Source organism: Seriola aureovittata, chromosome 12 (assembly GCF_021018895.1).
Source record: "Seriola aureovittata isolate HTS-2021-v1 ecotype China chromosome 12, ASM2101889v1, whole genome shotgun sequence".
NCBI classification, from domain to species: domain Eukaryota; kingdom Metazoa; phylum Chordata; class Actinopteri; order Carangiformes; family Carangidae; genus Seriola; species Seriola aureovittata.
This window is the reverse complement of record NC_079375.1, coordinates 601,764-673,852: the sequence shown is the minus strand read 5'-3', so window position 1 is coordinate 673,852 and position 72,089 is coordinate 601,764. Positions and strand designations below refer to the sequence as shown.

The following is a 72,089-nucleotide window of genomic DNA, read 5'->3' as shown; positions in this document are numbered from 1 at the left end:
TCAGCACAGTTCTGTCTAGTCATGAGATGCAAAGTGCAGAGGATCACTATCCATGACCCGCTGAACCCTCAGTGCCATCATCCAATGCAGATTAGCTTTCAATCATATCACAGGAAGTTTGCCTCACATCGCATGAGCACAAACAACAACCACTCCTCCAACCTGAGCAACCATCAACCCTCTGATACGACCCATAGCAGTGTTACCTGGAATCACTACCTACCTTCATCGCCATGGTTACTATAATAATGGTCATGGCTGGGTTAGGTTTAACATGGTGACTTAAGTGCACTTCCACAGCGATCTTTGTTGTCATGGTTATAATATAAACAACTAATTTCACATGGGAATTGAACAGCGCTCTCCTGTCTCATATTCATCCGTCCACCACAACCTCCTCTTTATACTAAGTCACCACACCTTTCCCTTTGCTCCTGTCATAATTACTACAACCACTAGATGTTGCCTAGCAACAAAACCTAACTATGGGTTATAATAACCTTCTACAAAGACGACCTGTGGGAAGTTTTTTTTACAGGAGGACAGTCCCAAGCACAGACAAAGTAACAGAAATTAAAATCCAGATATACTGTATTCTCTGTTTTACGTCATCTACTAAATCATATACTTCTTCAACTAACTGTGATGTAATGATCACAGTATTGTTCATAAACATGTATAATGCACCAAAGGACACAACACATATAAAAGCACAAAAATAGGAAAGGCGAAATCAAGAAATGTAGCGATTTATGGATGTAAGACAATGTATATCGTATTTTAGTAGAGAAAAGGGACAGTTTTACAGGTTATATTTGAGTTTGATATTAGAGAGAGCCGTCAAATATAATGAATACATGTAACAGATAATTGCACTTGCAGTATTTAGATGTTTTTACTGTGAAACACTTTTCATTAATAATGCAAAAGACACTTAAGACGTATGAGTAAAATTTCAATTAAATGTCTTATAATAAGCTTTTACAGTGAAATTATACTGTGAAAACTTACAGAATTACTCTGGTGACCACCACTGACAGTTTTTTTTTGTACATAAAAAAAATGTAATACATTTTTTTTAAATTGGCAACAGCAACTTCATTGTTGTGTCTAATTAGAAGCACCAATTGCAATGTGACACTTATTAATCACACACACACGCATACACATCTAAACTCATCTGGTATAGTTGAGTATTTTTCATTGTATTTATTCATTATTCATGATCTTTGTAACTCCAGAGCTGACTCCCACTGCAGCAGCACCAAGCACACAAATACAAACAGGGACATGCACACACACAGCTGACGGCCTGTCACAGCTCCAAGCTGTTATTCACAGAGGAGCTGCTTCTGCTCCCATGATGGGAATTAACAAACGCTACAAGGAATTAGTGTTTCTTGGCACTGTACAAATTAACTTGTTCTGCTCTGTCTCTTTGCGATGCATGCAGCTCCTTGATATGACTCCATTTGGGTGCTCTTTGTGTGTGCGTGTGTCAGTGTGTGTGAAGGAGAGAAAGAAAGACAGTTTGTGTGTGTGTGTGTGTGTGTGTGTGTGTGTGTGTGTGTGTGTGTGTGTGTGTGTGTGTCTCTGTGGATTAACAGAAATTAGGCATGGCAAAGCCCGATGTCAGACGAATTTCTCTGGGTGATTTCGTCCAGACAGAAACAATGTAAGGAGGGGAGACACAGCAGATGCGGGTGCGCGCACACACACACACACACACACACACACACACACACACACACACACACACACACACACACACACACACATTTACAGATGCACAACACATATACAAAACATATGCACATGCAGCCTGTCAGGTATCCCAGTAGCCCACTCCACAGATAAAAAGATCCTTCTTTTTTCTTTATAGATGTCTTATTATGTCATTTCTCTCTTTTTCTTCAAGTCCATCATTTCCCATCTTACACATGCACTCACATTTCAACACACGGAAACACACACACACACACACACACACACACACACACACACTCAGTTCAGTTCAGTGTGTTGTAGTGGCTGGTTCACAATAACATGTATAGGATGATATAATAAGGTAACTGAGTTGAAATGTAACATGTAAATATTTGCTAATTCAGAAATGATTAATTATCATTACATTATGACTCAGTACTCATGGGTTGGACCACCCCTTCATTTTGATGTAAACTACACACCTGTAAAGTTTTGTGACTGTATTTTGCACGATTGTGATGCTGATAGATAAACACCTGTGAAATGACTCAAAGCACCTCAGGGCAAGTGAACACAAACAGTGCCCCAAAGATATTATAAAATAAAGTACCTTCAAGCTCAGAGTCAGCAATGTACTCAGGCCTCTGGTCTTCATGTACGCCTTCTATTAATCTGAGCACATTCATCTTGCAAGAATCCAACATTGACTGTCAGCAGCTTCCATTTCAAGTCACGCACTTCAATCTGTCCACTATTACCTTCTGAAATCATTCCTAATCTCTGCTCAGAGCTACATCAACCACTGCTAGCATAACATGCCCGAATCACTGAGTGAACTCTTAGCAGTCATGTTGCATTATGGGCAATGTAGGCTCCAGGCTTTGACAAGCAAAAAGGCTGTGTGGTATGAAAAGGACATTGGCCCTCATTTATCAAACGAACGTACGGCAGAAAACCGTGCGTACGACCATTTCCACATAAGCTTCGGCATTTATCAATTTGGACGTGAGCTGAAGCTACGATCAGATCTCACGTCAGGTCTGAGCTCGTGTACGCAAATCTGAGTCTGGATTTGCGGTGCAGCATCAAAATCTGGCTGAGTCTGAAAATAATTATTAAACAAACCTCAGCTGTCATCAGCATAAACAGTCACATATTTAGAACAGATCAAAACGAATTCTTAAAAGGAATAAAACAAGATAAAGAAAATTTGAATTTTAAAAAAGCCCACGTTTTTTACTGATACCACTTTTTTGTACAATAAAACAATATGAGAGGCTAAATAGCCTAACATGACATCTAATTATTGCACATTAAAATTTGAAATAATAATAAATACAAGCAGAAACGTGTGTTTGCAAATTAACTCATGGCAAAATTGTGTAATTGTTTTTTCCGATGGGTATGACACAACTGGAACAACAATTAAAAGCATCTGGTGAGATAATCATTGTTGCACTGTGGTTGGTCAGATGTTTACTCACTCCCTTATTTAAACAGATGCTTTGACAGTTATCAAATCATAACGATGGCAGATTTACTCGTTTTGGAGGAACAATACGCGCGTGTCAGACGTGAGTGCGTTTTCAGAGACCGCAGGGATCTCCAGATTGCTGGGTTTCCAAATTTGGTTGGAGCAATTGATTTCACTCATGTGCGTCTGAAGGCACCATCCATGAATGATTACGCATTCATCAATCGCAAAAACTACCACTCTATAAATGTGCAGGTGATTTGTGATGCCAAGCTATCACTTTTAAACGTGGTGGCCAGGTGACCTGGGGACACACGATTCTTTTATTTTTCAAAACAGCTGTGTTGGCGCGCGGCTGCAGGAGGCGGCGCTGCAGAGCCAAACTCATCTCCGTCACCCTCTTCCACACAGCGGTTTTATGAGCTCCTTTGACCCCACTCTTCAGACTGCCAAGAAGCACATCCTTATTTTGCGCAACCTCGGATGTCAGGATGTCGATCTCCATCTCTGAAAAGTTTCGTTTTTTGCCAGTAACTCTTCTCTCCATGTTTGACCTTAGTGGGCGAGGCCTCCGAACCAGGAATATTTAAGGTCGTAACATGTTAATGACGATCGAATTCAGCCGCCGCATTTATCAAGACCCGATCATTCGTACGCTGGGATTGCTCAGATACGAATGTTTCATGAATCACATGTGTATCCTATCGCACGACCAATTCTGCGCTCAGACCTGCGACTGTTTTCACACAAGATTGATAAATGAGGGCCAATATCTTTGTTTCATGATCCTTTTTTCTATTCTTCCTATCAGACAGAAGTCATTAATCACATGGCTGCTACGAATCATTGTTTGGAAAATAACGAATAACACGATTTTTCCTGTGACGACAGTGCTTGTCTGTCGACATGAATATGTGTTAAAAGACACTTTCCTGGTTGTTTTCCACGTCTCACCCAATGCATGCTGGGATGCATCAGTGACTCCACAACACTGGACAGGAGAGGCAGGAGAGACAGGAGATCGATCTGTGAAATGTCTGTTTCATGCTGAGAATATGAGACTAAAAAAACGATGATGGTTTTCAGATCTTGTCAAGCAGACTAAGCTACAGTTACTTTTCAAACTGGACACATAAAGGCTGCAAAAGCCTTTCCCTTATGGCTTCACTCTGTTGCTTTGTGGTTCTCAAAGGCATACATTTTTTTATTTGCCTGTTCATAACAGAAAAGATCAGCTCATCACCTGCCTGCCTGCCTGACAAACAGGATGTGATGCCTCTCCAGCCGTTCCCACAGGAAGAGCCTCCATGACGACAGACGGCTGTTTGAGGCGGCAGTTGATGGTGATGATGGATTTAAATTGAAGCCACACCTGTGAATCAAAAACTGGCCTTGCTCATATTTCACCACCTCATGCCCCTCGTGTGACATCACTGCCTCTTCACATCCTGTTCTGGTTGTCACAACGTTAGCTTCAAGGACAATTCGGACACTGAGGCTCCCAGGAAACTTTCTGTTTCCTGACCTGAAACAATAAAAGTCCAGAGGTCAGGAATGAAACAGGAAGTAGGACATATGAAGGACAAAAAACAAGAGGCTTCCTTGTGATTAATTAAATTGTAGAACATTTTTTAGTTGGTTATATTTTATTTTCTATTAGATTGTGTATTTATCCAGGGAAGTGAGTCCACAGCAGTGGTTCCTGTGAAGGCATCATTTACTTCATGTTGCTATTACCTTTCAGCTGACTGCTGCCTACATGAAAAACAACCCCCAAAAAAATGTAAAGGACTGAAAATAAGTTAAAACCCTAGGAAATACAGTAGAAGCGTCTAAATGTTTGGAAATAACTAGCCATGGCATTAAGTGTTGTTGGTGACAGCAGCGGCCAGCAAGGAGGACCAGAGCAGCAGAGGGGATTCAGTCCAGTGAAAACACCAATTAAAGCCTCTGCAGATGAGACGCAGGCAGAAGTCACCAGCAATAAAGTGATCTAGGTTTGGTTCACAGAGTAACATTAATTTGCCCAGTTTTCATGAGAAACACTAACTTACTACTACTGCTCTAAGTATACTGTCTTGTGATGAGCTCAAATGTCCGAAGTCTCTCTTACACACACATTCAATGAAAAAAGACGAACCACTGACGATCGTTCCTGCTCCTGTATTTACTGTATTACCTGCATTTACCTGTATTTACTGCAAAGTTTCAATTTTAATCTAATTCTATTACTTTCAGTTAGTTGATAGTTAATATACAGTGCATGGACGCCTGTATAAAGTAATTATATAATATCAGAAACACCTTTTTTGAAAAGCACCACAAGAAAGGCCATGTTTAAAAATATTCATGGAACTGAGTCAACACACAAGGGTAGGAGTATTAACATGGAAATTACACATATTTGCTCATTTGTGGAGAATTAGATGAGAAGATTGATGCCACTCTGGATTCTGTGTAGTAAATATGAAGCTACCAATATTATTATACTGTTAACTGTACATACATGAGGCATCAAGCTCTAAAATAGTATTACCTCCTCCTACTCTGAGCAAGAAAGTGAATGAATTTTCCACAAAACTATTCCTGTAATGTTCAGTTTTTGTTAAAACTCCTATAGTTGTCTGTGTGTTGATTCAGTTATATAATATTTTCTTAAATGTACTGTGTTTTGTTAGTTCTATTTTGGAATATATTAATTATTTTTTGTCCATCTCACATTTTCACATACTACAGCCATAATCTTTCCATAGAATCTGTTTTACACACTGCAAATGATTAAAGCCTGTAATCATACTATTATAATTATATATTTTACACTAGTATCTATTTCATACATTGTTTTTCAATACTACAGAATACTCTTCTTGTCATGTGTGACTTAGATTATTTGTGTGGCAGTCTACATGTGCTGTTCTTCAGTCCCAGTCCATTCCTGCTATCACACTTGGTTATAATGCGGTGATCACTGTGTATGTGTCGGGGGAACGGAGTGTGTAGATGTATGGGAAAAAAAACCCATTAAGCCACTAGACAGACAAAACCCTGGTGTTTATGGACCACAAAGAGGTTTTGTTAAAGGAAGAGACTGGTCTGTTTCCTAGCACAGCGATGGATAGGATGATGTAGAGGCGCCATCCGGAGGGGGGGGGGGGTTAGCAGGCCAAAGATGAGGATTTTTGATAACACACACATCAACAGGCACTTCTCTGATGACCAAGGCCGGGACACATCGGCACCAGGAGCATGTGGGCGGGTGTTGGGTGTGGGCAGGTCAGAGTGGAGGGAGACTGAGAGGTGATGAAATGATTTTACTGTGAAAGCCTTCAGCTCAACACTGTCCTCAAATGGTCGAGCAGGGAATGACACAGTGAGGTGATGAGCCTAATCTCTCAGTAAATGGTTTCCACAGCTTTTCAAAGCCGAGTCCATTCATTCATCCCATTCACTCAAAGTGGCCATTGTTATCTGGATTGTGGCCCTCAGGACTCTTGATTGTAGTCAAAATTCATCACATACTTCACCACAGGCTTAACCCACAAAGCTGGTTCACTTTTAACCAGAGTACATCGTCATGGTAACCAATGGTGTGTAACTAACCTGCTCCAGAGCAGGTTCAATTCACAAAACTGGATCAAATTGTGTATGCTGACTAACCAGCACCCTGCAAAAACAGAGCCAGTGTTCCTACAGGGACAAGACTGGATCAAACCAGAGCAGTATGTGTCATTAGAGTCTTTGTTTGTCATAATAAAGACAATAAAAAAATCTTTGTCATACAACCACCTTACTAGTAAAGCTAGCTAGCTTGCTATTGCTATCTTTAGCTGATAACTTATTGTTTGCTATGCTAATGGTAGGCTACCTGCCCCTGCTGGTCTGGGAACCTGTGTTAACCACAGGCTGTGGGGGTGTTCAGTCAAAGCCTAATAAAAACCAACGCTAAGTGAACAACCTTTTTTTTTGTTTGTTTCTTTTGTGTTTCTTTTGTGAACCAGTTTAAGTGAACTGCGTTTGTTTAATGCACTGCGTTAATATGAGTTCATAAAATTGTCCATCAGGACGTTGTGATAACGTTTAGGTAACTTTGTAGGTAACTAATGTAGTTAAAACAGTAAAGTAAACTTTCTACATTGTCATTAGGTAGTTCTGTGCGACGGTGTATATAAACACTGAGGAAAAAATATATGAAATATTGGAAATAAAGTCATAACATAATGAGAATAAAGTTGTAATTTTAGGTTGCGTATTGTTTTAGAGGGGAAATATCAGAGGCTTTAAAATGAGGAACATGGAGATTCGTGTGAAGTTTTACTTTAGCAGAGGTTTCACTAATAAGGAGACACTTCATCTTTTGGCTCATTATCATCAGGACATTGAAAAGATTATGCTGTTTAGGTACTTAACATGCTGTAGCGACCCACCCCCTATGTCACACTGGCACACCCCTAGACGGATGATTTTAAGGAAGCAATAAGGCGCCTACTTACTACACACACACACACACACACCTGCAGAGTAAGGGGTCAGACCGTCAGCCAAGTGTCCGTCAGTTCAGCCTGATTTGGGTGCAGGCTTGAGCGTAATCAAACTCATCACGGGACGGTGCTGCAGAAGAGTTTGTCATTAGGTTTTGCATCTTTGCCTCAGACAGGCAACTTCTAATGGCAAATCATTTTGTTCTTAAGGCTGAACTTGTGCTTTGCTGCCACACTGGAGACTAGAATTACCAGGGTCACTTCAAGCCAGAGTTTTGAAGTCAGGGAACATTTGGGAACATTCCCAGGGAAGTGATAAGAAGTCAGTGAGACTCTCTGAACATGGGATTTTCCAGTGCTGCCAGCACTCACTTTACCAGAAAGGAGGTCCCACAGCACCCACTCCTTCTGCACCAGGGGCGCAGCTGCACCCATACAGGTCACAGAGGGGTGGAACCACAGCCATGCATTTGTAGTGTTAACGCCATAATTTAGAATTTGCTCTCATATCAGAAGCCATGACTTCTCGATTCAATGGATCTCCAGTCTCTACATCAAAAGAACACAACAAGACAACAACTGGGTGTAAATAAAGGAGTTTATTAACTAAAGTACTATGTACAGAGTAAATGCATGGTGTAATAATCATAAAGATGAAAATAATAATGAAATGAGCAGTGTGATGAGTTGGCAATGGTGGGAGAGAATATGTTATGGCTATACACTATGACTATACAGCTAATGATGCTACATCTACTAAGTAGGTTTGATGATTAAATATTGCTATATTTCGACATCAACCCAGTCATGAGCAGAGTGTTAAGACCGGCCTACTGTGAGTTGCGCTGTAGCTGAAGAACCTCGGCTGGAACCCAGGTGGGTGTGGTTGCCGTGGTAACCCTGGAGAGGCGGGATCTAGGTGGATTCCCCCGGAGGCCGTGTCCCGTTATCACGATGAGGGATTCTGCCGGTGTCTCAGCGGTTCAGCTCTGGTGGAGTTTGCCAGGAGACTTTCTGTCTCGGGCACTCTTGATTTCTGCTCGGCTTCTCTGCAGGAGGTCGTGCAGATGTTATCTGCTGGTGTCTCTTGCTGGGTTGATGCGAAATGAACTCTTCAAAAAGGAAAACTTGATGATAACTAAAAAGTTACAATATTACTCTCAGGCATGGTCTGTTTGTGAGAGAAGGCTCCTTTGTCTCTGTTTCCTATCAATTTGATAGTTGGGTGGGAAGAGTCACAAAGTGTCAATTCTGGGTCCATAATTCTGCATGTCCTTACAATGAACTTCTTGAATGGCTTGTGACTGATGCCAGGCCAGGTATGTATGCTACACGTTGCTCTGAGGGAAATTTCATTATGTTCACTGTGTATTCTGTGGGGAAAATGGAAAAGCTCTGCAGCTGCAGTGTGTGAATGTGATGCCACTGAACCTGCCGTCTAACTCTGCTCTAATCTGTCAAAATGACAGACAGTGTTCAGATTTTTCTATCATTATTAAATATATTTAGTCAATGACAGGAAATATTCAGTTAATGCGATCCCTGTTATGAACTCTGATGTTTTAAACTATTTAAAATTTGTTACAGCTACAGTGGACTCCAAAAGTCTGAGATCATTTGAAAGTGGTGTCAGAGACCATGGGGTGGTGAGACTGGGGTTATAAAGGGTTAGGGTTAAATTGAGACAGTGGAAATAGGTGAGGTTGTAGGTGTAGGGTTCAAGGAAGAGCGTAGTCTTAACAGTGTTATGGCCACTAGTATTAAATCGGAAAAGAGCATTAACACAAATTAAAAAAAACAAAAAATATAATTTCCCCTTGGGATGAAATGAGCCCTATCATTCATAAATATCCCAGGAGTATCAAATCTTATGTGAAGATGAGGTACAAGGCCCACTTTGCTGTGGGAGGTTGTAGCTGTCCCCAAAGATCCAGACCGAGGCTGGATGGAAAAAACATTTTAATAGAGATAAATGTTTCATATTGTAGACTATTGAGAAAAATACAAAAGAAACAGCGCTGATATTAAATGATCACACAGTTATCTGAAAATGCATTATTCCCTCAGCGTAGTTGTAAAAACAGTCTGTTGTACTTAAATGACAATAATAATATTCACTTTGGTGTGGACATGTGGACACTGTGTACACACTTTAACACTTAAGCGACTTAGCACAGCGTAGCCGAGAGCCTGGTGCAGTGGTCGTGTAGGTGGCTGTTCTGGGTGTCGATGGTTCTCATGTCCACCCCTTGCTCCTCTCCAACTTCACCCTCTCATCCAAATATGGTCACTTCTGGTTTCAAAAAACCAAGATGGCGAGGGTCAAAATGCCAAACTCAGAGCCCCAAAATGGCAGTTCACAAATCAGTGGGTGACAACACAGTGGCCACTTGTACGATTTAACCTGATCAGTAATGCTCTCTACTCCTGTGGCACTCATGCACTCCACTGACTTTTCTATTATGGGGACCATCTACGTGGCTCATTGGTGGTGTATCGAGGTACGGATAGTGTATGCTGTAAGATATGAATGATTTGTTAATAGAGATCTGTTTTTTTTAATCCTGACTGCTGGGAGGTGAGGAAGATTAGCCTTAATTATTAATTTGCCTATTTTCTTATAACAAATCATAGTTTATTTTTATTTTTCTGATATTTATTTTTAAATATATGTATTTTATTTGATGTCGGTATGGCCTTGCTGTTTTTGAACAGTTTTTGAACAGAGTTTAAACATGTTTTGTATAATCTTTAAGAATGCAAAATGAAAACTGAAGATTCCTATGTGGAACTGTAATATTGAATTGTTCAATAAAGTTTGAAAAAGAAAAAAGTAATAGTCTCTACTTCTGAGTTCAGAGCTATAAGAGTTATATTCATGACTATGATAACTTATATACTTAACCTTTATACCTCATAAAATAAGCAAATGTTGATCCTGTATGTGATTTATTTTAAAAACCAGTATAATATATCATAACCAGCTTTGTGAGACTATTTATTCAGGATAACCACATTTAAGTTTAGTTAAACCAGATTACTCAGAAAGAGACAGACTAATAAAATTGGCTCATATAAGCAGAATTTTTTTTATTGCAGGTCAACCTGCAAAAAAAGACAATAGACTAATTTCACACTGCCAGATGAATTTGCCTTTCTGTTCGGACCGAGAGGACACAGACACAGGGAACTGCAGGGACACACACACACACACACACATACAATACACATGCAGACTGGTAAAATAGATCTGTCATGTCTCATCCACTGGTTGGTGCTTCTGTAAGTCTCATAGCATCATGCTTTGGTCCACGATTGTGTTTAAAACTTGCTTAAGCGCAGCCCGAGCACAACATACTGGCAGCAGAAGGTGTAGCTGCAGTGTTTGTGGTGTTACAGCACCATGCTGGACAGGTGACAGGTGTGTTTACAATGTTTACCGTGTGTGCTTTGAAAAATAACAGAGCAGGAAAAGGCAAAAATGAGTGTATTCACAAGGGTGTCATGTTTATATCAGTGCCAATCAGAACTGAATGCTGATTGTTCCCTTTCACACTGACAACAGAGTCAATGTGACAGGGTACAATCAAGGCCTTTTTGTCTAGTGTGAAAGGGGTTTAAGTACAACTCATAAGACGCATGGACCTATTTCTGAGTAATATTAACACATTTAAACAACAAAATACACACTTACATTGTGACTGGTTTTCCATCTGACCTCTAATTATCCATAGAAAAACAAACTGCACGGTTGCTAACATATGTTAAAGGACCTCACGTGAGCTGATGTTTTAGCCAGATGGTGTGTTAAGTTTAAGTTAGCGGATGAATGTCAAGATTAAACTAATTATCAGAAGATGTGGGACATGATGGAATCATATATTGTGGAAACACATAGAGACTTTTGTGTGTTCACTCCTGGGGTTACTGATGGTGGTGGACTGAGGTTTCTACAGTAGGTGGTGCTGTATGAAATGACTGCATCGCACTCCTGTAACATTATTAGAACCATGATTGACAGTTGACATTTTAAAACTCATGCAGCATAACATTTTTTATTCCATTAATTCTTCTGTTTTGTCAAAACCTGTTGCCTATGTCACACTCATTGTAATTAGCTTCATTGTTATTCTAATAGTAGCTAATGTAGGCTCAAACAGATAGAAGAAGCAGGCTATGGAAGTCTGGTAAGTTAATGTCTTCCTAACTCCTAACTAACTAACTGGACTTTACACAGCTCCCTCTGGAGACACAGAAGACTTTATACATCTTTTTCACATGCAGTAACAATCTCCATCACTTGTGAATCATATTTGAAAACATTTTTGTATTATTTAGCAATAAACTGAACTTAGTTTTAAACATTGCAGTGGATCAGATATTAGAAAATATACTTTAAATAATTTGCAGGTAATAATGTAATAAATTCCAATAAGAATGATGATCTTGGGAATGGGGGATTATATTGTCACTCCACTGGCCTGTATAGATGCAAAGATGCACTTATGGTAAACTGATTAGAGATAAATTATCGATGAATCACCATAATGACAGAAGGTTTTAACTACACTTCTTCCTGAATCTGCAGTTTAACCCTGAGCAGAGCTTTGTAACAGCTGAACTGCCTTTTGACAATGTGTGTGTTAATTTCAACAAACTATGGGACACTGATCTGTCACCCTGACAGCTTGCCTGACTAGATTTAGCTGTTGACAGTGAGATCGCCACAAATTTAGCTCTCATGTCGATTTTTTAAGAACAGTTTGGAAAGTTCAGTTAATACAACAATGAGTTAAAGTCACTCACAATCTAAATATAATGAGGTAAATGAAATGCAAATGACAGATTAGAGAAAAAACACCACAGAGCTGTGGACATTTGACCATACAGACAGTCAGTAACGTTGTGGTATCACTATCAGCCAAAATCAATTCATCAAATTGATTTTTCATTGGCTGTGTGATTGAGTAAAAGAAGCAGAGAACAATGAATATAAATTAACAGTTATATTTAGGAACAAAAACAAACCCTGCAGAAAAACTAAAACTTCACTTAAAGGTAAGAGTTACCAATTATTATCCGATTCAGCAAGTATTTCCTCATGGTCTGCTAGCTGTCTGTTATGTGTGTATGCTGAAAAAAATCCACTATTCCTACACAGTCCTGGCTCTGTAAATGGGAAATAAACAAAGTGGCTCAGACCGAGGTGCGCCTCACAACAAAAGACCACTCTAAAATGTGCAACAATTCTGCTGCACGTTTTGAGGTAGCGTGCATTAGGCATGCTAAATCTCCACCATAGCTGTTGCCCATGAAATGAACGGTCATTTCACTACCATAAGCCGTTTACAAGAATGTGACTGTAAATCCAAGCAGCCTTTCACTCACCAGACATGTTGTGGCCAAGGAGGGGTCTCTTTTGTCACCCATTGAGCAGATTTGAGTGTACGACAGCGTCAGCGTGATCCACTTCCTGCCAATATCCAGCAACTGCAGAGCCATTGAAGAACAGTGGGCCAAGATTCCACAGGTCAATCAACAACCTCTTCAACTGATAGTGTGTTTTCTGATCCACAACCCCCCTCAGAAATCTGCATGTGTGCACACTTTTTTTCTGGATCCCTCTCTACAAACAAAACAGCCTCTGTTAAATGATGAAAAGCTTAACACAGCAGTAAACAGTAAAAACCCTCCACTCACAGATAGACTCACATTACACAAGTTACACCCACCCACTTTTGGTAAAGCATACTTGCCACATGTGACACCTTCACTCCTCACTCTTCAATTCAATTACATGCAATCAACAGTGTGCTTTTCTGCTTCACTGTTAATGCTCTATCTTTCACTCTCTTCTTCTCCCTTCACTCAGCTCTCAGCTCTCAGTCAGCCCCCATCGCCTCCCACACACACACACACACACACACACACACACACACACACACATACACAGTGTGGGCAGTACAGTGCCCTTCTTCACCTGCTGTAGAACTTTCTGCGTGGTATAGGAGCATTTGGGGATCAAAGAGAGAAAATAAGATGATGAGGGAGTAGAGGAGACAGAGCAGACAAAGACAGATAAGATGAAGAGAGATGGAGAGAACAAAGGTTAACAAAGGTTAAGTTAAATAGAGTAGATGAGGAGAGATCAGAGATGGTGGAAGAAAATAATAAAAATCTTAAAAAAAAACTCCTATATTTTCTGAAGAAAATGTGTGTGAGTGCTGCATCTGCTGCTGTGGCTTATGGCAACTATCGAGGAAAAATGGATGTTATCATGGTTCATAACATATAAACTAGAATCACCTCCTGGTGGTTGTCTGCCTCTTCCACTCAGACTAGTTTCAGGTTACATCCCTGTTTATCCAGAGTCATAGAAAATATGAACCATTTGTGTGAAATTTTGTCATTTTTGCTGTGAAGTCTTGAGTAATGGCTAAAAAGGGTTTGGGGGGGGGGGTCACCCTGACCTTGACCTTTGATCACTTCAATCTAATCAGTTCGTCTTTGAGTCCCAGGGGAGACTTGTGCTAAATGTGAATGGATTCCCTTGAAGAGATCCAGAGGAACTGCATTCTCAAGCCAAAACTGTGTTTTGTGTGTACCTTGACCTTTGACCATCAAAATCTAATCAGTTCATGAGTGAATGTTTGTGCCAGATAGAGATATTTAATTATACTGTGTCAGTGAAGAGTGTTCTGCTGGTCACTACTCAGGATTGGAATGTGGGTTGTAGTTTATGACTCTTATCTAGAAAATGACAGAGGAAGGGAGGTAGGTGTGTGCTCATGCATGGCACAGAGAGGCCAGGATTCACACCTTAGTGATAATCAGTCCTTTTGGTCAAATATCATTAGACAGAGTCTTATTGTTACAAACTGGAGATTATGCCTATGTTCTCCAGTTGCATGGTGTCCATTTGTTGATCCTCTGGAGCTGACCCTTTGACCCTCAGTCTGGTTCTGTGTCTCTCTAACATGCTATCAGCATGAACTGTTTGTGAGAGAAGGGTCCTTTGTCTCTGTTGCCATCTGCCTCCCGTATCACTCTCCATTCCGCCACACCTCCTCATCAGCCTCAACATCCTCACCCGTTGCTCCCAGCTGCGCTCCATTTCCAATCAAGCCAGTATTTAAGCAGCCTCAGTTCACTCACTCAGCGCCAGATTGTTTTCATTCTCATGCATGACCTTCCAAGCGCTCTTTCTCTTGGACTGATTTCCTGGTTTCAACTCGGCTTGCCTCTGACCACCTCTTCTTGTCTCTGCCCCGGTAAACCCAACAGCCTTCTGTCCCTGATTAGGAGTTTTGCCTGTGCTCTTGCTGGTTCTCATCTGCTATGTGGCGTTTGACAGCTTCAGCTCACACGAGTGAGATCACCATTCCACCTGCCATCATCAGAGCCTCCTGCCAAGCGAAACATCTCTTCTGTGTGAATGCCTTTGGCGTTTCCTGTTCTGCTGGTTCCTAGATCCTCCGCCTGACCACGACTACCCTTCTGCTCCCTCTGGGTTCATCTGCTCCACTGCCTGCCTGCCTGCCTGTTGTCGACTCTGCTTCCTCATTGACCACGAGTCCTGCCTGCCCCTCAATGGTGCCTTCGTCCTATCCAGCTGCCAGCTGTAAGTGTACAGATCACTTACCTGAAGACGTGAGCTCACCCAAGCCTCCCCACGAGCTCTGCTTATCCCATGAACTGAAAACTGTTGTTACTTACCTGACCTAAGTCCATACTCACTTGCAATCTGTGGTGACTCACCTGTGCTCCATTCATCCCATTGAAAACATCAATAAAGGTCATTTCAAACTACTCATCTGTGTGATTGTGCTGCAATTGGGCCCTACCACATCCCGCGACAGTACAATCTGGCCAAAAATGGACCCAGCACACAACCCCACACCCCTGAGCCACATCGAAAGAATTGAGGTTGTCCTCCAGCAGCACAAGGCCATGATGTCCGCAGCCGCCTTCGGAAGCAAGACAGGTGGCTGAGGTTAATGAGCAGGTGCTAGCGGCATTAGTAGGGCAAATACAGCAACTAACAACCCTCCTCACTCAGCCCGCTGCCCCAATGCCCTCACCAGCTGAAACTGCACCGGAACCAGCTGTCGTTTCCCTGTCGCGCAGAGATGCCCCTGAGCCAGAGCGCTATGATGGAGCCCCAGAGACTTGTGGCCCCCTGATAAACTGTTCTTTGCTGTTCTCCCTTCAGCCCCACACCTTCGCTACTGAGGAGGCGAGGGTGGCCTTCACCATCAATCACCTGACAGGCAGGGCTCATCTGTGGGGCACTGGGAGAGACAATCACCAGTCTGCGCTTCTTTCCAGTTGTTCACCAGGGAGCTGCGCAAGGTTTTCGGCCTGGGGGCCTTCAGAGACTGCACAGGGGCTAATGGGTATGCGGCAGGGAGACCGGACGGTGGCCAACTTCTCAATCGACTTCCGTACCAAGGCCAGCCAGAGCAACTGGAATTCTGCAGCCCTTTGTGATGCTTTCCTCCATGGCCTGGCTGACTACATTAAAGATGAACTGGTTTCCCACAACATTCCTTCCACATTGGACGGGGTGATCGAGCTGGCCATCTGGATTGAACTCTGCATCCAGGCCCACAGACGAGAAAAGCATCAGGGGGGCCCTCTGTCCGCTCCTGAGGGGGCTCAAAAGGTCCCTTCTCCTCGCAACGGGGAGTCCTCACCCCAGAGGAACGGGAATGTTGTCGCCAGTCCAACCTGTGCATGTACTGTGGGCAGGCGGGTCACTTTGTCTCCAAGCGCCCAGTAAAAGCCTCACCAGTAACAGGGGAGATAGTGGTCAGCCCAACGACTGTCAAATCTCCCTGCAACCAAAGGCCGCTGCTCCAAGCCCGGCTTATCCTTCCTGATGGCCCCCACTCCCTGGCCACCCTAATAGACTCTTGGGCGGACGCCTGTATCATCGACGAGGGGTTGGTTCAGCAGCTGGGGCTCGAGTGGGTTCCTCTACCTCATCCGGTTCCCGCTCGGGCCCTCGACGGCCAACATTTGTCATGCACCAGATCATCCAGATTCCCATGATCCTGTTCGGCAACCACCATGAGACCATTCAATTTCACATTCTGGACTCACTTCGCCCGCTCTCATCCTGGGTTATGCCTGGCTCCATTGGCACAACCCCCACATTGACTGGGAAACCGGGGCCATCCGAGAGTGGGTCACCTCCTGTCACCTGTCCTGCCTGAAGCAAGCCTCCTTAGCGCTCCTTGGCCCTCCAGTGCCCCGCCTGACATTTACGGGGTGCCCCTGGAATACCACGACTTCCGCCAGGTTTTCAGCAAAGCCAAGGCCATGTCTCTGCCTCCACATCGGCCCTATGACTGCGCCATCGATCTTCTGTCTGGCACATCACCACCAAAGGGCCATCTATACTCCCTGTCCGCCCATGAAAGGAAATCCATGGAGACTTATATTAATGACTCCATGGCTGCAGGCATCATTCGCCCCTCTTCATCACCAGCCGGGGCGGGCCTCTTTTTCATCGAAAACAAAGATAAGACTATGAGACCCTGCATCGACTACTGGGGCCTGAACAACATCACCATAAAGAACCAGTACCCTCTGCCTCACATCTTGTCAGCCTTCGAACTGTTTAAAGGGGCCACTATCTTCACCAAGCTTGACCTTCGCAACGCATACCATCTTGTCTGCATCAGAGAGGGGTGTAGCGTGAATACCACAATTTGAAATTTTGCTCTCGTTAAAAGAATGGGGCACCAGTCCTCAGGGAGGACAATTTGATTAAAATACAGATTATACTGATCAATCTCACATCCAAAGTTGTGATTTCTCGATTACAGGGATCTCCGATGTTCACTTCAAAGAAACACAGGGCAACGATTGGGTTACGTTGATAATATTTATTGACTAACTAAACACAGTACAATGAACAAGGATAATGACATGAATCTATAACTAACAATACCTATTTCTACCAGCTGAACTAGCAGTAATTTGGGCAATGGTGAAAGAGAATGGATTTAGTTATGTGTACAGCATTTATTCGTAACGGTGGGAAATTATTAAGTCGGGACTAGTAGTGTTCCGACATCAACCCAGTTCGGAGCAAAGGATGGAGTTGCCTGCTTTGAGTTGCTGTTGAGATCCTGGCTGGAGCCCTGGAGTTGGGTTGCTAGGCGACGGGGACGCCACGCTCCAAGTGGGTTTCTCTCAGAGATGACGGCCGTTGCCAGGGGTGACGGGCTCTGCCGATGTCTCGGTGGATCAGCGTCAGCGCAGTCTGCCAGCAGACTTTCTTCCGTAGGCACTCTCGAGATCTGGTCAGCCGGTCCTGGTGTGGCGTGTAGCCGGAGGGCCGGAGGTTGACGGCGGAATAAACGCTAGTATCTAATTTAATTTGCCAGATAAGTGGAAGGAGTTGGTGTTGGCCAAATGACGCAAAACCTTCAAAATCTTCTAGGCAAAAGTTGGATTTGTCGAAAAAAGGAAACGACAAAATTACTTATACACACCTGTGTGTGATTCAATTTGGAAGGCTTGGCTTGCTGAAATAGTAAAACAACAATCGCGCACAAAAGTATAAGAAAATTTAGGACAAAGAACACGAGGTTGGTACCAAAGTAACAAGTAAAGCTTATGCTAGAAACAAACGTGAGCTAGTGCGCAAAACGAGACGTAAGAGTGACAGTAAGAATTAAGATTGTAAGAAGAGGGATTGCCCTGGAGGATCCTGCTGTTTTAATCCTCGGGGTGTGTGTAGCCGGGGGGGGCTTGACAGTTGTCGCCACCCCTTTGGTCTTCCTTCTCTTTCTTTGTTTCAATAAAGAAAGAGAGAAATAAAACCTTACGTTAATTTGTTTAATTTCGTTTTACGCGCAAGTGTTGCATATTCTACTCCCACCATGGCCCATTCATTTTGACGACGGCCTATATCAACTACCTAGCTAAAGTTTGGAATATACAAGATAAATGGTTAATAGCACACATAGATTATATGGATTAATGAAAGGATAACAATTTCTAACCACACAAATATATAGCTAAGTTACAATATGAAACAGTAATGTCAAAGTGATGTATTAAGTTGTCTATCCCTTAATTTCCTAGGGGAAAAGGGGTCCAGAGTGGTCCTTAGATGGCATAATTGTAGCCTCCCTTTGGGCTACAGAAATGAACTTTGGATCATACTTTATGGAAATGTTTCCAGAGTAATACTGCATGAATTGCCTGGTGATAGGACATTCGGTTCAATGTCATTTCAGTCATGCTTTATAAATGTGGAATAGTTCATCAGTCCGGCTTGGAATGTAGGATGGTTTTATGGCGGGGGTCTCTGGTTCCTCATGAGACCCCCCTTTGGGTAAGAAAGGGTGTTAAAGGTGAGAGTGTTGTTTTCTCTTGTCAGAGAAAAATGGGTCAAGAGTGTGAATCCTGGTGGTTTAGCACCTTGATGGGCTAAATGTTCCTTTTCATGTTATTTGATAAGAGGTGGCACCCTCCTATCAATCCCGGATGAGTGTCAGGGATGCAACATGAATTCAGTGTCAGTCTTTGGGGGAGAGTTGTGTTTGTCTCCCATTTGTTGCAGGAGCGTTGGTTCAGGATTAGTTCCATGAGCTAGCCATAAATTCCAATGGTATCTTTAAAAGCTGGTCTATTGGTGGGGGGAACTGTTTTCTATCCAAGTGATAGTTTGATGATGGGAAAGTGGACAAGGGAGGCTCCTCATATCCTCCAGAGCACCCCAGTGTCCTTACCATAAATCTGGTGTCCGGTCACTGGCCTCCACCAGTGTCCGCTACAGGGGGATGAGTTGAAGACGGCATTCAACACCCCAACAGGTGGCAGCGGGCAAGGCAGCGTGCAGTTGGAACAGGCAAAGGTCTCCGTCATTACCTCCTGGCCTGTTCCTGACTCCCACAAACCCCCTGGTTTGGACCGACCAGAAGAACCTAGAATACATCCAAACAGCCAAATGGCTGAACTCCTGCCAGGCCCGCTGGTCCCTATTCTTCACCTGGTTCCACTTCACCCTTTCTTAACATCCAGGGTCCCGCAACGGCAAGCCACCAGTGTGACCAATGAAAATACACCTGACATATTTTTGGTTGCATGTGTGACCGAAATGGTGGAGCACTGGAGCCCTGTAATGGAGACCAGGAGAGGTTAAACAGAGGTTTCACCACCTGAGACTGTCTGTGTACTGCTCATGTTCTAACACGTTGTCTGGGAGAAGTGTTTTGATTATATTAACATTTCCACTGATTAGGTGTTTCAGTGCGGTCAAAGGAAATGGCACAAAAACATAAGTTTCCAGACATAGCTGGTTTAGCTGGATGTAGCTAAGAAGCCAGCAAACAGCAACATAGCATTTTGTAAAAATTTTCCAGTCAAGTCTGGCACTAGTTTCTCAGAAACTCTCCCTTCACTATTCAGCACCACTTCCTCTCTCTTCAAACCAGAGTGGTGTCAGTGCCGGTGTCTTCCTCATGAGACACTTCTTTCTGAGAGCTCAGTAGAAGGCAACAGAAATTAGAGTCCTTAGTTTGGAGTTCAGATAATGATGGATCTCTCTCTTTATCTTTGTCTCCATGTCTTTCTGTTTGTGTTATTACATCAGTCAGATTCTCTAAAGCCAGAGGACTCACAGTACAAAATAACAGCAACAACTAGCAAGAGAAAGTGTAGCATTTTTGAATTAGACTTCATGGTCTCCTCTCATAAGCAGGAAACAGCAAGGCATGACGGAAGTTAATGAGCTCTGTGGTGGCCTCAGCCATCTACTTCCTGTGGTCTGCTGGAGAGGGGGCAGCACTGACAGGGATAGGCAGAGGCTCAACAAACTGATCCGGAAAGCGAGCTCTGTCCTGGGCTGCCCCCTAGACTCCATTGAGGAAGTAGGTGACAGGAGGATGTTAGCTAAGCTGACATCCATCATGAACAATAACTCTCACCCTCTGCATGACACTGTAGGGTCTCTGAGTAGCTTCTTCAGCAGCAGACTTTTACATCCTCGCTGTAAGAAGGAGAGGTTCCGCAGGTCCTTCATTCCAGCAGCTGTCAGACTCCACAACTCCTGCTCTTCCTGACCATGTGCAAACTTGCACTTTTTCATGTACATATAGTGTGTATTGTGTATATTGTATTTATTAGTGTATATTTGGTATATTTTTGTTGTATATTTCCATAGATGTTTTATTCTATAGATGTTTATTTTCTGCTGTGGTAAATGAATTTCCCAGTTGTGGGATAAATAAAGTTAATCTAATCTAATCTAAAAAATGGTAATTTAAATAGCGGTTCATGGGATTTATTAACCCTCAGAGGTCCCTCTGTCCTTTTTTGGAAATTTTCTTCACTTTTCTTTTTTGATTTGCTGATCATTTTGGCTGTGTTACAGCTGAAGGTATGGATTTCTGCAAGAAAGTGTCTTTTTTGACATATTTTTAAAATCTAATGTCAGTTACTGTTACAGGTCTATTATACACTGGTAACACATTTTGTACCCTCTGGGGTTCCTCGCGTCCAAAAAAGGACACACAAAGAAAATGCTATAAAATCATCATATATCAATATTTTTTTCTGCTTTTTTTTTGCATACATCTCTTAAACCACTTCAGTTCTGCTCAAACCTACCAAATGTTTATTAGTTTTCAGGATTTTAACCCTTTAGCTGGTTTAGCTGGATGTAGCTAAGAAGCCAGCAAACAGCAACATAGCATTTGTAAAAATTTTCCAGTCAAGTCTGGCACTAGTTTCTCAGAAACTCTCCCTTCACTATTCAGCACCACTTCCTCTCTCTTCAAACCAGAGTGGTGTCAGTGCCGGTGTCTTCCTCATGAGACACTTCGTTCTGAGAGCTCAGTAGAAGGCAACAGAAATTAGAGTCCTTAGTTTGGAGTTCAGATAATGATGGATCTCTCTCTTTATCTTTGTCTCCATGTCTTTCTGTTAGTGTTATTACATCAGTCAGATTCTCTAAAGCCAGAGGACTCACAGTACAAAATAACAGCAACAACTAGCAAGAGAAAGTGTAGCATTTTTGAATCAGACTTCATGGTCTCCTCTCATAAGCAGGAAACAGCAAGGCATGACGGAAGTTAATGAGCTCTTGTACTCTGTTCTCCACAGTGCTCCAGGACAGGGTTTAAAATGGAGAACTGCACTTCTTTCTATCTGTCAGTCTTTAGATTATTCTCTTGCTCTTTCCTTGTGCCTCTCAGTTTCATACTCCATTCATAAGACCACTCTCTTCTCCTGCTTTTTCTCTCCCAATCTCATTTGTGGCTGTCTCCCTCTCCCTCTGCGCTAAGCACTCAAACTTCCTCGCTCTTTTCCTCTCTGACCTTCTTCCTCCACCCTGAGCATCATTTATCTTGTTTGATGAGAGTTTGCAGACTGGATCTTGATAGAAAGCAGCTGCCAAAGCAGTACTTTTCACTTCCCATGGATAAAGGGAAAATTGGTTTCTGCAGATGGAGCACCAAATCTAGTGCTATTAGTGCATTTGCCAGCTAGTTTTCGACTTCGTTATAATCTCTTCAAGAAACAGCGATGTGTCCTAATACATGTGGCTTTTTCATTCATGTGAAGAGAAATATTTCTAGGGTGAGAGTTTGACTATGATCAGTCAGAAAAAAGCTTCAGTAATCAATACAATATTAACAATAGTTCAAATAACTCTGTGTTACACAGAGAATTATCACCAACTCTGCAGCTCCCCACATCCCTATGGAGTGTTTTAATACCACTTTCACTCACGGTTTTGGTTTTACAGCTCACAACTTACTCACTACTGTTTCAGCCTTCTAATCAACTGAATTTTAAACAAACAAAAAAAAAAAAACAACACAGAATATGAGATATTTCCCACATAATACATGATGGAGGGATGTGACATTGTTTTATATCAGAGTCTTTTATATCAAGACATTTCTCAAAACCAGAATATGATCAGGGTGACTTTTGAACACTGGAAATAAATCATGTACTCATCCCGGCAGTAGCCCCCGTGGCACTCAAAATTTCCCTGGAATTTTGTAGTTAATTTTTATGTTTGCAGCTGTTTCATAAATAAGCAGAGTGGAAACATGGTAACACTTCATGAATGTGATCATGTATGTCAGGGCTGTGTGCCTGGAGCAGTAAGAACGTGGAGGGAACTGTCCTAGACAACTGGACTGATGCTGACAACAAAATTATTAGATTAGATCAGCCATGTGGAGGAGGAAGAAGATGAGGACAATGAGGAAGAAGTTGTAATCGTAATCTTCAGTATTAGTCTAGTCACTGAACACATATGGAGTCTCAAGTTTCAGGTAACTTTTTTAAAACTGGTAATTAATGCATGTTATAAAAGATCTCAATTACAGAATCTGAGGGTTTGGACAGGGACGAGAACATGACAGGTAACAGTTTCACGAGATGCATTTAACACATAAATAATTTTCATAGAATTACAACATAAGGATTACAAATTTAGTGCTCATTATTTTAATGACTGATGTTTCCATTTATTTGATATCCTGCATCTGTCAAGGTGCGTTTGTGAGGGCACCCTCCTTTCCACATTGGTATCTGCTGGATCCAGCCAAAGCTTCACTGGCAGTAATTATCCATCACTTGAATCTACTACTTACGTATAATCATACCATGGAGATGGTTACAGCATCAGTGTTAATCACATACCTGTGCTCATTTTCAGACTCTGGACAAGTCAAATCCAGCCAGGTCTCACCAGGTGGAGGGGACTGCATCCAGGGACAGATCCAAAGGCAGTAAGGAACCATCACTTAGCCAGTAACCAGTTACCTCCAATCCCAAATCATTTAATCAACCACATTTGTATGTGAATCCAGTTGAATATCAGAACATGTTTTGTATGTTCTTGTGAGGTTTCAGTGAGGATCTGTACCCACACAGCTGAACACAGAGGAGTGATGAGAAATATTTTTTATTTTGAGTGGAGTTGGGCAGGCAGGTGTGACAGACAGGCAGGAATCTCCTGAGGTGAGCTGATGAACCGAAATCCAAACTGACGAGACAAGATTTCCAGAGTGATTAGAATGATCAAAAACTTGTCTGAGTTAAGCCAAAAATTCATCAAAAGAAAGCAGTTACTGGTCTGTGGGGATTGAATGCCTCAGCCCATACCAGTGCTTTTCCCCTTAGTAAGCCCTAAACGTATTGTACCTTAGACCTGTCAGAATCCAAAGTGAGAGGCCATTGCTGAAACACCATGTCACACTGAAGAAGAAATCTTCTGCATTCATCCAGTTCTCCGGAGAAGAGCTCTGGGATTGTAGTGTAGAAGTCCCGCAGTGGAGAAAGAGGTGGCGCAGGTTCAGGAGCTGGGTTCTGGCTGGGAGAAGCTGAGGCAGAGTGAACAGAAGTTAGAGCAGAAACTTGACGGCAAATTTGGTTTACCATAAACTGGTTGTTGTCGAAGAGAGTCCGGAGTAACTGCTCGTGTTAGCCGAGGAGGGCACCTTGACTGGAGATGGCTTTGTGGAGCAACGTTGGATCGGAAGCTGTGTCTGCGGGGTCCATTGTGGCCAGATCGTTCTGTGAGGTTTCAGTGAGGATCTGGACCCACAAAGCAGAAAACAGAGGACTAATGAAATATATTTATTTTATTTTAAATATCGTTGGGAGTAGTGGAGTTGGGCAGGCAGGTGTGACAGGCAGGCAGTAAATCTTCTGATGTGAGCTAGGGAACTGAAATCCAAACAGACGAGACGAGATGGGGATGAGCTTGGCAGGCAGCAGGGTGGCAGAAGAATGGTCCTAGGGCACAGGAATACAGGGTAATGAGCAGTTCAATAGAGCAAAAAAGGCAAAGTCTGGCTGTAGCGTACGATGAGTCGGAATGATCGGGCGATGAGTGAAGAGTTGAACCGGGCGTTATACTGCATGTGGTTGTGGAGTTGATTGTGTGATGAACAGCATGTGTGGATGGAGACTGGGAGCAGGATCTAGGAAGGGTTAGGGATGAACACACACACACACACACACACACACACACACACACACACACACACAAATAGAAAACAACCACAAGAGGGAAGGGAACACAGTGGATAACGTAAGGAAAACAGGGAAAGAAAAGGACCACAAGGTCCTAATCTTAACAGTTCTGTATGTCCTCTGTATTTCCATTAACCTGTATCCAGCTGGAAATTAAATCATAGTTTTGTTTTTCAGACTCTGGACATTCACATCTAAAGAGCCAGCCAGTCGAGGAATGCTTAGTTCAGTCATCAGTCCAGCCCCAGTCACCAGTCCAGCCCCAGTCACCAGTCCAGCCACAGCGAACAGTCCAGCCACAGCGAACAGTCCAGCCCCAGTCACCAGTCCAGCCACAGCGAACAGTCCAGCCACAGTCATCAGCCCAACCACAGTGATCAGCCAAGCCCCAGTGACCAGTCCAGCTGCAGCGATGGATCCCAACACAGTAACTGGAACCTACCCAGTAAGCTACCCAGGCATAGTGTTCTGCTTTGGCCAAGAGCTGCAAGAGCACAACATAAACAACAGAAAAGCAGAGCAAAAAAAGTGAAGAATTTATTGCTTGTTATTTACAGTGACGTGAGCATTATTTACAATGAATGAAGCTTGACTTCAGGATGAAACAAAGGCCAAAATAACAAGCAAAACCCAAGCAAGCTTCCAGACTAGTGTGCTGCCAAAACCCTGTACAAGCAAAAGAAAAAAGAAAAGAAAAAATCTGAAAAGCGTTGCTCAAACTCCCGCACTAGTCTCGTTATTTTATCTTTTAACCGCTTCATGTCTGCGGCACGTTGGGTCGCGCACACATCTTTCAGACAAGGAAAGTGAGCAGCATCACCACCCGCGAGTTGTGTCTCCCACAATGACAGCTTCAACTTGAACGCGCATATGCTGTCATAGTACTGCGTGACAACTTTGGTGCGCCCTTGCAGCATTTTATTCAAGTTATTCAGATGCTCTGTAACATCCACCATAAATGCAAGATCCTGCATCCATTCTGTGGACTGAAATTCTAAGACTGGCTTGCCCTTTTTTTCCATGAACTGTTTGATTTCCTCGCGTAAATCAAAGAAGCGCCTCAGGACAGCACCTCGGCTTAACCATCTTACCTCGGTGTGGTATGGCAGGCCATAGTTGTGGTCTTTTTCTCTGAGAGGGCTGTCAAACTGGCGGTGATTCAGGCCTCTGGATCGGATGAAATTCACGGTTCAGACGACCACCTCCATGACGTTATCCATCTTCAATGATTTGCAACACAATGCCTCCTGATGCAAAATACAATGAAAAGTCCAAAATTCAAGTCCTCCATTTGAAGTCTGCACCTTCTCCCTGAATTTTGTGACAACACCTGCTTTTTCCCCAGTCATTGAAGGCGCACCATCTGTTGCCAGGCTGACAGCGCGGGACCAGTCCACTCCGACCCTGTCCAGCGCTCCGACGAGGGCGGTGAAAATATCAGCTGCTGTTGTGGTGTCCGTCATTGGCACCAACTCCACGAACTCCTCGGTGACGGTCAAAGTGTCATCAACTCCGCGGATGAATATGGCCAGTTGTGCAACATCTGTAATGTCCGTGCTTTCATCAATTGCAACTGAAAACGCAATAAATGACTTTACTTTGCGCTTCAATTGGCTGTCCAAATCCTCTGAAAGATCAGAAAATCCTGTCTGCAACTGTGTTTCTTGTCAGGCTGATATTTGCAAAAGCCTGACGCTTTCCCGGTCCCCAGGCCTTAGTGTTTTATGTTTGTCTTGTCATTTCCTGTTTTATTTTGGTAGTTTCCCTCTTGTGTCTTTACTTCCTCCTGGGTGAGTACCTGCTTTTTCCCTGATGTGTGTCACCTGTGTCTCGTAATAGGCAGAACGACAAGGCAGCTCCGGGCTAGCTGTTAGGTATAAGCCTACTTGCTCGGCCCGGTATAAACAGTTTGCTTGCGTAACAGAATTGCTATTGCGACATCCAGTGGACACATTTAGAACAGCAGTTTCTTTCATTGAAAAATTGCAGCTATTTTTATACTTTGGAAATCATCTCACAGGCCGGATTAACCCTAGTAATATTTGAGGATAATACTAGGGTTAATCCGGCACATTTTACCCTTGGGGTCAATCTGACCAGAGGGATATTTGCCTCCAGAAAATTATTTACAGAAAATTGTTGACCAAGTTTTTGTGTCAGGCACTTTGTTTATTTGTTAAATACATAAATAACCCCTTGATCATGAAACCCATCAGTAAGTTGACCCTTCCTCTAGCGCCACCATCAGGCAAAACTTTTAAATTAGAATTAATTTATCTTGAAAAGATTTCATACAAATCTTCTCAAATTTACTGACAACATTAATGACCACAAGAGTATGAACCCTGTTGGTGACCTTCCCTGTAGCGCCACCATCAGGTCAAACTTTCAGTTTTAGAGTTAGTGTATCTTGAAAATCTTTCATCCAAATCTTTTCTAATTTGGGGTGCACATTCATGACTCACAGAATGAACCATATTGATTGATGTTGGTAAGCCCCCCTTTCCTCTCATAAACATATTTATTTACTTATTTTTATCTCCTTTTCTTGTAACATATTTGTGGTTAGTCACTATGAAGTCATACTCACCCCTCCTCTTTTGTTATCTGCACTTGGGACTGGCAGTGGCAGAGTTACCGTGTATTGTGTAGTAATGTAGTTGATTACATGACGTTAGTGTTTTGGGAAAATCAAACGGCTGCTGCTGTAGTTTGCAGACTATCTTGCAACTTTATGTATGTTTGTAGAAATGTCAGTGCTATTAATTCAGTGTATTGTCAGTGATGTAGGTTGTAAGGTTAGTATTATCAGCACAGTACAAAGTTATCAGTTTATTTTATGAATTGCTGCATTTAGTTTTATCTGAATATGCTAATTTTTCCATGGTAACATTTCAGTACAGTCTAATAGTGTCTGTTACATGTCAGTTCTGCAGTCAGTTAGGAGACTGCATGTTGTGACACCTGTACTAGTGAATGTGCTTGTTTTGAGAGTAGAGTCATACCAGAGTAAAGTTTGTTTGGCACATTTCCTACACAGGCTGTACTGGTACAGTTAAAAAACAAAAGGTCAACTGTTAAATAGGTCTGCAGTAAGTCAGTTAAACTGTGACAGTTAAACTGATCAGATTTCTTTCTGTATCTTTACTGAAGTCATCATCTTTTCCATGAGATGTCGACAATGAGGCCACAGAGAGTGAAAATTAAACCTACAGAAGAGGCAGCATATTTTTCGTCCCAGGGAAAGGACAAGAATGGATTCAGTATAAAATATATTAATTCATTCAAAGGTGAGTTGCCAAGGTATTTAAGATTCTTTAGCACAGACCTACTTTTAATTATTCTTTTAATTGCATCACTACCTAACACAGTCTTCTTCTTTTTCTGTCTTCTTTGTTCTGTTAGGTCGAGGATTGTTTAGTTGCTGCCACTTTAAGAAAGGAGACTTCCTTCTCGAATATAGAGGGGATGTCATAAGCAAACAGGAACATGAAAACATGCTGAGATTGTACCATGATGCCCTGAAGGTTTTCATGTTTGAATTTTGTTACAATGGAAAACAGTTATGGTATATGCATTGCCATACTAATTCAATGTTAGTAGTAGCAGTAGTGGTAATGTATTTATTCATTCAACATAGTGTGCTTCTGTCATGATACTTTCACTATACTTCCCTATTTTTTGTCATTTCAGTGTTGACGCAGCCAAAGAGGATGATTCCCTAGGGAGACTCGTCAACGATGATCATGTAAGCCCAAACAGCAGAATGAGGACCATCACTGTGGGTAGACAGCCTCATCTCTGTTTATTTGCAATCAAGGACATCGGGCCGGGGGAAGAGATAACCTACAACTATGGAGACTCTGACTGGCCATGGAGATTAAAGGTACAGACAAGAATTTATTTCACAAAGAGCTAACAGGTTGCAGTGTGAACCTACTATAATGCAGTCACAGTATGTTCACACGTAAAACAAAACGTACTCTGTGTAGAGTAATGTTGAATAGAGCTTTGTTCAGTCTCTGAGTGTGTTTACATGGACATGAGTATCCTGGGGTCTGTTCCAGAAAGCAGGTTTAGTGAAACATCTGAGTTTGTTCACCCTGAGATGAGGGAAACACTGGGTTTACAGTTCCAGAATGAGATGTAACTTAAACTCTGGGCCAGTTACAGCAGTAACTGACTCTGTGGAGGTAACCTGGCTGTTGGCACGCTTTCTTCATCACATTCTGAGTTTCTGAAAACCTGATCAAAAACCTGATAATAACCATAATACTTGCTCATCAGTACTATTTGGTAGAAGAAAATAAATGATTTTTAAATGGTTTGTGAAGGTGCGTGTTTCATACTGATCTATAAAATAAAAATTGGAGTTCAATATTTAAGCCCTGGCATTCTCCTGTATAGATAATTGTGTTGCTAACTCACTATATGTCAATAGGTACAGTCTTGTTGTGTCTTGCTGGTTATTTAATGATATTGTTTCTCTTTCTCTACATAAGATTTCAACTGGTGAAGATCCTCAACATGCCGTCGTGGCATCTGACAGCATCAAAGATGTTCAACAGGTGATACAATTTCCATTGAATGTTGATATTGACTTAAGATTGTTTTCAGGGATTGATTTCCTCTTTTAGTATGTAGTGGTCCAGTATATGTACTATGAGGACTGTGTAAATGTTACACATACACAGTCCTCAGTTTGTATGTACTGGTCAGGTTTATGCACTGTGAGGACACCGTATGGATACTGTTAAGTGTTTATTGGTGTCTATACCAAGATGAATGTTCACCCTCACTGTCACCATTACACTACATTACTATACTATCTACAATTTCCTCAGTGCATAATTGTATTGTTATCTCTCAAGTTATCAGTAGGTAATCTTTTGTGCTAACATGAATGTCACTGTGCTGTACTGACTGGTGATTTCTATGAAATGCTGTTCAAATGTTTTTCTGTTTTATATACAGTATTCTTGATGTCCTATCATTCTACTGTACAGATAATTTTGTTAACTCACTATATGTCAACAGGCACAGTTGTGTTGTGTCTTGCTGGTTATTTAATGATATTGTTTCTCTTTCTCTACATAAGATTTCAACTGGTGAAGATCCTCAACATGCAGCCGTGGCATCTGACTGCATCAAAGATGTTCAACAGGTGATACAATTTCCACTGAATGTTGATATTGACTTAAGATTGTTTTCAGAATTAAAGATGATCTGCTGGTGCGTGTCCCAACACTAAATCCATCAGTGTGTGTTTACTCATCTTGCCTTTTTAGATTTAAACATTTGGTCAAATAATTGTTCTTCACATACACATTCAACTTGAAATTGCCATCACTTTTCTGATCCCCCTTATAATATAATTACATATATATATATATATATCTTAAAGCTACTTGCTGTACATTCTCTGAAGACACTGATAATTCATTGACATTTCATTGGAGTTGTAGATTTATAAGTTAAGTGTCATAAGAGTTAAATATTGACACCAGAGTTTTGGTTGATACTGACATTGATTTTGTTTATATTTTGCTTTTGCAGGGTGTAACAAGGGCAAAAAGCCCAGGAGGGAAACCAAAACGCATGAACGCCTGGGTAAATTACACAAATACACAAGTACATTATACAGTATATACTGCTTTATTGTGGTAACATAAGTGGAGGTGAAATTATCCCTAGAAACTGAATAACACTTTAGTATGTAAGTTGAATGACTCAAATATTATACATGCTAGCACACTGGTTGGACTATTAGGACATTTTAAGTGAAACGCAACAATCATTAATGCTGGTAGCTGTACCTCTGCCATTCTGCTATGACAGGTTAAAATACCTCTTGTGAAAAGACTCATTTCATTGAGCTATACTATACAATCTACAGGAGGAAAAGAGCCTTGCAACCTGTTGAGGAACCTCCAGATGCTTCAGACGGTATGACCCTCTATCTCAGTCTACCAGCATTCATTTATTGTTTAATTCACTGCATGTTGGCCAGTCAATGCTACTGAATGTTGTGTGTTTCTTTTCCTAACCTTCCTTTCTATTCCCTTCCTTGCACTTTTGCGTTTTATCTCTATCACCAGCATTGAGAATCTGAATATTGTAATACATTTTCAGTATTTATGAAATTGGTAGAAGATTTGTGATCTCCTATTTTGTGATGTTTGGATATCTTCTATGTTACAGGACAATGCACTGAAGTTACTGAAAAAATCACTTGAAATTAGAGATGCTACCATCTCAATTTTTAGTGCACTGGCAAGTGGTAGTGTGGCATTATCATAGATATCAGTACAGTCATTCTGTTAACTGAAATGACTTTATCTTAGCGGGTTGCTTCGTTATTGTTCTGCACTGTTCATTTGCTCCAGTGAGTAGACATTGATGCTTAAATCTACTGCTGATGCTAATGAATTACCTTCTACTTGTGCTTCACAAAAGAAACAGTAGTGTTAAAGCACTGGTAAGATTTTATTGTGAAACTACAACTACAAATTTTGCAGATATTGTGATTTGGGATACCAGATTCGGCATCTAGAGAGGAAACCATTAGATCAGTGCAGCCATACTTAACATAACAAATGTGCAGAAAATGAATTGTTGACCCAAGAGTTTGGTTTTCCATTTACAATCTGTGTTTTTTTTGTTTGTTTTTTTAATAATGTTTCTCAACAATGCTGATGAAGAGCATGATCCCAGGAGGAAACCAAAACATCAATGGTCTCCAGCTGAGGTTGCGGCAGTGATGCGACATTTCAAAGATTGCATCAAGAAGGGGAAACTAGCAACAAAGATTCAGTGTTATACATAAGAGACTTTGTGAGAAATCGTGGCATATCCCTTAGGAAGAAGAGTGACAAGTGAACAGCCACCATTCTTGTTTTCAGTTAGTGAGTTTAGTAATGTATTTGTTGCAGCGTCATACTGTTTGGAGTAGTTGAACAGCTGCCTTTGAGGTGTTGCTCTAGGTGAGTGAATCATTGGTATATTCAAGAATTTGATACAGCAGCACTCATGACATTAAAATTGGGTTCTTGCTCACAGACTTCTGTGTCTGGATTAATGTCCTTATCATCTATCAAGGTTTTACTTGATGTATTACCGATCAGTTCACATAAAAAGCATTGTGTTTTAGTAACATGCCAGTCTGAGCCCTTCGTTATAAAATGGCCTTCACAGATAATTCTTTTTATTGCACATTGCCTTTATTTTAGTGGTTGTGTTAAGCCATGTCCCATTAACTCATGTTAGACCCTTCAAATCACCTCAGTGACAGTGTTTGTGTGTTGTATAGCTCCTGTCCTCACAAATTAAATAGTCCTTATAATTGTCATATGTGTCATGGGCGGGGCTTCAGCACCTCATTATCTATGTCCTCCTAATTAAGCATGTTGTCAGGTTGTTACATTTTGAGTTGTGTTGTGTGTATTCAATATTTGAAGTGAAATTTGTGTTATATGCCTCAAAAAAGATTTTTTGATCTTTACCCCATCTTTGTGAAGCAAATGGAAAGGGGTGTCCCTCTAATACACCAAAAAAAAGTGTTTGGAAAAATTGACCTTGTAGTACACAGAAACCCGTATAGGTGTGTGTGTGTGTGTGTGTGTGTGTGTGTGTGTGTCCCATTATGTATCAACTCAAAAGTATCAACTGTGCACCTGCAGGTGTGGGGATGTTAGGTCACACACACAGACAGACAAGTTTTACACAGCTAAAACAGCTTGGGGTCAAATTGACCCCAGAGGACCACCAATGCGTGCAATATGCATTCAGCACATTGAAAAAATATCATCATGATAATTTTATGCTTAATCAGTTGTCCCCATCAAATTAGGAAAAGTCATGAAATATGGAGCAAAAATAAAAGCTAACTATTGTTTTCTGAATGATAAACATTGAATGGGGTCAAATTGACCTCAAGGATAATAGGAGGGTTAAACCCGTTTGCGGGCCTGATTCGGCCCGCGGGCCGTAAGTTTGACACCCCTGCCCTATATGATCAGCCAGAGTTAAAAAACTCAGAAGAGTTGCCTGATTTAAGCACTCTTTATGGCCTATGTTTAGAGCTAAGTAAAAAGAGAAGATACACAACTTCAGGGTCACCAGAGCCTGAAGCCTGAAGCTACGCTCAGCCACAGTGTGACAATATAAACAGACAATTCAGGAAATTGGAGAGCACTTTGATCGACCATATAGATAACTGTTTTAGACAACTAGAGAACTCTTTGCGTGACTACGTAGATAACAAATTCAAACAATTGGAGACCTCTTCATTCAACAAAATCCAGGCCCAAAGTGGAAAAACAACAGACTTACACAGAAAAAACAATTAAGAGTCACGAAATTATAATCAGTCTTATGTGCAGGCTTTCAAATCAGTTTCAGCAGGTCTGGTGTTCTCAGTTGTCATCGTTGTTGTGTCATAGAGGTCATTTATTGGCTGAAAAAATTTTCAAACACAGTGATGTGTCCTGCTGGGGTAGCAATAGTGATTTCCCTGATACTACCCAAGGTTGGCATGCTAAAATTAACCGTTATGCATTGAAGCATTTTTATCCACCAGGGTCTGACATGTCATTTGACCATGCATCCTTTTGTCGACGGCTTGATTCACAACACAGAAGACTTAATATACTATTAGATCAAAGGGCTGCACCTGTTGCTGCTGCTAATGAATTTGAAATTCCACTTGTTTCTGCAATGTCTGAAAGAGCCGCTGCTGCTGTGTCTGATGGTCACATGCCATATGATTTTATGACAGACCCCTACCCAGGTGTTGAGGATCACAGGCCGTATGATTGTATGCTAGATTCTGACCTAGGTGTTGACCCCACAGTGACTGATTGGTTCCAGATGCTAGATCCTGACCAAGCTTTTGCTACAGTTCCTGCTTCTGAGTCTGGTGGGGGTCACATGCAAATAGGGGGAGCCCTAGAGGGTGACCAGGACGTGGTTAATAGATGTTTAGTGCAGTGTGGGGAGGGGGGATCTGCAGGATGTGAGAGAGGTCAGATACAGGTCAGGGACATACCTGCTTTAAACTCTTCCAAATTGCTGCAACGTCTTGATTTCAGAAAGATTGATCTCGCTAACCGAGGTACCTGATAGTCACAGAAAGGCTGTCTGGCGTTATTGAACGTGCGTTAGAGGGTTCACCACCCAGTATTGTTTTAAATGTAGTTGTCATGGTCTCAGTCTGGAGGTTCCAGGGTTTTGATTTTTTGGACTTTCTTGGTTTGGTTTTCTGGGTTTTGGGTTTCTGTTCTGGGTTTTGAGTGTTTCTGGTTTGGGTGTTTCTGGTGGCTAGTTTAGTCTTCCCTGTCTTGTGCTCTGTTTCCCCGTGCATTTCCTGTTTTATTTTGATAGTCATGTCGCCCCAGTGTCTGATTTCTAGTTTTGCTTCCTTTGGTTAATCATCCCTGATGTGTCCCACCTGTGTCTGCTTCCCCACCTGTTCTCCATTGTTAATCAGTTCCGTTCCTTTAAAAAGCCCTTGCTCTGTCTTGTCTTTGTGGTATCATTGTTGGTGGTGAGGTTTGTTTTGTCGGTGGCATCTGCTTATGTATGGACTTTGGTTTTGTTTGAATAAATTCTTTAACACTGGTTCCTCCTCTGCATTTGAGTCTCACACCCCTGCCTCATCCGGACCCTGACAGTAGTATTGAGAGGTCCATCCCTGGCCAGCGACGTACAGACTATTTTAAATTCAGACAATGAATATAATGAGGACTTGTTTATGGAAGAAATTTCACATTTTACAAAGCGATGACACCTCCTTGACAGACGACAAATTGGAATCTATTGTTACAGTGGCACAGAATAGAAGCGGCGGTGCATGTCTGAAATTGGGGCATGTGCCATATGAGATTTTAGCAAAGAGAGTGTGTTTTCTGTACAACCCTAACAATAGTGGTGACAACAATCTGTGTTTCTCTATCTGCCTAGTGCATTTTGCTGATGCTGCCATGCCCCACTCTGAAAAACTGGAATATCCTAAACAACTGCACGGGGCTATGGGATATGATCACATGCATAAAGTATCACTCTTTGATGTCACCAAATTTGAGAAACCCCTTGGTGTGAAAATTATAGTCTTTCACCACACTGCTGAGTGTAAATGACTGCAGTGTTTCCAAACTACCAAACCCCCCCCCCCCCCCCCCCCCCCCCCCCCCACACACACACACACACACACACAATTTGGCTATACCTATATGACAACCACTATTATGTCATTGAAAATCAGACAAGTTTTTTTTGGGTGCAATGTGTGCTTTAGAGCGTCATAACCACCTGGGCAAAAAAAAATGTCCTGACTGTAAGCGCATTTGCAAATCACAACAGTGCTTTACCCAACATAAACAAAAAGAGACCAAACATAATGTAATACCCTGTGACACACTGAGGTACTGTGAAGCATGTGGTAAAACCTACAAAACTGGGAAAACACCACATTTGTGTTCACCCGCTGTGTGTTCACACTGTGGTTAAAAAAGATTAGATCTGCCGCATGAGTGTTTTATCCAATGGACATGGAGGGAAACAAGTTTTGTTTCAACATGTTAAAATGTGTGAGCCCCTTCATAAAATACTACAGGCGCCCGAAATATAGCGGATATACATTCAATACACATAACATATCCGGTTTTGACAATTACATACTGTTGGAATACTTTGTCAAACACGGAATCGCACCCATGGTGATGACAAAGCGTTCCGACAGCGGTGGATTGATTCGTTTAGCTTCCTACCCATGCACCTGTCAAACACAACACCAGCAGCCAGGATTTGAGGATCTGGAAAGAGGCTATTTCTCCCACAAATTTAACAGGGCCAATGAATATTACGTGGGCCCTACCCAGATCCTTCCTACTATGGGTATGACAGTATAAGTGAGTGCGAGAAAGAGAAATTTATGAAGTGGTATGACACAGCCCGTGAAGCAGTGTTGCCAATTTGGCGACTTTCTCGCTAAATCTGGCGACTTTCCAAATCCTCTTGGCGACTTATTTTGTCAAAAGCGACTAGCGACAAATCTAGCGACTTTTTCTGGTGTTATTGGAGACTTTTCTGGTGTTTTGGAGACTCTGACCTGAAAGCATGTATCGCTCTGCAGTTACTGTCCTCAACGAGCAGCGGGTGCTACCGTGAGCCCCTCCCCCGTCCCAAAGCACTCACAGTAGCCTCGCACTGCAGTCCCAGCTGCAGTCAGAGCAGAGAGGAGACCCACACCACTTCGTGTCCAGACTGCAAATGAATCGTGCATTCTGAACACTGCTCCATACTGGCATGTGATCATGTTGGGGAAGCATGTAAAGCTGCTTTCTCAGACTCCACTGCTGCTACTCACTCCAGAGTTTCAGCCTCCTCCTCGATGAGTCCACAGATGTAAGTGTTTCTAAGTACCTGGGGGTTGTGATAAGGTACTTTAGTGACACCAAACACACAATTGTCTCAACATGTGTTATGACGGGGATTAACAATGGGGTCCATAAAGTGCTGAAGGAGGAGTATGGCCTCAAAGATCTAGTTCTTATTTGCTGTGTGTGTCACTCTCTGTAGCTTGCTTTAAGTCATGCTTCCAATGACACCATCCCCCCTAGTGTGGAGTACTTGGTACAGGAGACTTATAACTGGTTTTCAGTGTCTCCGAAACCCTTACAAATAACCATGGTGTGTGCCACACGTTTGCTCTCCATTGAACCAGCGGTTTCACGCATTTTGGACCAGTGGGAGGCGCTTTAACTGCATTTCGCATTCACCAAGTCCAGTGAACACTGCCACAAGGTCACAAAGTCATTTTCATGACTCTTGCAGCATATAAATATGTAAAATATGTATAAATATATCATGAAAATGACGAAGAATCAACAATGCTGCACTACGCAGCAGCCGGCAGGAGACTCAATGCTGCGCTATGCAGCAACCGGCGAGAGGGGCAATGTTGCGCTACGCAGCATCCGGTATAAATGGGTTAATACCTGCCAGTAATCTTCAGGTCAAAAACACAAGGGTTTGTTAAATACATTGCAATCAGTTATTTAAAGCCTTCACATTATACAGGAGGATTGAAATCAAAATCATATTACACCACCAAATTTTGGCAGTTTTAATGAAACTTGGATGATGGTGGTAAAAATAAAAAGAGTGACATCAGTTTCTCAATTACTGATACAGTCAGTGCCTCACACTAATGCAGTGTGCTTAGTCACATGTGTCAATCTGTCACACTCTGGCCTGAGTGAGGGTAGGTTGGTGAAAGGCTGACTGGAAAACAGTGTACTTTAATCTCAAATGTCAGTGGCAGGAAGTATGACAAAGTCAGTTCGGTGCAAAAAATGAAAGGTTTTATTGTCCTTTTCTTCCAGACAATCCAAAACAAAATGGAAATGCAACCCTCAACCGGTCTGCACAGCCCTTCTCTAACTGCCTGGGCAGTGTAGACCTCCCTCCATTTTATAGAATAGGCCCCTCCCCCTGGACCATACCATCTTCTAATGGAATTAATTACATAATCAATTGAGGGCCACAGGCCGTTTTTCATATCAGAAACCCTTACAAGAATATATTTACATTTGCTAACACACATTACAGGCATCTTCACAGAATTCACATAATATCCCAAACTAGGGATACAGAAACGTCTAACACCCCCATCAACTGGTACGGTGCAGTGTGTTCAGTGTGTGCACCCACAAACTAGCAGTAGCAAGCTACCTGGCTAACATGTGGCATGTGAATTGTATGGTGGTGTGGGGAGCTGGTGTGGTGTGTCAACAGTGGCAGGGGAAACTTTCACACAATCAAACAAACATTGTTAGCGTAGCATCGGTTGAATGTACCTTTTTACAGAGCTTTGAATGAACACCCCCACAGTGAACACAGGTTACCAGACCAGCAGGGCCAGGTTCCATTAGCATAGCAAACTCTAAGTTTCAGCTAACTATATGTGGCAAATGTCTCATCTCATCCTCCTTCCAATAATATGAGCATTAAAACTGTTAAAAACTGTTAACTGTCTCTGCGGCCGTTTTGTATGGTGGTTTTGTCTCTAACAATCTGTATTAAACTCAACTGTTTGCTACTTGTGAATGAAAATGGCTGCGATCTGTGACTGACTCGACGTTGGCCCAGCAGCATTTGGTCCACACCAATCTGTTGCGTGAATTAAAGACACGTTCAGTAAATTGACACGTTCAGGAATTTGACCTTGATTTAATGAAGCAATTAGTTCCCAGTGTATGATTATTAGCTAAATTTGGTTAATCACTGTTAGTATCAGTAATTCCTGCGTTGTTTGTTTTTTTTTTTTTTTTTTTTTTTTTGGTTTATTCGGTTAAGTGTGTGTGTGTGTGTGTGTGTGTGCGTCTGCATGAGTGTGTGTGTGAGGTGATACTTTATGCACAGTTAATCCCAGTGAAGACATTGTTGGCCCAGTAATAATGTAGTGTTGGGGTGGTTCTCCCAGATTTAACTAATTGTTTAATCTTCTCTGTTTGGACAGGAGCTGTTGGGCCTGAGCGGGTGGCCCTCCGGAGGTGCTCCCTTCACTTTCCTCTACAGCAGCGGTTTTCAAAGTGTGAGGTGCGCCTCCCCAGGGGGGCGCCAGAGGACTTCAGGGGAGGCGCGAAAAGAAAGGAAAAAAAGTGCATCATCTGGTTAGCTAACTACAGCAAATGGATCAACTTTTAGTGCCTCAGGTGAAAACCTGATACCAGATGATACACTTTTTTTCCTTTCTTTTCGAGTGAGAGTGGGCACAGAGGCGAGCAGAAAACGGAGGAAGTATGAGGTGAGTAGAAAACGGAGGAAGTATGACCCTGACATCCAGACATTTGGTACTGTAAATACCAAGGCAACCGAGGCATCATACCATACACATACACATACGATTAAAAGCAAGTACCGGTCACGGCTGCGGGTCGAGGATGATCTGCGTTTATTCCTTTCTACAGCGCATCAAAGACACAGACTCACTGCTCCCACTTAATTCCAGGTGAGCAAATGTGTTGTGTGCAGAGTTTAAGCGTTAATGTGGGATAACATCGGATGAGTGAAAATGTGTTTTAAAAAATCAGTTGAAAAGTTAAATTGCAAATAGTAATTTTTTTTTAAGTGAATACGTTTTTTTTTTTTAACAAAAAGATGTTCAAATGTATTTAAAATATGTTTAAAAACACACAAAGGTGTTAAAATGTGTAAAAAAAAAAAAAAAAATTGTTAAAAACATATAAAAAGATTGTGTTTAAAAAAATATTTGACCACATTCACAGATAAAGATGTTTAAAATGTTTTAATAATATGTTCCAGGGGCGTCGTGTAGCTCAGTGGGTTAAGTACAGTCCTCGCTGCAGCTGGCCCCGGTTTGACTCCTGCATCAGACAGTCCTTTGCTGCATGTCATTCCCCCTCTCTCTGCCTCCCCATTTCCTGTCTCTCTACTGTCCTGTCCATTAAAGCCACAAAAAGCCCAAAAAAATAACTTAAAAAAAAAAAATGTTCAAGAACATACAAACATGTTTGAAAAAATAAAGATGTGTATGACATTTATTCTTGAAACCTTTTTTTAGCCTGCGTGGAACATACAAAGCAACATCAATAACAGTAATAAAAGTAATAATAGTGGGGGGGTGCGGCTGCTTTTGAGTTCTCTTAGGGGAGGCCCACTATCCCACACTTTGAAAACCCCTGTTTTAAGAGATTCAGCATCATTTAAGGTTTTCAGAACACTGTGACGTGGAATGACAGCAGCACTTACAAGATTCTTTAGTGAGTTAAGAGTTCTTTTAATGGCCATCTAATTTGTCAAATACAGTTTTAGGCTTGTATTAATGTCTCTATACCAGGTATGTATAGGAAATCTTATATATTATATTATATGATATATGATATTTATACTGTGAATTTTACAGGTGCTGACACTGATTTAACCTCCTAAGACCCGAGCTCTATTCTTTGCTATATAGGCTGATTGGGACCTGAGAAAAATGATGTCCACATATGAGGACATTAGTTTTAAATTTCGATTACTGAGTGGCAGTATAATATCCTCATATGTGGTCATCAGGCCCTTGTTGAGAAAAAGTTAGTATTGTGGTCTAGAGAACCCAAAATGTGAGGTCCACATATGTGGACGCCAGGTCCTAGGAGGTTAAGTTCCTGAGGCATGTATTGTAACACACACACATCAGCACTCCTGTCTCAGCCTTTTAATACAGTGACTGCAAGGCCGGTTCATGTCATACCAGTTACAGCACAAATACAGGTTTGTTAAGTGTTAAACCACTTAATAAATTAGGACATATGTTATTTGGTCAACAGCCAGACAGTGTGGCTTTATTATGAAGAAAATTGTCATTTCAGTCAGAGTTGCTTTTTTTTTGGTTTTCCAAATGAATCTATCTTTGAGCTCGACTGAGAAAGCCTTCTGTTTTCTGTTCCCTAAGGAGAATCATGGTCAACAGTGTGTTTCCAAAGTGCCACTGAAAGACTGATGGTAAGCTGCTTAAATGACACTTTACACCATTATTAAATGAGGTGAGGAGGTCCGATCATTCTTGCAGTGCAGTTTCTATCATCTCTGGGGAATTACTGAAGCTACGTCCTTCTGTAGAGTTAATAAAGACAGGCTTATGTAGTGTGTGGTTTTCCCCCTTCTGCTCACACTGCGCTCTCTATGACACTTGACCAGCTCATATACAGTATATATATATATATATATATATATATATAACCACACACACACACACACACACATATATTAAAACAGGTATCTAGATTAATGTTAAAAAAAACTAAACATAATCATTGCTCCCATATTTGGGCATCAAAGCCATGGTATTCATTATTTCAACTTTGTAGCAAGTTGCTTCCCTCAACTCTCAGAAAAAAACAAGCTTGAGTGAATACAAATACAAATACTTGTGTCCCACACGAACTCAAACCTTTATACTGGGATCAGGTCAAGGCATGCTCTGATGCTGAGCCTTAGATGACTGCCTGCATAATAAACAGCTCCTTCCTGGTGGCTTTAAACGATTTGAAGGGATAATAGGATAACAACATCTGTGGCCTACATTCCTCTTTATGCGTGGACCTCTGTTGTGTCTCACATTGTCCTGCTCCTAGGTGTGAGGCCAGGCACAGCATTAAATATTGAACCTTACTACAGAACTTTTGGGATTATTCTCATTATTTTTTCTATTTTTTGTCTGAATATCTGAATCAAGGATTGTATGATTTGGGTATTTATCAGAACAATATATGACAGTGATGTTGCATACAATATCCTTAGTAGGAAAATGTGATATCAAACCTATATAAGTTGGGCAATCATCAATGAAACTAAACTGTTGCAAATATTATAGAAAATACTTACAAATTTTACTTGTGTTGCCACAAATGTGAGACATTTACATAAACAACATGATTTGACAATGAAATTACAGGGAAACGCATGATTGACTAAAAGCAAGTTTTCAACTCATAATGACAATGGACTGTTTTTTTTTTTTTTTTTTTTTGCTAACATTGTGTAACATTTTACGAGCAATTATATCCAATAATATTCATTCCATTCTTCTTGTAGAAATATTTTTAATTTTGCACAAGATCAGCAAATTACATTAGATCAGTACAGTACAGTAGTAATTGTTTGGACAAATGTTTCATTTTCTGCTGAGAAACCCAAAATCACTAACTCCATCTTCACATTTAGTTGACACTCAATCATTTACAGTAATACGTATTCAGTAACCGACACACAATTGAGGTGGGCTGTGGACACTGTATGTACATACATGGTCTAACTATCAGAGTGGCATTTATGGCTTTGTGGAAGCCTGTGGGAAAGTGGACAGTTGACATGTAGCTCAGTTGAGTTCTGATTAGAGAACCTCTGGCCAACTTCTGCACTGTATAACTGCCATATTTTCCTATGGCATATAAACATTGATCACCCATGTCAATAAAGTGTGAGACTGTAAAAATACTTCCATCCTTCAAAAGCACAACAGAGTTGTTTCTCTTGGTCTTTTGTTTTGCTGTAGGTATGACCATGAACAACACCATTTACAGCAATTCTCTTATAGTAACTCACCACAGAGTTTGTGGGAACTTCTCTCAGTGTGTGGAGAGCAGCTTGGTCACCAAGAGATATTAATCTCACATTTGGTGGACCAAGGGCAGTCACCTCAGTAAACTTTTTATACTTCTTGACATGCTGGTTTCCCTGTCTCATTTCATTGCAGAAATCTTTAACTTCTGCCGGTGCATTTGTCAAGAATTGCTTTGCTAAACGGGGGAAAGCACGGGATAACGCCACAATACAAAAGCCAGTGCTGCCACTCATGGGCTTTCCAGAATTTGCGTTCTGTTAGAGATCTTGGAACACGAGCAACAATACTTGGAGGCTTAATAGACAAGAGGTATCTGTCCATGATGGCTGTTTGTGTACCAATATACCATGGCTCAGAACTGCTTTTAGAATCCATCCATAAATTCGCCATGTATCTGCACACACCAAGCAGCACACAGTGCATGTAGTCAGGGACCATCCTATTGATTAGATCAAACAATGGTAAATCTGCAAGAGCAGATGAGCCCTTTATGCCCTATATGGTCTTCCCTTCTCTTTCAGCTATTTGTCCCATTTCTACTGTGGTTTTATGATTTCTGTCACTTGGCTTTTCACTTGGACATGTGTAAACCCTTGTGTTTCCTTTTCCTTTCCTTGTTTGCATCCCAGGGTGAAAGCAGACTCCACAGCCATACTCACCATTAAACTGCTTAAAATTCTGTAGTAATAGCCTTGCTACTGCATCACACACACAGGATGCTGCCACTCAAAACCAGCTTGAGAAAGACTGGCACACTTCTCAACAAATGGTTTAAAGAAGCAAGACATATCTGGCTTCTTGGCTCCAAGCACATAAAAGTATATGTTTATCTCTACTCTCAGGTGGTATCTCATTAACACAACATAATATTGGCCAAATACTAAATTTGGAGGACTGAAAAACTGGTACACCATCACAATTGAATGTGAGGGACAGAAAATCCTCTTTACTGTTATTTTCAAGGTCTGATATAAGGTGCCATCACATATGTCCTTTATTACATGCTTTGTATGGGCATCAGCACAAAAACATAGAGCCTGCATATCCTGGTGCTCAAGAATATCTTTCAGCTGATCCTTTAATGGTATGCTAATAAAGAAATGTCCTTCCTGTAAATTGGCTTTCACTGTTGTGAATGAGGAACATGACACAAATTCGAGTGTTTCTTCCAGAGATTGTGAAGAACCAATGTACTTAGTACAAACTCCACAGTAATGGTGTCGTTCGAACTGATGTGTAATATCAGCTAATGGTTTCTCCAGAAAATAATTGCTTGTTGGAACTGCACTAGTCCGAGCAGAATGCAATCTGAGCAGTTTCAGCAGGTCTTCCATTAATACACCTGTTGTGTTGTGTCTCAATGCAAAGGAGAGAATCGAGATGATGCTTTGCCCTTCCGTTAGTCCATGGGAGGAGTGGACATCATCTACCTCTTGAGGGACATTGTCCTAAATGATAGAAAAAGAAGCACTGCAATGAGACTGATCAGGTTTCATTTGTTTTACTCATAGCCTTGTTTTGGCAGACTGCACTTAGCATGGAAAATAGACAGAAGCTACAACACATGAGAAAGAAAAAAGACGCTGATGGGTGGAAAGTGTACATGTCAATGAACTGCAGAATATGTTACAGTTAGTCCAATGGCAAATGAATCTAATGTTAGAAAAATGTAATCAACCTCACATGTGAATGCTTAAGTTTTGTCTCACCTGCACCATTGTGAAAGATTCTGCTTTCTGTTCTTGTCTTTGGCTTCCATCTTCATTGTTTTCCTGAAAAAGACAGTAATGAACAACTCATTAAAGTGAAAGAGAGGGATAGCGGTGGAGCATATTATATGACACTGTAGTTTTGTCACCTGTGGCACAGTGAGAGGTTCTGCTCTCTCCTCTTCTCTCTGGCCATCATCTTCATCACTTTCCTAAGAATGACACAAAGAAACAACAGAGATAATAATTGTAATTTGTCTGTCAGAGTAAGCAACAGAGGTAGAGTGGTCTAATATTGTAGTTTTGTCTCACCTGTGGCACTGTGAGAGGTTCTGCTCCAAGCTCATCTCTTTGGGTGGCATCTTCACCTTCCTGAGAGGAACACAAGTCCATAATTTATTGTATAAATAAAAGAATTAGAGATGGGACTGAACTGATTTAACAGTGACCTAATTCATGGAATGGATATTGGACTGATGGCACCGAGCCACTATGGGCGGCTTAAGAGAAGCCAAGCTCATGTGAAGACATCTGTGAACTGTACATCTGTGTTTACTACACTGTCTGTGATGTAGCAGTGTAGAGAAGACTTGGTGCGCACAGAATAACATAAGAATGAAGGAACGACTGTAACTGCATAGTCTGGTTGCCTATATGCAGATTTAAAAAGCCAGGAGAAAAAGGTTACATAAATTAATATCATACACATAACACCAACAACAACAGTAAAATTGATGTTAATAACAATATTATTCAAGATAAAAAGAATCCTAATGTCAGAATCAGATCTGAAGCGAAACACGTGGATTGGTGCATCTCTAAAAAGAATGATGGAGGGACATAGAGAATGGCAGTAGTTTGACTGTGTGAGAGATGGGAGGTTGTATAATAATTCTGTGTTTTATTCTCACCTGTTGTGGTACGGTGAGAGGTCCTGGTCTCTGCTCTTCTCTCTGGGTATTATCTTCATCACCTTCCTTAAAATGGTATCAAGAACTTGTTTGAGACAGATTTTCACACAGCTCCCAGTGCAGTTTTTCTCCCTTTCCATATTGTTGACTAGTTGTTTTTGAACTTCACAGTAACATAGTGTTTTGTTTATAAGTTAAAAACAGTTCATTTTCTTCTGCTAGTAAACATTTTACATTTACTCAAGTAAAATTTTGGATAATCTGTGCTGCAGTTAATATTATCAAGCGATTTCCAACAACAAATGCACAGTATTCAACATTTATGTGGCAAACATAATTATGTTACATATCCTACCACTGTAATTTGTGCCCATCAAAACATAATTGATTATCCATAAGTGTACAAAGTGTCATACTTTTCATGCTTTTGTAATCAAATTAACACTTAAGCTCACATTTGGTACACATAACCTGGACTCGAGATTCAATTATTATAGTGCGGTGGGCAGCTCACTTTAAATTAGCTGTTAAAGCAGAGAGGACAAGAAATAAATTGCACTTAACATGTTGTTGCGTCGTGTGCTTCCCGCTGTCACTCAGAGCTCTGTTGATTTTCCTAATGAAACAACGGACAGTAACTAGTTACGATAACTGTAACGTTAACATCACTTGTGAGCTGCAGGGAGCGCGCATACCTTTTTTTTCCATCTCGTCAAAGTCCGTGTAGGAACGTTTCTCCGCAGCCAGTCTCTCTCTGTTGTGTCAAGTGTCACGACTTTTCTTTTCGGCATGTTTGTAACTTTACAGGAGCCGGTTTGACTGTGGAAAGCCAAGGCAATGCCAGCAAAAAAATTAAAAAAAAAAAACAGAAAGGCAAAGCATGCTACAAACCATTTTACCCAGGAAGTTAAAAGTTTGTTTTTAGCCTTGAGAGCGTTGATTTGAGGAGGTAAAATATCAGGATACGCCAATCAAAGGCAGCGTAGGGCGGGTCATCATGCCCATCATGCCCATCAACCCTGGCAGCGATCGCGAGTGTTTTTTTTTTTTTTTCCCAAACTTTATTGAACAATTAAATTTTACAGTTCCACATAGGAATCTTCAGTTTTCATTTTGCATTCTTAAGCATTATATAAAACATGTTCAAACTCTGTTCAAAAAAGCAAGGCCATACCGACATAAAATAAAATGCATATATTTAAAAATAAATATTAGAAAAATAAAAATAAACTATGACATGTTATAAGAAAATAAACAAATTAATAATACAGGCTAATCTTCCTCACCTCCCAGCAGTCAGGATTTTAAAAAAAGCAGATCTCTATTAACAAATCAATCAAAGCACCAGGTACCTTGACATATTCTGACACAGGTCTTGTACTGGTTTGTATGTGTCCGCCAAAAACAACAGAGGGAAAAAAAAATCTTAATTTCACTTTTAAAACATGTCATTGAGGGTTTCTGATTCATCCATTTACATGTATGGATATGATATTTTCCCATAGTTATGATTATATTAACCATATCAGATATTTCTTTAGTGAGATTATTTTCGTAAATTAAAATTTGTTGTATATCAAATGGTGTGATATTCTCCATTTTAATGCTTACCCAATTATGAAAGTTCTGCCAAAATTGTTCGGTAACTTTGCAAGAGTAGAAGAGATGTTCAAAGCGATCGCGAGGGTGGTTCATTTTGAACACACGGCGGCGGCAGGTCTGACGGTTCGGTTTATGGTTGATGCTCTCTCTCTCTCTCTCTCTCTCTCTCTGCATATCAGAGCCCATTCGAATACAATGGAGACAAATGAACCTCCCGTTACTGGTAAGTAAAATAACGTATTTGAAGGAGTTCGCTTACATCGGATTTTCGGTTTATGTAGCATTGCTAAAAGTGATAGTTAGCTTGATGCTAAAAGGTAACACATTTAAAAAAGTGAGAAATGTGGTTGTTCTCTGTTTTTTTTTTTTTAACAGATAGCCTGTATAACTGTTTTTTTTAAATCTTTTTATGTATGTCTATTGGTCATATTGTTCGGCTAAGAAATAATAGATTATTTTTATTTTTCACTTCAGAACACAAGGACAGGACATTTGCAGTGGTGCAGTGGAGTGAAGGATTCTGGGAAGCTCAGTGAAGTAAAGACTGGCAATATACGCAGGTGTGATGATTCCAAGATGGACCAACATGGGAATCCCATTTCCACCTACCCAGCCGTCATCGAATGGCGCCATGGGAAGAAAACAGCTTGGAGGGTTGCCCCACTACCTGGCCACTGTTATTTTAGTCAGTGGTAAGTTAATGTTCTGTTGCTATGGTTCAAAGTGAAGATTGTTGCTACATAACTTGAAAATAGGTGACTTAAGTTAGACAAAAGTTTTTACTTGTCTGAATTTGTGTTCTTACTTTCCTTGCCAGGTGGGTAAATGCTTTCCAACAAATGTTTTGCAGGATACATGATGATTAATTACAGTATTATTGGTGGGAAGGTCATGTCAAATAGGCCCTATTTAAATAAGCCAACTCTTGATTTAAAATGTTACACTATTCTTTACAACAGTTTTGTCACCATTTTATCATGTGTAAGTTACTGCTCTACAAAATGCTTATCTACACAACTTCCCTCCTCTCTAAGTGAATGCATGAACGACACTATACCACAGTAATCTCATGATGTTAATGTCTATAGCAGCGGTTCCTAATTTTAAGTACCCCTAACCTGACACAAATTGGAACACAAACTCCTGTCTGATAGATTTTTCTTATAGCTGTTTTAGTACATAAAGTTTATTAAACATCAACCAAAGTTTCATATGGATTTGAAATACATGTAGTAAAATATAAATTATTAGCATTTTCTGCAAAGCCCACTGTGTGAACCACAGCTCTACACAACACATACTATGATACTGATACTGACAATGTCATAACATAATATGGTGATACAAAAACTGCTCTTGAGTATTAAGCAGTTTGTCATGAAATCTGTTTGTTTGTATTCTTTCTTCTTTTGTTCTCTAGCTACTCGTTATGAGGCAACCCGTAAACTTGATGCACTGCTGAAGGAAAATGAACCTGCAGAGCTGACCAAGAGGGTATCAGTCCGCCCTCAAAAATATCAGGATGATTCAGATGTCTCAGATCCAGATGAGACTCAGATTCTGACTCAGCCATTGCAAGTCAAGGTGACATCTATTTGCTTTTAACTATTTTGAGTTTACCATATTTTTCGGTTGTATCATATAAATAGAATCTCTCTCTCTCTTTCTCTCTCTCTATACCCAGAAGTCAAAGGCTCTCACAAGGAAAGACCCTGCAGAGGAATTCCTTGCAATGTACAGCGATTCACCACCTTCAGTCATTCATCGTGATAAAAATCTGACAAAGACAGTGGCTGAATTAAAGCAGGAGATCCAAGATCTGAAAGAAGAGAATGCTAATTTGAGGGAGTTGCTTGTCCAAGGTATCACTTCTAATCACTTATTTAACAATTAGACAACCAAAACACTTGAGCCATACTTTATATTGTACTAAAGAATGATGTACTGTTTTTGTTTGTCATCTTCTGTGTATAGATGTGCCTGATCTCCTAAAGACCATGAAGAATGTCATTGATTTGGCTGAAAATCCTAAGAGATCCAGTTTGGAGCTGACCACACCACCACTGCCCCCCCCAAAATTCTCCACAGTCCAGGCCCGGTTCATCATCTGCAGATTCGCTGTTGTCCCTCCCCAGATCTTCAGCATCCAGCTCCACATCAGAGACTGTTATAAGGGACTGCCAGTCATCCAAGGTAATTGATTTTTAAAGAATAAATAAGTCCAGTGCATAAATTGGATCTACTGCCTCTTAGATCTACATGTATGAGTATGGAAGATCTAATTTTTGTTTTGATGTCTTAAGTCTCTAGGGGTGAGCAAATTATATTTAAACCCTACTAACAATGTCTCCTTGTTTAAACAGGTGGAGATCCATCCTGGGACTGGAGTCATGGTAGAGAAACTGGTGTGGGCCTATGCAGTTAATGCAAATTTGGCTACAGTATTTGTGAGGCATCTTCTCACAGTAGTCTTCCCAATGGAGATACTGCTGGTGAAAATCTTCGCCTTTGCCAAATGGAAGAACCTAATTCATAGAATACTGTCTGATCTTCCCTTGCTTATACTGTATTATATACGCAGGTGTAATATTGGTCTACTCATGACATGCTATTGTAAGCTACCTCGTTCTCTCCTGTTTCAAGTGCCTCTGAATTATTTTTTGTCCAACAGCAAATAAGCAAATGAATACATTTAGGAAAATAAGTATATTTTAGTCTGAAGTATAATCTTGCATTTGAAAGAGGCATCTCTTCATCGAAGGTTATACTTTGTGATGTATTTCCTTTTAGTTAACTTCTCTGTGCATCTCCAATACAGTGCAATAAAGCTAGCACCATTAGACATTATATTATGTAATGATGCTTTTTTGGGTTACTTTCAGATTAATAATTGTACTGTTATTCTTTTCCATTTTCCTCTATTGTGTTCATATATAGGTGCAACGCTTGAGAGGTGGCCTGGGACCCAGCCCTCCAGCATTGGCAGCACAATCAATGCCAAGATCACAGAGCTCCGTGCCAAAAGTAAAATTGTTTCTGTTACAACAACCCCTTAAAACACTGTTTACCACACCACAATCATGATCCACCTGGTCGTAACTGTTACTGTTACAGTGTCACATTTGTAGCCACGTTTTACCTGTTAGAGTTAAATTGTTTTAAGTGGGCAGGTTTTTATCCCTCCCTCGTTCTGCCCATGTTGATGTTCATTGTAATATCTATTCACTGCAAATAAAGTCCATCAAATTAAAACTTTGCCTAACAGCCATTTTTTCAGCATTTCAGATATTGATTTATAGACTGCAGTTATGTAGCTGGGATGGTAGAAAGTAGTATTGCAGTAGTAAAGGGAAAAATTAAGTTTTGTCACTTTCATATGTAAGTCACGTGTTTCTTATGATAGAAATGTATATGAAGCTGTATGAAATCATTCATAAAAAAGTATGTAATTTTTATAATCATATTGCAAATTTCATAGGCTGACATTTAAGAATTCTTATACAAAAAACATAAAGAAAACATAGTTTACCGTGGCATTACATTCCCATAACATACAAAAAATCTATATGTAATGGTATATATTCCTATATCTTTTTATACAGATTTTTATTATATGCCATTTAATAAACTTATATAAAACATATAAAGACAGCATAATTCACCTGCAACAAATATTCACTTTTCATACAGAAAACATACATATAGTGGAATTTATTCATATATGTAAGGTATATGTCTTTAAACAGACATAGTACAAAAAACTGCAAAAACTATATGAAATGTGTATGGAAAACATACGTTGACATGTGCTTTCCTTATTTTCTACATATATAGTTTTCACATGATTGTTATATAATTAGTGCCACGGGTGCTCAGCTCCGAGGCAGTCCTCTACAGCTAGAATAGCTGAGAGGAGTGCCTCGGGGCAGAGCCCCGAGGCATCTATTAATATTCTGTTTCGGGTTTATTATTCTTCCGCCAAATTTCGGCGCGTAACTCGTCCCGCAGCTTTGAGAAAACCCCGGTAATATATACATCAAAACGTGCGTCTTGATCCCGAAAGGGGTGCTATGACTTTTGGTGTTAAAATTCCAATTTTTCCCAAAGTTATTCCCAAAAAACTGGGAATAAATAATGCATTAGAAATGCATTGGAATTTTCTTTAGAAACCCACCTTTTTTCTACAAAATTGCACCTTATTTCTGAGTCACCCAGCTCTCTCATACCTGCACGTAGAAATGTGATTCAAACTATAAAACGGAGGAAAACTTCTGCTCTCTCAAAAAGACAGGAACTGTTTTTACATAACATAGTCCATGGGCCAGACCAGATATCGGTACCATTCAAGGTGACCAAACTTACTTATGATTTTTGAAAAGTTCTATGTCTGTAGATGATATTTTGGTATGATAACCCTTCCTGAGTGGCAGCTGTATCATAGTTATGAGCTCATGAAGTTACCCACCCCTTCAGAAAATTACATTTTAGCCGCTGGTGCATATCTTGGTTTAGACTCATGTACAGGACATCTGTCAATGTTTCACAGTATTGTCTTTGGTATCATTTTAAAGGTGAGTTTGTTTGTTTTAGGTGAGTTGCATGGTGTGGTGTTAGAGTATGAGGGGTGTAGAGCACAGCCTAATCCGGCAGGGGAGAGCCAGCCTAAAAAGGCCCCTCTCCCTGACTCTACATCCCTCATTGTCTTGGAGAGTGGGGGGGTGGGGGGGGGCAAGAGCACAGCCTAATCCGGCGGGGGAGAGTTTAGCTCAAAAAGGCTTCTCTCCTTGACTCTGCCTCCTTCAAAATGGCTGCCACTTTCTCCAACTGTGCAGGGGAGTTTGTTTGCTGAATCTGCTAGTGTGTTTTGTCAGAGTTGATGATGGTGTTGTTTGTGGTAGCATAGGCAAGATAAAGAAAATGGTGGTGTGAGGAGCAGTGATGGCTGGCATTAGGGGAGTGACTCTGGGACGCCAGTGATCACTGTCTAGCCTCCTGGAGGTGTTGTGGGACCAACTAGACGAAACACTGGTGAAAGGAGGTTCCCACCTGATGACCCCAAAGACATGTTAGTTATCACTGCTCATTAGTCTGTACAGCTAAATTAATAGTTATCATAGGACATGTTAAGCTTAGGGAGCTATTCACTGAGTCTGGTCCATTTTCTGTAGCACAAGCTTTGTGTTTATCTTAAATAAATTATTCAAGATAAAAAGAATCCTAATGTCAGAATCAGATCTGAAGCGAAACACGTGGATTGGTGCATCTCTAAAAAGAATGATGGAGGGACATAGAGAATGGCAGTAGTTTGACTGTGTGAGAGATGGGAGGTTGTATAATAATTCTGTGTTTTATTCTCACCTGTTGTGGTACGGTGAGAGGTCCTGGTCTCTGCTCTTCTCTCTGGGTATTATCTTCATCACCTTCCTTAAAATGGTATCAAGAACTTGTTTGAGACAGATTTTCACACAGCTCCCAGTGCAGTTTTTCTCCCTTTCCATATTGTTGACTAGTTGTTTTTGAACTTCACAGTAACATAGTGTTTTGTTTATAAGTTAAAAACAGTTCATTTTCTTCTGCTAGTAAACATTTTACATTTACTCAAATAAAATTTTGGATAATTTGTGCTGCAGTTAATATTATCAAGTGATTTCTAACAACAAATGCACAGTATTCAACATTTATGTGGCAAACATAATTATGTTACATATCCTACCACTGTAATTTGTGCCCATCAAAACATAATTGATTATCCATAAGTGTACAAAGTGTCATACTTTTCATGCTTTTGTAATCAAATTAACACTTAAGCTCACATTTGGTACACATAACCTGGACTCGAGATTCAATTATTATAGTGCGGTGGGCAGCTCACTTTAAATTAGCTGTTAAAGCAGAGAGGACAAGAAAAAAATTGCACTTAACATGTTGTTGCGTCGTGTGCTTCCCGCTGTCACTCAGAGCTCTGTTGATTTTCCTAATGAAACAACGGACAGTAACTAGTTACGATAACTGTAACGTTAACATCACTTGTGAGCTGCAGGGAGCGCGCATACCTTTTTTTTTCCATCTCGTCAAAGTCCGTGTAGGAACGTTTCTCCGCAGCCAGTCTCTCTCTGTTGTGTCAGGTGTCACGACTTTTCTTTTCGGCATGTTTGTAACTTTACAGGAGCCGGTTTGACTGTGGAAAGCCAAGGCAATGCCAGCAAAAAAATTAAAAAAAAAACAGAAAGGCAAAGCATGCTACAAACCATTTCACCCAGGAAGTTAAAAGTTTGTTTTTGTCGGAGGAAAACGGAGGAAAACTTCTGCTCTCTCAAAAAGACAGGAACTGTTTTTACATAACATAGTCCATGGGCCAGACCAGATATCGGTACCATTCAAGGTGACCAAACTTACTTATGATTTTTGAAAAGTTCTATGTCTGTAGATGATATTTTGGTATGATAACCCTTCCTGAGTGGCAGCTGTATCATAGTTATGAGCTCATGAAGTTACCCACCCCCTTCAGAAAATTACATTTTAGCCGCTGGTGCATATCTTGGTTTAGACTCATGTACAGGACATCTGTCAATGTTTCACAGTATTGTCTTTGGTATCATTTTAAAGGGGACTTTTTAAGCTTTCAGTCAAGCTAAGATGTGAATCTTTCTGACCAACATAGAGGTCACTGTAGCTCTTTAAACTATACACAACACACATTTTTGCACAATTTTCGCCTAAATGATATACTATCTTTTAGCCCTGTGCCATCTAGGAACAAAAGAGACACAAAATAAAAAAACTGGAATACTCACAGGATCATAAGGATTCAGGAAATGTATAATATGCCTATAATATGATTGTGAGCCTTAAACTTGAAGGGCATCATTAGGCTCCTATGAAACTATAACTAGACAGCCACTGGTCTTTATCATGCGGGACATAAAGGACACCACAATGAGATAAGGAACCAACTGAGTTTTATAAACAACATTATAAACATAACAATATTGTAAACAAAATGAACATTGTAGATCTGATTATAGTTAGGCTATCAAGTTCTGTGTGTAGGGTGACCAAGTACAGAATCATCACATGTCACTCAAACTGCTCATCTCTCTCGTCATCTGACCCACTCAGTTCGAAGTCGGATTCTGGATCATCCTGCAGCTTTTGGTTGCTGCAAGTCTGTAACTTGCACATGTCTGTGCATGCCAGTCCATTTGCTAAGCACGTGCAGCTTGGCATTTTGCATGAACGCACACATTTGCATGTTAGTAGTTCCAAGACTACATCTGGGGCAGGTGGGGAGCGCATCCAGTTAATGGCCAGCTTGTCCTCATCTTCTTTCCATCCATGCCCTGTAGGACTTGGCACCACAGGGTTAGCCTGCAGACTGCTCTTCCAAATGGCTACCTGATAATTGGCTCGTTCAACATGCAGGAAGAGACAGTCTCTACATGGTGGCAGCTGACTGGACTCGACCTCTCCCCTTTTGGCACAGAAGAGCTGGTAGCGCAGTTGGTTCACCTCACCAGTGCTTCTGTTAGCATCATACATGTGGCATGTAAACTCCTCAATTCTCTGGAACAGCTCCTCACTCACATCCCATGACTGCCCAAGTCCACTGAAGGTTTCTTGGTAGGAAGTGTTCTTCTTCACTATCTTCAGGGCATTCAGCTTCCCCCGGCCAGCGAATGCACTGAGAGTGTCACAGCCAGTGAAGGCGTGTAAGCCAATTAGGCTATCACAGAAGCTGTCTCCAATTGAGCTTGCCAGTTTGCTGATGTCCACAAATCGTGTGCGGTTCTGTGTCCCACACTTCAGGTAGATGGGACAGGTGATGTCCTTCTGAAAGGCAAGACAAAGAACCATGACATCTGTGTCCTCAGCTGTGACGATGACTGCTTTTGAGCCCGTGTTTGCAGCATCCGATGCATGCAGGAGCAGGCGTGTGTCAGCTTCTTCATGTGTGGAGTGCAGCTCTACTACTTCTTCACACCCTTCATCTGTCAACCTGTAGCAGGTTTCCTCACAGGTAACGTACAACACCTTGCCATGCAGCCCATCTCTGTATTGTGGGAGTTTCCACTCTTCCACCAGAAACTTGATGAGACTGGTCTTGTTGGAAAGGCTGCACAGAAAAGTTCTCCACTGCTGTACATGGTGTCCCCCTGCCAGGTTCTTGTACTGGACAGTGGTGTCTGCACCCCGGTTCAGTCGTTCAGCATCTTTAATTGAAGTTTGGCGGTAAACATCAAACACAACATCAATCCTCTGACTCTGTGCCCCCTTGTGGAAGACCTGGGTGAAGAGTGACTCTGCCACCTGTCCAAAGGTTTTGTTGTTGCCATTCATTTTCTGGACCAGGCTCATCCCGTCAATGATGGAAGTGGATGGGGTCGGGATCTGTTCTGCAGGAGACACATTCTTTTCCAGCTCTCTGGCAAGTGCAGCCTTGTTCGTTTTTCGTAAGGACCCATCAGCATTTGCGAGTGCCCATGGCAGTGGGCCCAGTGGGTAGACAAGGACATCCTTCACATTTATCTTCCTGCTTTCTGCCAATAGGATCATGTGGCTGAACAGGTTTCTGTCTGCCTTCAGCACTACGTCCTGTCCTTTCTTTCCTTTAGCTTTTTTTGCGCTGACGGTGGAGAATGTCTTCAGACTTTGCTTGGTCATTTTGTCATGGAATTTCAAAGATGGTGTGTCCTCATCTAATCTTGTTTGCTTGAATGCTTTGTAAGCCTCTTCTCCTATCTCATGAGCTCTCAGGAGATCCCTGGTCACATCAGGTGGGGCCATGGAGCCAGTGGAAAGGCTAACCAGATCGTTCTCATCAGGAGACATAGGATTGAACCACTTGTTTTCCATAAGGTCAATGAGAGACTGGACATCTGCTTCATCTCTCTTGATCCTTGGACCGTGTAGATCTGGATGGGACAGTCTGGACGTGCCTTGACCTGTCAGATCTCTCAGCTGTCTGAGGTACATGCTTCTGTACTCAGCGGTTAAGTAATATTTGGCCACAGCTCCTGACTTCAAGCTGAATCCCTTTGTCCCTCCAGCTGTCTGGGTGTCTTTGTTCACTGTTTCTTCTATAGCTTGGTCAACAGGGATCCGGCCAAAGGGATTGGTGGAGCCCAGTTGAACAGAGAAGCCTCCTGTCATGAATTCTGTGTACACATCTGGGTGTGTGATGGACAGCTGAGACATCTGGGCGTAGTAGTAGGGGAGATAGCGTGCATAGTTCGTCCTGTCATATGCAAAGCACCATGGGATCATTGCTCGAATGCTTGCCAAGTGTAGCATCCAGTCTCCCTCTCTGGATGCTCGGATGAGCCCCAGCAAGATTTCGACCATGTCCAAATAGGACATCCAGAAGCTTGGGAGGCTGCTGTTTCCACCATTGAGGAACTTGCGGTAGACTTCAAACAGTTCCATGATACGTGTACAAGAGCTGTTCTCGAGGACCTCCTTCAAAGTGGTTTGTGACACATTTTCCCCAAGGCTGTCAATTGCCTTCAGTGTTTCTTCCAGGTGAACCATGTTATTCATGTGAGTTGTTTCCAACCAGGAGAGGAAACCATTCCATGTCAGTCGCATGAGAGCCTCATACAAGAGCTTGTGTAGTCGCACTGCCCTGTTGTACTTGCGGCCATCCATAACACCAGCAATGGAGCCTTCTGCGATTATGCCAGACTGAATGCACAGGTCTCCGAGTCCAGCATCTTTGAAACGCTTGCCTATTATCGCCAGCAGTGTGCAGATGGTGTGAAATTCCCCAAGCCTGATGATGATATTCTGGAACTTGTGAGCATGTTTCCATGTGATCTCAACAGCCTTTGCATACAGGGCTTGGTCAAAGACACAGACAATCTTTGTCAGGCCTAAGCACCTCATGATGCTTATTGACTGGTTAAGCACCTCATTGACAGTAGACATTTGTGTCGCTGGAGCATTGATGGTAGGCAGATAGCCTACATTGTCAGGGATGACTGTCATATCACTGCGAGTCAGGATGTTGAAGCCCGTCCAGTTGCTGACTGACTGGTCTTTTTGCTGTGACAGTCTTGCTAGGACCCAAACAAGGTTCTTCTCTCTGGCAAGCTGAGTATTGGCTACAGTATCAGCATCTGAACTTTTGCTTTGTGGTGGCCCCACCCGTTGTCCAGCATTGTAAGTTGGTAACATTGGCGGGCGTGAATCAATGCTTCTGTGCTTTGTTTTGACAACAGTGGGGATGGGTTGGACAGGGACTGGGTTGACTGTCTTTGCTTGCACAGCAATTCCATTGACTCTGTGAGATGTTCCCTCTCCAGTGATGGTTTCTTCAAGACGATCAATATTGTCCCAGGCTAGAGTTGTGAATACACCAGGATGGATGTTACTTGGTAAGGCAATGTCACTCCCTGATGCTGAGAGTTTCTGAAGACACAAGGCAGTGTCAATCTCTTCCATCTGTGAATAGGACACACTATGACCAAGTCGGTTGAGGATGTTTATGAGCTCTACATTCCCTGTCAAAGACTTGACACTGAATGGCAGAATGATGTGCTTGGAAGGTTTGATCTTTCCACATGTCACTGCATATACGATGTCATGGCCAAAAGATTGTAGGAGCCGCTGAACTCTCTGGGATGCATGATCAGGATCACTAGAGCCTGTGAGTAGATGGCACAGGAAGACACTGAGTGACTCTGGAATGGTAGGACATTCTGCTTCTGGTTTGACTTCAGGTGGCCAGGCTTGAGGAACATCTTGACTCTTGATGTCCCCTCTCAGTTTGATGGCTGCGTTTACTATGACATCTTGGGCACTGGCACTTTTCAAGGTCTGCAGCTCACTTTTAATGGACTGGTTTTCTTTGATGAGTTCACTCATGGACAGGTTATCTGGATAAAGGAGGAGTTTTCCTTTTGCATCAGAGAAGATGTGCAAGGCTCCAGCAAACTCACTCTCCAGCTTTCGTCTTATGTGCTTTGTGGTTGATTCCTTGACTTGGACAATTCCTTGGGACTTCATTGAAGAAACCAGTCTAGAAGTGAGATCAGTCATTGTCATCACTCGAAGATTGCCAAGAAGCTCTGTTCTGATGAAGAGGAACAGCTCATCGTATGACTGTTTAACAGCAGCTTCATACTGGGCATCATCGGTAGCATTGCCACCATCTTCAGTGTTGGAAACCTCCTCTTTGGTATACATTTTATAGCATGACTTGTGGTAGTTCCCTTCAGCTGCTACAAGGTCTCTACTCAATAGGGCAAGGATTCTGCCGTCCATTTTCTTTTGGGCTGCACTCCTGATCTTTGCATCAGCACGCATTTGGCAACATTGTATCAGTGCTTCTCTCGTATTCTGTCCTTTTAGATATTTGCAAGTTTTCTGACAAAAGATACACTCTGTAGGATATGTCCTAGAGGTACTTGGGGCACGTCGAGCTTTTCTTTTCAATTCTTTCTCTTCGACAAAGCTATTGGCACTTTGCTTTCCTTTTTTAAGGATGCCATCAAGGAGTTTCTTCATAGTGAAGATAGTGCGACACATTCTGTGGTAGTAAATTGCTGGAGTCTGTCCTTCAGGAATGTCCTTTGCCAGTTCCAAAATCGGTGCATGATTTCGTATCTGAGCTGCCCTGAGCAGTGTTTTCCAGGAGTCAAAACTTTTTGCTGAAACAAACTTATCTCCATCATCAGAACAATGGATGATGCACTCCACCTGTGGTTGCTTTGGTAGTGGGTTGTTACTTGCTTGTTCACCAGTGGCCATAGCCAGGCAGTTTCAACTGCAACATACAAGATCAGATGTAGCCTTGTGAAATTAATATAACACACAAAACAAATGAAAATCACAATTTATTTTACATGTACTTTAAAATAAAGTAATATTAAATATAAATGAAGAGCTAGCTAAATGCTAAACGCTAGCTAGCTAGCTAAATGCTAAACGGCTAGCTAGTGTTTAACATTTAGATGCTTTTAAATGTTACACTTCCTTCCTACCTCTTATATTTCTCTCTCTGACGCTATTTAACTGTATCTCTCTCTTTCTCTGTCGCTGTCTGAGTTTCTCTGTCGCTGTCTGACTCTCTCTCTCTCTCTCTCTCTCTCTCTCTCTCTCTCTCTCTCAACTCAATTCAATTTCAATTTAAAAGGTGACACTGTACCATCCCCATAGGGGGCGCGCCCCCCACTTTGAGAACCACTGCCTTATACTGACCTTGGTCTAGTTAATGATGCCCTTCAAGTTTAAGGCTCACAATCATATTATAGGCATATTATACATTTCCTGAATCCTTATGATCCTGTGAGTATTCCAGTTTTTTTATTTTGTGTCTCTTTTGTTCCTAGATGGCACAGGGCTAAAAGATAGTATATCATTTAGGCGAAAATTGTGCAAAAATGAAAGATTCACATCTTAGCTTGACTGAAAGCTTAAAAGGTCCCCTTTAAAATGATACCAAAGACAATACTGTGAAACATTGACAGATGTCCTGTACATGAGTCTAAACCAAGATATACACCAGCGGCTAAAATGTAATTTTCTGAAGGGGGTGGGTAACTTCATGAGCTCATAACTATGATACAGCTGCCACTCAGGAAGGGTTATCATACCAAAATATCATCTACAGACATAGAACTTTTCAAAAATCATAAGTAAGTTTGGTCACCTTGAGTGGTACCGACAAGTGAAATTTTGGGCTCCGGCCCATGGACTTAACATGTAAACTTTTCAAACTGTGAGCACTCAAAGGAGGAGTGCAAATCACTTTTTCTTCAAAGTAAGAGTGAAAGCGTCAGTTGGCTAGAGTGCGTGAAGCAGTAAAAAATAACCTTTATTTTTATTTTTAACTCGAGCTCGCGGCCAAACCGTAAAAAGGAGACAAATAATTCTTTCTGAAAATGTAGACATAGTTGTTGGGATTCATAAAATGTAACTTTGACAGGCATGGTCTGTACAAAATTTAAACGGGGGTGCCGAGTCCGGCAGCAATACCTGTCTCACTCTCATTGACACCTAATGTAATCGTCTTTTTTTTTCAAAAGAATCTCTCTCTGTCTTCGCACTGAGCTTACTCACTCATTTTAAGGAATATCTGAATAAAATAGAGACTGTAGAAACTTCTGGCTTCAGTGTCTGGCACGGTCTTTTCAGTTTTTGAAAAGAAGTAACGGTTTTCTCATAATTTGCAGTTGTTTGAAGCCATGTAGAAGCCAAATTCTGGGCAGATTTTCACATTGCCATGGCAACGGCAGCTCCTGACCTGTGTGCGTGCATGCGCCTAGCAACCAGATAACCAGCTCTCCAAGCTCTGCTAGCTTTATATTAGCCGCATGTTAGGTCTTAAATTACATTTAGTTAGGTCTTAAATATGTAAGTCCATTTACTGCTTCCTTCGTTGCTTTTTTTTTGTTTTGTTAAAAGAGTGAATGAAGTTGTGACGGTCTCCGCTGAGACAGAGGAGAGGAGAAGCTACTAGCCCTCTCTCGCTGTCACTTCTAGTCGCGTTGCTCTCCTCCGCAGTAATGTTAAATTTAGCACAGAAAAAAACATAATAGTGGTAATTTAAATAGCGGTTCATGGGATTTATTAACCCTCAGGGGTCCCTCTGTCCTTTTTTGGACATTTTCTTCACTTTTCTTTTTTGATTTGCTGATTTTGGCTGTGTTACAGCTGAAGGTATGGATTTCTGCAAGAAAGTGTCTTTTTTTTTACATATTTTTAAAATCTAATGTCAGTTACTGTTACAGGTCTATTATACACTAGTAACACATTTTGTACCCTCTGGGGTTCCTCGCGTCCAAAAAAGGACACACAAAGAAAATGCTATAAAATCATCATATATCAATATTTTTTTCTGCTTTTTTTGCATAAATCTCTTAAACCACTTCAGTTCTGCTCAAACCTACCAAATGTTTATTAGTTTTCGGGATTTTAACCCTTTAAATGCCAGTTTGAAGACATGTTGCCTCTTGTTTTATTAAAAAAAACAACACAGAATATGAGATATTTCCCACATAATACATGATGGAGGGATGTGACATTGTTTTATATCAGAGTCTTTTATATCAAGATGTGAGGGAGCTGGCAAGCATCCCCCTCACTAAGGTGAAAACTATGCACATTGGCTAAGACAGGAAGTTTATTTTTTGTTGTGCTTTTATTTTGGGAACCCCTACTAACCACTCTCTCTGTTTGAGGTCTACTTCCGGGGGGCGTGTTTTCATGGAGTGCACACATGGGAATGCTGCCAGACTCAGCAGGTGTCAATTACCTCATCAGGCTGTACCAAGTGGGCAGGAAGGAGAGAGGGGAGTGGGTAGAGGGGTTTTACTTAAGTTTGGCTTTTGTTGGGTATTTCTTTAGTTTATTATGTATTCTATTTTGATCTGTGTTAGGCCAAAGGTTAGTTTATGTAAATATCAGTGTGGTTAAATTGTAAAGGTATTCAATATGTGTGGTGCTAGTGTCTAGGGTCCCTGCACTAGGTGATGTTTGGTAGAGGCTATGGGTACTTATACCAGGTGGGAAAGCAGGGTAGGGTGTCAGAGAATGGGGGTCAGGTTGGACATCACTGCTGCCGCTGCTATCCAATGTAACCTGCTACACCAGTCAGACTGCTTTGGTTGTCCAGCCATCCTGTGACCTCTATGTAAGAACTGTTGGATGTTGTTTGTGTCATTTGCCTCAGCTCACCAGTAAACTAAGAGCTCTGCAACCAACTTTTGTGTGCCTGATTCTGTCCTCTCTCATGCTTGTACTCCAATCCTGCTGGCCTTCATCCTGATTGTAAGGGTTCACCATCATCCAAACCTTACACAAGACATTTCTCAAAACCAGAATATGATCAGGGTGACTTTTGAACACTGGAAATAAATCATGTACTCATCCTGGCAGTAGCCCCCGTGGCACTCAAAATTTCCCTGGAATTTTCTAGTTCTTTTTATTATCTTGTATGAAAATAATGCAAAAGTGGCCGCTTTCAGGAGTAAATCATATATTATACATGAAACATACAATACATGAAACATAAACTGAAGGCGATGGAAAGTTATAAATTTTTTTTTTTATAAGTTTCTTCTATTTCTTTTCCGTATGGGTCTGGCCCTTTGCTGCGTGTCATCCTCTTTCTATCTTGCTCTCTCTCTCTCTCTCTCTCTCTCACAGCTCAGTCTTTGCCTTTCATTTGTGTTTGGTGATTTTGTTAGATGAAGTCGCAGCTATTTAAAAGCAGGATTTGTCCATAGGTCCAGACATATACTTTATGTCTTAAATTGTGCTCTAGAACTTCCATGTTATGCACTCACACACTACAGCACAATCTCTACATATGACTTCACATTCACATTTGAGTACTACAGTACTGATATAAAATAACGGTTTTGAAGCCTGCATGTTTTTGGCACCCAAACATTTTGCTTATTCAAAAAACATTTCATGTGGTGGTGTTGAGATTAACAAGGTTCTGGCCTACTGCGGGGATTAAAAGGATTATATGGTATTCACAATACCTTGATGGGTAAGACAGGCATCATAATAACCTTGTTGTTATGCATGAGTTTTGAAGAGGATATTTTTGATTCAAGGACATCATCTTGTTCTTGAATTTGCCACATTTGAAATTCTTATGCCTTAGCTGTCAGCGGGAAAGCATTGTCTTCAGTGTTTCTATACATTCAGAGTGTTCCAGACTAAAACAGGGGATCATTTTAGGATAATAAATTCTATCCTGTATTCACAAACAGAAAAATACAGATTATCTAAGAGTGAGAATCTCAGCTTTTTCTGATCTGACATCTTTTATACATCTGAACTGCATTTTAAAAGTTACTTAAATCTAGGAAAAATAAAGCAAAATATTTTTCTACTATTTCCCTCTCCTTCCCTGAATTTGGAAAAGTGTTTATTAATGGGTGTATAATTTGTAAAGAGTTACAGTCAAGAAATTGGTCCAGTGCAGTCCCAGTCTTTTGTCTGTCCAAGCCATCTCCACCCACCTGCCTCGCCACCACATCCAGCTGCTCGCCAGACATCCGCACCGGCCTTTGATATGAGGCAATATTCATCAGAAACAAATATCTTTTTCTCCTAACCATTTTCACTAATTCAGTTTTTCGAGGACAACTGTGGGAAAGCAGGAGAGTGATGCAAACAGGAGCAACATGGCGGCAGAGAGTGTCTGTCATGAAGTGCCGTTAGCACAAGTCTCTAAAGACTGTGGAGGAAAGACGGGGCGTGTCCAGGCACTGTGAAGAGGACTCATTTCAAAAAACAGCTCAGACCACTGATGTGGGTTTTGTTTTGTTTTTCTGGGACAGTGTGTGTAGATGTGGATGTCATACAACTAGAAGAAATAAAACCAAGATTGATAGATAGATTCAAACATGTAACAAATGTCAAGTGCTCACGTTTGTGTTTAAAGGCTAATGAACACGCCTTACATCCATTTGCAAAACCTTTTAGTTCAATAAATAAACAAACTCACAGTAAGCTCCTCTGGTTCCCATGGAAAAATAAATTACAAAAGAAAAAAAGAAAACCCCATCAACACACATCTTCCCTTGTATTACACTTAAACATTGTAACTTTGCAATTTTGAACTTGTTTTATAGAAACAATGATTTTGTCATTGTTGGCATACTGGATATTTAATTGTGCAATGTTGTTGTCAAAGTAATCGTCATAGTTAAGGCCTCAACTGTTCTAGAGAGACTGCGTGTCATAAGACCATCGTCTGAGGGCATTTCACACACTGGTTCCATTAAATAGTTATGCTGATTTCATGATAACTTTTCATGTGTCACAGTATGAACACAGTGCAATGCTAGAGGTCTGAATATTGCTTTGCTGTGTTGAGCTGCAGATTTCAACCCTGGCACACAGTATTTTCAGCCCACAGCCAGAACAATATGATCCCCATTCTTTCTGACATACAGTATATCATGTCATAATGATACAGTGTCAACCTTTGTTTACCTTCTCCGAACATTGAGCTGGCACTCAGATCACCACCAAAGCCTGAAAAATAAGCAATTAAGGACAATTGGGTGGCAGGTCACTTAATCACTCTGCTTATCAAGAATAAAAAAGCCTCACCTGCGTATGATAAGGTGTGAGGTTAAGAAATGGCAAGTGAAAGTTTCTTCGTGCCAGTTATGTGAGACTTAAACCTGGCAAACAGCAGGGTATTGTTTCACATTGTTGGGTCCTGAGGCCAGGAAGACACTGGAAGAGTGGTGCGAGTGTGGTGGCTGTAGAACATGTTGATTTTCATTTCAATGCACATGTAAAAGGGTTAGAGTGGACTCACTGGCTGTGTGAGACGTGTGTCTCTTGCCTCGTGGCTGTGGCTCATAATCTAGGGATTTGGCCTGTCGCCCATCTCCCAGTAGAAGTCTTGTTTGAATCTGAATATGAGATATGAAAAAACAAATATATTTTTAAATCATTTTAGCAGCTGCATGTGGACAAGGTGACATTTTCTTCTGTGAAAAATAAATCAGAAATGAATTTGTAATGAAAAGAAATCCAACATTCCAGTAGCCGGACATAGCTGGTGTGAACACACACAAAATGCTTCTGCTTGGCTATTCAGCGACGTCTGCTGCCGCGCTCACATAATACAGGCAGCGTGTTTCCCACTAAATGTCCTGACTTTACTATCATGGGACCTCCACACACATCTGACCTTCTTGTTAGACTTGATTCAGGTCAGAGAGTCAGAGAGGATGGAGAACACATGGCGTAGCTGCAGACAATGAGTTCATGAACAGAGGAACAGTAATAAGAGGTCATGATAGTTTTACTACATACAGTATCTGTTTCCAGGCACAAGCACACCAAAACAATAAACAATAAAATAACAATAAAATGGTCACTGTCACTGTCACGCGCACGCACACACACACACACACACACACACCCACACACACACACACACACACACACACACAGATATAGCCGCCTGTCCATTATTATTCTCACTACATGCTGCCACTAATGACCTCGTTACAGCACAATGTATATTTCCTGAAAGTTAAAGGACAGAACTGTAATTGAACTGAAAAAAAGTTGGCCCCAAAACAAAGAGAGTGCTGTTTAACGATTTGGCAAATGAACCTCCTGGATTAAATCTGATGTTACAAGATCTAAGCTTCAGGTCTCACATCAACAAGGTGGTGAAGTCCAGCCATTTATAAATAGAAAAGAATGGTGAAAAACTGATTCTAATTCCTGTGGTGCACTGAGACTTCAGCTCATTCAAAACTAGATTTAGAACTGATTTTAAGCTCCTCCTCCTCCTCCTCCTGTACAAATGGGTGAGGACAAAGCTACATCGCTAATTCCCTGATTAACTATGTACCCCCAAGAACATTGCGCTCATCTCAGACCTTATTCAAACTGTATGACACCCAGCTGCTTACTGATGATGCCAAATGACAGCTGAGCTCATGCAGTGTTCCCATACTTCCCTGAGTCAGTTTCATTTATTTATATGAAATAATAATATTTACATCAAACCAACAACATACAAAAATAGAACATGAAGAATGAATACACCCTCTGCTGAGGGGACAACCACGAGGAGGGGAGTACTGCCATTGTTTGAGTTTGCTAATAACTGTAGATGAAATGGAGTGAATTCTGTGAATACTACCTGTTTGTTAGTACCAACTAACTCAGTGAATCTATCAATTTAACCTACTGTTCTTAATCAGTCATCCATGCATGAATCCCAATAAATCAATTAAGGTAATGCACTCAAACTCTGTGAACATGACAAACAGTTTATTGGGTTTATGGCACTGGAGAGTGAAGCCTGGTTTTAAACCTTATGCTTAGAATGAGCAGCATCGAAACAACAAGGCAGTTTAGCTTAATGTCTAAAGCTAAGGTTGATATGTTATTGTTAGCTTAGGTAACATTATTCCTTTCTATTTTATCAGTGATATTGGATATTGTTATCGCTGGGCTCACTGACATGCACTGGTGCTGTCTACAGTAGATGGGATATTGACATTGTTTGATTGGCATGGTGTTGCAGGTGTGGATGTGATGCATGTGGACACAGGACACTGCTTTAACCTGTATGTTGAAGACTGTTTAAAAGAGTTTTCTCAGCCCTCATGTCCAAACCACTTTTCATCACCTAGTCTCAATTATACAAAAGCAGCAAACCTCTTTCTTCAATGAAAGGGTTAGTTCCACAACATAAGCTCTGTGATGACACAGTGAGAAAGTTAACATGTGTACTTTAGCTTTGAACTTGCACTCTAATGTCCAACTGACTGTTCAGGTCACTCATCAGAATCATTACATTATCAGCACTCTGCTCAGCATGGATCTCCAAAGTCTTACTGGCTGGACCGCAGCAACGGGGCCCATCGTCTCCACAAGGGCAAATTACATTTTTATGCATTTTTCCTTTGGCACAAGTCTTTTTTGTATCTGCGCCTATTTGGACTTTCCTGTCACCAAAAGTACTTTGCATTTAATTGCACTTGCATTTGTGTCTTTTTGCTGATACAAGGCAATTTTCCTCACAATAGTCCAGTCATGGGTGTGTGAGAGCAGCTATCCATAAATGCATTATCAAATTAGATACAGTAATAATATAGATAAAGCAAGAATGAATAAACAACCAAAAAATTATTCTGACATACAGTAACTGAATCACTTCCTGCTTTGAGTAGAAGTTCTCAGAAATTCAGCGAAGAGAAAGACTGAATGTAGTACATTGGTAATCTTTTCCCTGTGTCATGGCAACTCTGTGTTGCTCTCAGTTGTTGATTTGATTGGCCCCAACTCCACCTGTGCATAATGTATTTATCCCACTCATAATGCAGTCAGCTCCAGTCTCTTTCCCAATTTGCACCCAGCTGTGTGTGGCTAGTGCCAGAACGTGTGGTCACCAAAATATCAAATAAATAGCTTGTTCTGCTTGTTCTTGAGATTTTGCTGGCGTTTGTGTCTGCACCTTATTTCAGGAAACTAGAGGCCAGAACACTAGTTAAACACTGCTAAATATTTTTCTCTCAGCTACTATGACAACAGTTTTCTGAACCTTGACATCCTGTTTCAGATGGGTGACAAATAAAAGGAAATAGCGGAAAAATGGTAAAATATAAAAGATATAAAATATTAATTTGATCAGTATGAAAATGAATCATATGCCATGGCTTTCACAGGCACCAGATTTCCACCAAACTGAACATCAGTGGGAGATTTTGAACCAATGTGATGGACAGTGCCCTGCACCATTGTCCCGTGGAGAACCACACATGTGGAGAACCGATGACAAGAAGCATTGAGGCTGTTCTGGAGGCTCATGGTGGAATAACACCATTCTGAGACACTAAGGTCATCCATCACCAGCAATATACCCTGGTTCTATAGTGGGGTTTTGGATCACTTCTGCTCCTGGAGTCCAAAGGTTTTGCTACATTGTGACAACCAGGCTTGCATCCCTGGATTTCACCACCCGTATACACCCCCAGAAACACCCATTTTCACAGTCTACTCAATGAGTCGTTCCCGGTTCGCACCACAATTCAACTCCCTTCAGTTTTATGTCATTCAGTTGTTTTTGAGGAGAGCAGGAGAACAGGAGGAGTGTACATGGAGCAGCACGCTCATTTGTGCGGTAAATACGCAATCCCTTACAAACTGTTTATTCATCCATCACCAACAGCCTTCCTCTGATCAACAATCATCTTCATTCTCCCAGATCGCTCCATATCCACTGCTTAGCTGTTTACGGAAGCTGGTCATTCACCCACAACCCAGCAGGAAAAACCCAGACTGGATTATGAGACTGACTGGACTGGACTCACTGACTGACTGACTCTGTAAGTTAAAAAAAAAAAAAATATTACTACTATTTTTGAACTGAATTTTGCTTACATTCATGAACAGAACTGAACTTAATTTTCCTTTTTCTTTCCTTTGAGAAGATTTATCTTGACTAAAAAGTGTGAAGGAAAATCTGTAGTGGAATTTTGAGTTGGATTGTTTTTTGTTTGATAGACTTACGAACTGTGAGGTTTTGGGTATTTTGTGAAAGTCTCTAAAAATATGAATATTTTGGTTTTGCACTAAGATTGCTGGGTTGAGTATGGTCATTCAATGTGCTGGGTGTACATTTTGATTGATATGCATCTTTGTGACGTTTGATGTCATTTTTTTTTTTTTTAAACTACAAACAAAATCAAACTTGACTGACCGATCCTAAATGCCAGGAGAGAGTCCTGGCTGGCGCCCCTAACAAAACAATAAATAAAAAAAAAGAGAACACAAAGTCAAATTGTCACATAAAAAGTGGCACCCCAGATGGGACCTAAATGAAATAAAATATCATCGAATGACAAAATAAATAACTAAACCCACGCCAGTTATGAAGATAAAAATGTCTTTATTTCTGGAACAAAGGAACAAAGGAAAACAAAACAGCTGCTAACTCCCCCATCACATCCAGTGCCTTCCCAGGAGTTACCTCCCACAACATACTCTCTGTTGGACATGGACCTTACCCTTAAGTCCCTTAACTCCTTAAAATGTTGTTAACACAGACAACAGCAATGACAATGGAGGACCTCAGCCTGCAATTTCTGCCTTAAAGGAAAATGCTTCTGGCTCAGGGATTCAACAGCAGCTTCAGAAAATTAAAAAGCAGGTTCATGGTAAAGAGTCCTGTTAAACTTCAATTTCCAACATTCGGGAGACTAAATGATACAACTGACCCACTCCAATACCTGGAAAGGTGTGAGGACTTCCTGGTTCTAAATCCACTCACAGATGAAGAGCTCATTGCCACCCTGGGTAATGTGCTGGACAGGACTGCAAGAGATTGGTGGGATGTGGGCCACCATGAAATCCATACTTGGAAGGAGTTCCATGACCAGTTCCATACTGCCTTCCTGTCAAAGGACTACAAAGATGAACTGGCAGAGAGGGTGAGCAATAGAGTTCAGCGAGAGGGTGAAAGCGTCAGAGACTTTGCCTACATGTACCAGTCACTATGCAAGCTCTGGAAAGCAAATATTGAAGAAGAAGAGATAATAAAGTTGATTTTGAAAAACATTTACCCCCAACTGTTACCTCTGTCGATGGACTAATCCGCCTTGGTCAGCAACTGGAAAAGGACCAGGAGAACCAGCTGCAGTATGAACAGAGAAAGAATTTACTAGGGAAAACATCCAAGCCTGCTGCCTCTGAATCTGCTGCTCTGTCTCCTAGCAGAGAAACCCCTGTACGACCAACCCCACCTAGCCATAACCAATTCCCCCAAGTGTACTGTTGGTGCTGCTGGTGTCACTGTGAGCTTCCTGCTCACAGGGACACTCTAAGAGAGCTTCTTCTCCTAGACCAGGCATCACCAAATAGTGGACCTCGGTCCGGACCCAGACCGAGTGATGGTTCTGTCCGGACCCGTGAGCCGTGACCAATCTCTGATAAATTTACGAGAATAGACAATTTTCATGGAGCATTTTTTTCTGACGGTCGCAACTATAGACGGCGGGCGCTGCTACTCGAGTTAATACGGCAATAGCTTCACTCAGTTTAGCCAATCAAATCCTTTGTTTACCCTGCGCGGCCGGCGCACCAGAGCAGTGAGGAAGAGACATGGCTTGCTCCAAAAGAAGGAAGTTCGATGCGGAAAACCGTTGTTTTAAAGATGAATGGATGTAGAAGTTTATGTTCATTCTTCCAGCAGGCAGTTCAAAACCAGTCTGCCTCATATGCTCCGAAAACGTCGCATTAATTAAAAGTGGCAACGTGAAGCGGCACTACGAAACAAAGCACTGCTCTTTTGAGCAAAGTTTTCCCCTGAAGTCCGAGCTGAGGGCACGCAAAATAACCGAACTGCAAGCGCAGTATGACAGGTCTACCCGACTCATCACGCATACATTTACAGCCCAGCAACGTGCAAACGAATGTTCACTAAAAGTATTGTGGATTTTGGGGCAACACAAAAAAACATTTAGTGATGGGACAGTTGTGAAGGAATGCTTAAATGCTGTTGCTGAGACATTATTTGAGGGGAAACAAAAAGACGAGATGTGTGAAAAATTCAAACAAATCCCGATGTCAGCTTCAACAGCAACCAGAAAATCAGAAATATTAGCCGATGATGTACTGGCACAGCTTGATGCAGCCATTCAGAGTGCACCATGCATTTCTTTGGCCATTGACGAATCTACAGATATAGTTACTGATAATGCCCAGCTTTTGGTGTATGTGAGATTTTTTCACAAAGATAAGAAGGAGCTCTGTGAGGACTTGCTGGGTGTAACACCACTTGAAACACATACAAAAGGAGAGGACATATATGCAGCAATAAAAGAGATGCTGACAAAGAGGTGCATAGATCTGAAGCAGGTTGTCTCTGTCACCACGGATGGTGCTCCTGCCATGGTGGGAAAAGAGCAGGGGGCTGTGTCCCGGATGAAAGAGGACAACCCAGATCTTATTGCTTACCACTGTCTCATCCATCAGACTGTTCTGTGTGCCACTCTATCAGAACATTTTGCTGAAGTAATGAAGACAGTGATGAAACTCATCAACTTCCTTGAGAAGGAGGAGAGCATCCTCATCCCTTCAGCATCGCCTCCTGAGAGAATTCCTGGAAGATGTTGAGGCAAATGCCAATGACCTGCTACTGCAAAACAATGTAAGGTGGCTGAGTAAGGGCAATGCACTGGGACGTTTCTGGTCTATTCGAAAAGAAATAGAAGCTTTCTTAAAGCAGGTCAAGAGCCAGAGAGCCACACAGTTTTCACTGTTTCTGCAAGATGAGCACAAGATGGATATGGTTGCTTTTTTGGTTGACATTACATCACATCTTAATGAGCTCAATTTAAAGCTGCAGGGCCAGAATAATTCAGTTGCTGATTTGATGACAGCTGTTCGCTCTTTCCAGAGGAAGCTGGACATTTTCAAAGAAGATATTGGTGCAGAGTGTGAACACTTCCCAAAACTGCAGGAACAGATGCAGGGTGAGAAAGATGTTTCTCCCTATGTTGACTTCCTCAGCAAGCTGATTGAAAACTTCAGTTTCTGCCTTGGGCCACAGCTCCTCCTGCCGATCCAGAATCCTTTCCTCATCAGAGAGGTCAGAGGATTTTCAAAGGAGGTGACACAGGTGTTCAAGTGGGCACATGCAGGATCTCTACAGCTTGAGCTCATTGATCTGCAAGGAAATGCTGCATTAAAAGAGCATTTTGAGGCAACTGACCCTGCTACCTTCTGGCTGCAGACTGTGTCTGAGAGTGTGTTCCCCGGTCTAACTAAAGTAGCACTGCACACCTTGACCATGTTTGGATCCACTTACAGCTGTGAGTCAGCCTTTTCCACCATGAACATCATCAAAAACAAGTACCGTTCTAGGCTGACCAATAGCCACTTACATGTCTGCATGAGGATGGCCCTGACTCCATTCCAACCCAGATTTAAATCACTGGCAGGGCATTCACATGCCCATTTTTCTCATTAAGAGAAAAAGAATAATCAAAAGAGAAAGGTGGTGGCCAAGCTCTGTTCTCATTTTTTTCCCTAAAAGAGCAATTTCTTATTTATTGTTTTCTTAAGATGTTGACCTGTCAGGTTTTTAGGCTGGGACCTCTTTGATTTAAGAAAAATGTAGTCAATGCTCTGTTTGCTCTTGTTTTTTGCCTAACAGAGACACTTTTTATTTATTATTTCCTGAAGATGTTTAGGCTACTTTTTTTTTACTTGAAGTGTGTTTCTTTAGGCTGGTTCCTCTTTAATTTAAGAGAAAAAATGGTTAATAGGTTCTGTTTTATTTATTTTATTCTGAGGTTTTTGTTTTAAGATGTATGTAAAAAAAAAAAAAAAGGCCTAAAATGTATTTATTTATTTTAATGTATTTATGGTAAAAGAGATAGTTTACTATATACATTGACAATAAATATTATTGAAACCATATGAAAAAGTGTGTTGAAATGAAAATGTTCGGACCTTTTACTTGGAGGAAATTTTAGTAACTGGACCTCGGTGACTTTTAATTGAATACCCATGTCCTAGACCCTCACAGCAGCAAGCTGCTAAAACCTCCCATGTTCAAGAAGGTCACGCTGCACTTGGTTCCCTCACTCACTGAAGTTACCTGGGAGCAACCACCTCTGTAAACTCCTCTTTATTACCACTTGAAAGCCTGCTTCCCTGCCAGTTGATGGTACCACTGAATAGTGGTCCATGGAAGGGAACCACTCTTGACACTGGTTCATCTTATACTCTGATAAATGAAAATGTGTGGACAGGAGTGAAAGGACAGCAGGATGTGCTGAAGCCTTGGACAAGGGGACCTTTGTACCTAGCCGATGGAGAGGGAAGACAACCTTTAGGATGGAGTGGAATGAACCTCAAATTACACTCCCAACAAGTGACATTACCTTGTGTCATCTTGCCTGCTCGTAGTCTTGCTTTCCCTGCAGTGGTGGGACTCGACTTCATCTTCTTTTCAGACCTGCAGCTTGATGTCTCTGAAAACTCTTACTGGTTTAAGTCCAACAAGAAGCGGCAGTATCAGTTCTTGAGAGAATCTGCGGAGAGGCTAAATGCTGGCCTTCCACCTCAGCTTGCCTTCTTCTCTGCTGTATCTCCTGTGGACCTGTTTCCTCTGCCACCATGCCATGTCCTCCTACAGGCTGCCACCAACAAAAGCTGACTTGGACCTGATTTTGGGAAACATCAGTTGTTATGTCAACTACAGGAAAACTTAGATGTCAGCACAGCAACACTGGGATGTACAGGTTTACTCACACACAAAATTTTCCTCACCCACAAAGTGCACATCAAACAGAAGCCCTATCGTGTGTCACCATCCAAGCTTCAGGTAATCAAAGAGCATGTGGAGGAAATGTTGGAAAAAGACATCATAGCACCATCTACCTCTCCGTATGCTGCTCTAATTGTCTTGATGCCTAAAAAACATGATACAAAACCAAGGTTCTGCATGGATTACCGGAAAGTGAATGCAGCCACTCACACTGATGCCTATCCCTTACCAAACATCCAAGAAATACTGGAATCATTGGATGGAGCTGTGGTGTTCACTAC

At 41.3% G+C, this 72,089-nt stretch overlaps 2 protein-coding genes and 2 long non-coding RNA genes across 7 annotated transcripts; 2 read left to right on the top strand and 2 right to left on the bottom strand.

Annotated features, from left to right (window-relative positions):
- Window positions 1-23,605: 23,605 nt before the first annotated feature.
- On the bottom strand, window positions 23,606-26,141 carry LOC130178663 (uncharacterized). The gene is made up of 7 exons (XM_056391089.1): window positions 26,039-26,141; window positions 25,770-25,843; window positions 25,121-25,162; window positions 24,334-24,438; window positions 24,141-24,237; window positions 23,845-24,023; window positions 23,606-23,686 (listed from the first exon to the last, which is right to left on the bottom strand). The coding sequence occupies exons 1-7, from the start codon at window positions 26,139-26,141 to the stop codon at window positions 23,606-23,608; spliced, it is 681 nt and encodes a 226-aa protein (XP_056247064.1).
- A 4,435-nt stretch (window positions 26,142-30,576) lies between these two features.
- Window positions 30,577-31,738, top strand: LOC130179516 (uncharacterized). The gene is made up of 2 exons (XR_008829296.1): window positions 30,577-30,624; window positions 31,380-31,738. It is a non-coding gene; the product is annotated as an uncharacterized LOC130179516 (long non-coding RNA).
- Window positions 31,739-38,607: 6,869 nt separating this feature from the next.
- Window positions 38,608-49,277, top strand: LOC130178352 (uncharacterized). 4 transcript variants are annotated; one of them, XR_008829147.1, is made up of 9 exons: window positions 38,608-38,689; window positions 40,139-40,188; window positions 46,211-46,254; window positions 46,506-46,723; window positions 47,452-47,615; window positions 47,716-47,893; window positions 48,006-48,224; window positions 48,395-48,523; window positions 48,969-49,094. XR_008829147.1 is itself a non-coding variant. In XM_056390472.1 (9 exons), the coding sequence occupies exons 4-9, from the start codon at window positions 46,597-46,599 to the stop codon at window positions 49,085-49,087; spliced, it is 837 nt and encodes a 278-aa protein (XP_056246447.1). In that variant the 5' UTR covers window positions 38,609-38,689; window positions 40,139-40,188; window positions 46,211-46,254; window positions 46,506-46,596; the 3' UTR covers window positions 49,088-49,277. The 4 variants fall into 4 exon arrangements, 3 of the variants coding, with proteins under 3 accessions (XP_056246447.1, XP_056246446.1, XP_056246445.1); XM_056390472.1 differs by having other exon boundaries at window positions 38,609-38,689; window positions 48,395-48,424; window positions 48,969-49,277; XM_056390471.1 differs by having other exon boundaries at window positions 38,612-38,689; window positions 46,514-46,723; window positions 48,395-48,436; window positions 48,969-49,277.
- A 2,111-nt stretch (window positions 49,278-51,388) lies between these two features.
- Window positions 51,389-52,226, bottom strand: LOC130179284 (uncharacterized). Its single transcript, XR_008829270.1, has 3 exons — window positions 52,085-52,226; window positions 51,954-52,005; window positions 51,389-51,455 (listed from the first exon to the last, which is right to left on the bottom strand). It is a non-coding gene; the product is annotated as an uncharacterized LOC130179284 (long non-coding RNA).
- Between the last annotated feature and the right edge of the window lie 19,863 nt (window positions 52,227-72,089).

Bases quoted from the DNA above. Each gene is read 5' to 3' on its own strand.
- LOC130178352 (XM_056390471.1), top strand. From the start codon at position 46,597: ATGATTCCAAGATGGACCAACATGGGAATCCCATTTCCACCTACCCAG. The intron at 46,724-47,451 runs GTAAGTTAATGT...TTTGTTCTCTAG, and splicing joins CACTGTTATTTTAGTCAGTG to CTACTCGTTATGAGGCAACC. The intron at 48,225-48,394 runs GTAATTGATTTT...TTGTTTAAACAG, and splicing joins GGGACTGCCAGTCATCCAAG to GTGGAGATCCATCCTGGGAC.
- LOC130178663 (XM_056391089.1), bottom strand. From the start codon at position 26,141: ATGACGGACACCACAACAGCAGCTGATATTTTCACCGCCCTCGTCGGA. The intron at 25,844-26,038 runs GTGCGCCTTCAA...TCCGATCCAGAG, and splicing joins TGTCAGCCTGGCAACAGATG to GCCTGAATCACCGCCAGTTT. The intron at 24,439-25,120 runs GTAGGTTCCAGT...CCTGTGCCCTAG, and splicing joins ATGCCTGGGTAGCTTACTGG to GACCATTCTTCTGCCACCCT.